This window comes from Achroia grisella, unplaced genomic scaffold, assembly GCF_030625045.1.
Source record: "Achroia grisella isolate CSIRO2021 unplaced genomic scaffold, CSIRO_AGI_Agris_v1 utg918, whole genome shotgun sequence".
NCBI lineage: Eukaryota > Metazoa > Arthropoda > Insecta > Lepidoptera > Pyralidae > Achroia > Achroia grisella.
Window position 1 is genome coordinate 2,121,709 of NW_026713067.1, and position 64,391 is coordinate 2,186,099.

The 64,391-nt window shown below is 33.7% G+C and overlaps 1 protein-coding gene across 1 annotated transcript; it reads left to right on the plus strand.

Annotated features, from left to right (window-relative positions):
* The first annotated feature begins 8,102 nt into the window (after positions 1-8,102).
* Positions 8,103-53,031, plus strand: LOC131854004 (transient receptor potential protein-like). The gene is made up of 21 exons (XM_059205127.1): positions 8,103-8,159; positions 10,426-10,589; positions 16,474-16,618; positions 22,039-22,134; positions 22,545-22,687; positions 24,648-24,849; positions 25,381-25,554; positions 27,308-27,406; positions 27,883-28,018; positions 29,789-29,941; positions 32,462-32,607; positions 33,036-33,276; positions 34,695-34,818; positions 36,472-36,667; positions 37,459-37,623; positions 42,634-42,856; positions 43,374-43,536; positions 50,408-50,568; positions 51,372-51,548; positions 52,177-52,275; positions 52,396-53,031. Exons 1-21 carry the CDS (start codon positions 8,103-8,105, stop codon positions 52,893-52,895), a joined length of 3,564 nt encoding a protein of 1,187 aa, XP_059061110.1. The 3' UTR covers positions 52,896-53,031.
* Positions 53,032-64,391: the final 11,360 nt, after the last annotated feature.

The window sequence follows — 64,391 nt, forward strand, 5'->3', positions numbered from 1 at the left end:
TAATAAACTGACAAACAGATATTTTTTTATATGTATAATGTTAGTATGTATATAATTATATGTGGCGCAGTATTAAACACCTTCATTTACGTGTATAAAAAGCCGGGTACCGGGTTGAAGTCCTGAGTACTTTTTCCTGTAGTAAATTAATTAAATATCTACTTAGGTTGATTTATACAATACCGATATATCGGTGATAGACTTACATTAATGACATTAACATGGCTCGAGTACTAGTGATGTGTCATGTTGTATGTTACATATCGATAACTGACGAATATTTATTTTATTCTATTGTATGTAAAAAAACAAAGAAAAGGTAAGAAGTAAAAGAAAAAAACAATCTATTCAGCGTAATAGTAGGATACTCTAGTAATACTAGTAGAATCTTTAGCATGATTACTTTGCATTTATTAGATATCACCTTCGGCTTATATAGCAGGTATACTTTTTTTTAGATAGAATATAATCTATATTCGTCCTCATGATACATATCTATATTTTAAATGAAATTTAATATCTATCTATAGATGGATCTATTATACACTTACACTTCAATTGAAATAGTAAAGGAAACTAATAGAAAGGCAGGCACTCTTTATGCATTAATATTAATATACATAATAAATTCAAAAATTATTTATACATATACTTAATCACTTAATCAAATATTTATATAGAGATAGAAGTATTCCATGTATTAGTATTCCATTCCATTTAGTATTCCATGAATTCATCATGCCAGCCATGTGATCCATGGTGTAGCAGAGAGGGAAATCTGAGCAGTTCCCTTGTGATTGTGGTCAGGGAATAGGTTTACGCTCGTATAAATAGTATAGGTGTTAAGTCCACCATATGTGTTTTTTACTTCTGTATTACGTTACACTAACGTCGTTTAAATAAAAAATAAGATGTACACTTGTATTTATCGATATATTACACAGTTTGCACAACACTACCATGCGGCGAGCCCACTTTGAAAATTCGATTAACAACAGACACTCACATTATTGTTTAGTGTCCCATGAGTCTAACTGGTCAGCGTTTGTCCGCAAATACTGGTCTTCCACCGAGAACATGTGTGTTCATGAATTTATGAACTGCTATTTAAGGTAAGACTCTCAAGTATTGTATTTAGTTCACTAAAAAGTTTAAAGATTTTCTTCATAATAAAATAATCTACACATAACTCTGAAATTACTCTAATATTGGATTTGCATTATTAGGACTAAAACCAATCGGCTCGAATACAGAAGAAAGCCCTGAAAATACACTAAAATCAGGGTCACTATTGGAGTTGTGGGGAGAGCCCTATATAGCTCGCTGTCTAGATCGCTCGTGTATAACAAAATATGGACCAATATTTGACATCCTCGGTGTACAGCTGTTTAGCACACCGCCTTAACTTTTATGGTCGCGGTTTCTATTCCTCGAACGATACAATCATTTATTTTAATGAGTGTGATTGTTGATTTGGGTGTATTTACAAAAAAAATATGTTTATGTGTTTCTATCTTTTATCTGCTGTAACACAAGCTCTGCTTATTTTGGGATGAGTGTGTGTGTGAATTGTTCAATGCAATTAGCATTATATTTGGTATATTAATTATCACCATAATTGATTCAAAATTGGCCCTGATTTCAGTGTTCTCTATAGGCCGTCTAAGATGAAGTCGGTCATACACGAGGTGACAACGCTTCCTAGACAGTTTAAAAAGTTACCCATAAAGCGATCTAGGTAGCACAATCCATAGGGCCTCCCATCACAGCCTATCATATTGGCCCTGATTTTAGTAATCTATCCTCTGTCTGATAAGAAATCTCCTTTGATTTTACTACACACAAAGCGACAATCTCATAGACAATGATTTCCAATGATAATTTCCCTATCCACAAGGCGATCTAAGAAGCGATCCATAGGTCTCCCTACTGCCGCTTATCATATCCACCCTAATTTTAAGATCATGTGTAGTTTAACTATCTTCTGCTTGCCAGGGGTGTCACGTGCGCGTTGCCGACCCTTAAGAAACCTTAATTTAGATACCCTTCTTGATGGACCCCACGCTGTAGTCTTTAGAGCAGAGTTTCGCAACGTTTTTAGTGCCATGCCCATTCTTAGTCTTTCTACAATTCTTATGCAGCAAATGTAACATACATGAAACATGCTGAAAATAGTGACCATGATCAAATAATGAAAAATATTTAATAATCTCACGCAATAAAAACCTAATACAAAAGTTTCATCATTCTAGCTTCAACAATGACGAATTTCCATACAGCTTAAATAAACAGTCGAAAATAAATAACAGGCTTCTAGCTTTAAAAATGAGACCTTTTATCTCTCCTTTCAACGCCTTACAACTAAGTTTTCTTTATTTATATTTCATCATCAATAGCAAAAAAATTAGTTTCAAGCTAGCTTTAAAAATGACAATACTTCCATACAATATTTCATCTCGCCCTTTCAACCCCTTAACAACCATTTTCACATTAAAAAGTACCTATGTCCTTTCTTAAGATCTAGACTATGTGTAAATAATATTTAATAATAATTTCATCAAAATATCTTCTGTAGTTGGCGTTTGGCGTAAAAGCGAGACAGACAGTCAGAGCTACTTTCGCATTTATAATATTAGTCTGGATAAGAAGTCGGGTAAATAACTAGTATTATATATAATAGTAGAATGCGTCTACCCAAGAATAAATATCATAATTCAAGTTAACCGGGATTAGGTATGGTGGTTATTTATTTATATAAAAACACAAACATATATGTAATGTTTATATGATCCATTTTTACAGCAATAAAATTACTCTTTAAAGCGTGAGTACAGGGTGATGACAGAGGTATAAATTTAGACGTTGGCATGCGTCAGTCGGTGGACGGCATACGATAAGCAATGAGAGTAATAAATTGATTTTTTTTTTCTAATGGTAATGGTGGAAAATGGTGGTCGATGTCAGGTCATTTCATCAGAATTCAACCGCGAAGGTTTCCTGGTGGCAACACGTGGAGTTGCCATGATACATTAGTAGCAATGGGATTATTAGAAGTTGTATTTTTGTAATGTATTAATAATTGTTAATGTTTAGTTTCTACATATACATATACAAATGTATGTTGTTGTTTGTAGGTACATGTAAAATAGTAGTCTTTTAGGCGTTGATATATTAGATTAACTTTAATATGCAATCTCTTTTCTGATTATTATGTGCCAGTATAAGGAAAAAAAGTTGTTTATCAATCAATTAAAAAATGTCTTTTTTTCTCTTCTTTTGTCTGTAATTCTTTTTTAACTAAATGTTTTTTTGTAATTGTGGCCCTAGTTTTATTTAAAATATTTTATACACATATGTAAGCCCGCCTCATTTTAGGCAAAACAATTCTAGTTAGAAACTGTGTTTTTTTTTAAGTATTTCAACTTACATAGATATAATTTTGATTTTAATTCTCAAAAAGGCGCTGGTGCTGGCTAAAGTAAAAACATTTAATTTTTTTCTTAATTTTTGAGCTGCCCATATAACACATAGCTGCCTACGCAAACTAATTTTTACAGTACTACTTTATCTAATGCGATACTCGAATCCATTAGTAATAAAATTGTAAGATGAATAATAGCATTTGGATTTATAAATTAGCTATTGAAAATTAGACTTTACGTTAGTAACTACAACGTATAAATTGGAACTTGGAACACTAAACAAAATACAAATGACCTCTTCTACTGAATCACTCGAAGAGTATAGACGTATTCAATGAAGCAAGACGAACAAATTAAGAAATATGATGGTATACTTCTTAAAAAGAGATTAGCAATAAATATTATAACTGCATGATGTTTATTATATATATTAGTCTTTCACGCGTAAATAACTGGACGGATTTCAATGAAATTTGGTATTCAGATAGATTGTATCCTAGATTAATACATAGGATACTTTTTACTCCTAAACACGCGAGCACGGCTCATATCATAATAATTAAAATATAAGAAAAAAATCTTCTACTGGTAAGTAACAATTCTAATAGTATTTTTGGTTCCCCCAAAGGGATTGTTAGTAATGTGTATTAATTAAGCCCCATTGCTAGCAAAGTACCTTGTCAGGTTGCCCTCCACGCGGTTCCCCCTGGAAACCATCACGTTAAGTTCCTGGTGATTTTACCACGATGGGCTAATTGACCTGACCTCATACTCATCTTATCATCCTCCACTGGTGCCCCGCCATCGTATACTGTTGGTGCAGGCGAGTGTAACATTCCATTATCATACCTTAAAATAGTAGTGTTGTCCTATGTCATTTCTAGGTATTATCGATATTCTAGAGGTTACCGATATTCGATGAGCTATTGAGCTGAGATTTAGAAATCTTTGATCCTAAAGTTGTTTAGACAGTAAAAACTGAAGCGAGGCAATGTTTAATCGGGCCACGTCTGTAGTTAATTTACGTTTCATTCTGTGATCGTAACTCTAATATATGGCTCTTGTAAAGTAGTCTACCAATGATCTAATCAAATCTTTTTGAACAGAAAATCGATATAGATCGCTCTCCTTTGTGATTTTTGATGTATTTATTAGTTTTTGTATTGTTTTCTTAGAACCTTAATGTATGAAAATTAGGGGAGAGCTTGTTATATATTCATAGATTTAGAATGGTATGTCACGACTAAATATAGAGAAAAAGGAATGATCTCACTATATTACATCCTAATAAGCTATAAACAGATATTGTATGTATATATGTCTGTTTTTACAAAAATCTAAGTACTACATATATCCACCCATAACACAAGTTCTTCTTACAGTGGGGCATCACATCTATATGGATGGTTACCACTTACCATCTGGTGAGCTGTCAGCATGTTTGTCATTCTAATTATATAAAAAAATGTATTATGACTCCGTAACATTTAGATGGTATCGATCATTTATTTATTTATTTACTACCTACCGTGCAAACGTTGTTTTACCATATAAATTAAAATCGCTAAAAAAATAAGGGTTGTTGATAGAAGGGTGAAAATTTAGGGTTGTATATATATTTTTATGCCAGATTATAAAAAAAAATTGTCTAAAGATTAAAAAAAAATATTAGGGTTGTGCAACCCTTATCACTTAGGGGTATGAAAAATAGATTATAACCAATACTTAGACCTATTGAATATGCATATAAAACTTCATAAAATCGGTCTTGCCATTTCGGAGTACATTGTGACACGAGAATTTTATATATAAGATTTATTTATTCATCCAAAACAATATAAATTGTATAGAATAACATAATAGTAACTTATGCAATAAATTTACAATATATGTAACAGAAACATAAGCAGTAAACCTCGTTATGTCAGCCAGCATAGTGCGCAATAGATCAACTGTTTACTAATGGCTATTCTTAGTATTATTATTATCAACTTATTAATTATTATAATAGTCATCTACCGAACAGTAAAACTTATTGAATAAAAATGTCCACAATCAAGTCTTACACAATGTAAAATTGTAAATAGTTTCTAAATCTAATGATAAATTATTAAATACAGTACTATTTGGGACTGTATATCTTTTCTCCTAGTACTTTCACAGATTAATATTTCTTCATCCTTCTCTTCAAAAAGATTAATCGTAGATATATCTCCAAAACTAAATTTCTCTAGTAAGTTATGACTCTTTCATATATAACAAAACGTAAAACAAAAGGTTTGTAATTTTTTTACAAAAACTACTTGTATACGGTTACCAATTATATTGATAACCAGCTGTTACCCGCGTTTTCACGTAATGCAATTAAACTTCACATTTTATTCTACATTTCATTTTTTTTTATTTAAACTGTTTATATCCTTAAATATTATATGGCATTAAAGTAGTGTATACCTATCTATTTGAAGTATAAAATCCCTGTCTGAACAACCATGTCTGAAGAGCCATACAAAGTCACCAAACACACAATCGTTCACAGAATAATAGGCTCGATCCAATAAGTATTACTAATATGTAGATTTTATATTTCAGTAATTGCCCGCTCAAATCGAATAGAGTTTAATAAAATTCAATAGTATCGGATAAATGCTATCAATATTTGAATCTAGCTTTAAATAGATCAATCTTACGACCTTACTCTTCTGTGATCTTGCTCCCATACTAACACCTACTGCCGACGTTCTGAAATTAGTATCGAATCATACACTGATCGCAACGCATTCTAGTGACGTATAAAACATGTTTATTTAGCGTGAAACGGTGAAAACTTTTATGTACATTTGATTGAATCAATTAGTTGGCACAGTCGAATAATTGGCGTCCAAGTGATGTAGTGATTATAGATTCGATCTTTATATTTTTTGTAAAAAAGTATCTTAATTCGTATCTTTTGCAATGTGTTTCTAAATGTGTACAAGGAAATAAAAATTCTACCTATTCTAAATAAAAATTCTATCTATAAATGCGGAAGAGTGTATATATCTTGTTGTTACAATTTTAAGACGTAACGGCTTGGTATAGAGTTTTTCTAAATAAATCGACAATGTAAAAAGTCGGCTAAATTGCTACTTCACTGTATCCTAATCCAGCCGCTAAGCAGCTTACTCAAGCTATTTCGAAAGGGGGAGATATAGAACGGAAAATAGATTTTTTTAACAGTAAGATGTTTATGGATCTCCGGAATGGCAAAGAGTGTTATTTGAGTGATAGTAAGGCGTTACTTGATAACATGATGTGGTTCGTACATATAGGCGATCGTTCATATTGGAGGGAAGGGTATTGTTGCTAATGTGGACTGTTAAATCCATTGCTAACAATGTACCAAGTCAGGTTGAGCTTCACGCGTTTCCCCCTAGAAACCATCATGATAATTTCCTGATGAATTTGTCACGATGTGCTAACTGACTGACAGACTTTATGTTTATCTTATCAAATCAAATCAAAAATAATTTATTCATATAGAGCAGTTTAGCCGTTTTTGAACGTAACATTTGACGAACAAAAGCGGTTAAAATGTTTTATCATTTTCCTATCTTGCTCAAAGTGACTCCCACTTAGAATATGTGCTATAGCATAACCAATGTATACCACAATGATTTTCAATGTGGCCACCAGACTAAAGATCGATGTTCGAATAGATAGCTATATTCAATTACAGTTACAGATACTCATGATAAGTCAAATCATAATCACTAGATTCAATTAGAAAAGTGGGATATTAGAACGAAATATATATCACTACACTAGCTGTACCCCGCAAACGATGTCTTGCAATATAGATTAAAATTACTATAAAAAAGAATAAGGGTGAAAGTTTAAGGTGTTATGTATTTTAATGCCACATTATAAAAAATAAAATTTAGTACAAAAAATAAAAACGAAATATTAGGGAAAAACAACCCACTTAGAGGTATAATGGTAGATAGTAGCCGTTATTCAGACCTACTGAATAAGCATATAAAATTTCGTAAAAATCGGTCAAGCTATTTCGGATGAGCATAGCAACTAACATTAATAATAATAATATATTTATTTTTCTCCACAAAAACATACATAATATAAAGTACTGCAGAGTCTTTGAGGCATGTAAAATTCCATGCAAAAATACAGAATTGTGGAGAATTGGTGCCTGTACTAGGTAACCCTGACACGAGAATTTTATATATAAGATAATACTATAACATACCGTAATTTTATATTATATGTTGTTATAACAGATGCGATAATTAGGGATATTCTCAACTGTCGACGCCGAAATTATTAAAATATAAAATATTATTTATAACATGTGGACATTATAATACACTAACAGTGGCATTCAGCAATCTATTATATTTTCTTATTAATATTATAAACGCGAAATTTTGTTAGTATAGATAGATGGACATTTGTTACTCTTTCACGCAATAACGGATTTTGATGAAACTTTCCAGTAATATAGCTTATACAACAGAATAACATGTAGGCTATAATTTAAAAAGCTACTATGTAAATTAGGCGAAAAATAATAATAAATGTCAGACAAAGTTGCGCGAGTCAGCTAGTACAATATAACTTAATGATAATGTATTGAACATTGTTGATATTTTTAAGTGAGTGTTATTAATAAACTTTTAAAAAATGAAACGGCGCAAAAAAGACGGTGAACTTCACGTACGGTTCAACGTTAATAGTTTGGTGAGTATCTGTGTTATTATTCATTATCTGTATTACATTATTAATTATTTACTAATATGCATACTAACATTATTATCAATTTTATCGTTTTATAAGAGTAGTTGTGTCACCACCAAATAGACAGTAAAAAATGTTACGTTATGTTTATGTTTGATGAATATAAAAAACTTCAATTGGACGACCTCGGTGGTCTAATGGTTTAACGTCTTATCTCCGATAGTCTCGGTTTCGATTCATTGATTCATATAATACAAACATATGCTATTTTAATATGTCCCGCAATCTTTTGTAAACAATATGTTGTTTCATAGTACGAGTTGAGGCATCCAGGCTTGAATGAGGCAACCGGCCTCATTCGAATTAGGTAGATTGTCAATCAAGTTATTTATAATTTACTGAAACAAAAAAAAATGTATAAATAACTATTATGAGACTCAACTCTACTGTGACGTGTGACGAGTCATTTTGAAATTTGACTATACAAAATGTACGATACTCTCCTACCCTCTTGTCACACTATGTCAACAGCCTCCCCCACCTCTTTATCAAGTGACATAATTTATTGACGACTTTCTCTTACATTGTACAATATGAACAACAACAATTATAGGGGAAGGGAATTGTTGGAAATAACGCTTTCGTGCGAAGCCGAGGCAAGTAGCTAGTCATCTATATAACTGTATTATACATATATCTATTAAATATATTTACACAAAAACTAAATTGTTCTTGTCACAGAGCGCAGTAGCATTGTAATTCCGGATTGTTTTCCTTTTCCTTAAAACATTTTCATACTTATTTATAGTATTCATATATTTCAAATGAATTTATAGTATCTCGGTATTTATACAGTTTGGGTACTCTAACTTGAACTCCTGCTTTCTAGTTCTTTATTTATTTGTTTTCATTCCTTCATTATTTATTTATTTATGTCATATTATTTAGATCAGTTTTTTTTTGTTTATAAAAAAAGTTCATTCACCCCCGAGGACATAATTGAAAATCAGTGTTTTGCTCCTTGAGTGATTCTCCACACTGAGCTATGTACCATTTTGTATTACTGTAGTACACACACGCAGGTTTACCAATACTGTAATGGATTGGTTTAAATAATCTGTATTATATACTATTTGTAATTAAGCCTATATGTGTGTACTACGATACAAATAAATATTCTTATCTCTATCTATCTATCATTTACCTAGAAATACTATCCGCAGTACAAATGTACACATTTATCTACTACGAACAACTAAAGAACATGATCAATATTTGTATATCGTTTCATACATTTGTGGACACTGTTCAACAAAAATATTGAATGGTGGTAGAGCCCTATTTTTTATACCAGTCTTATACAACCCTTCACGTTGTCAACATGTGAACCGTGACGTCATAAGTGTGACGTAATGCTATTGAGTGATACAAATTTAGTACGAAATTTAATATTGTTGTATAACATAAATTTTTCATACAAGGTTCTTAACTTGAAGTTTTCTATACACTACGTATAAAATCCTCTGAATGATTTTTGTCCAATGTAAACAAGGATCGAAATTACGACGGCCGGAGCCAAAGTTTCGCCTTAGTGACGTCCTCAGACTAAAGTCATATCCGTCAAGCAAGAGTTGACCTTCAGCCGTTCCATGAGTCCTTTCGCAGGAGTGCCATCTGTACTTGACTCATATTGTTCGGTAAAGCTGTAAAGGCCAGCTGTGGCAAGCAATATTAAAATAAATTTGGAACAAGCCGCAACAAAAAGGTATTGTATACATAGATACCATATATATAGATACCTTTTTGTAGAACTTGTCTAGCAATAAATCTAGTACACTACCCGATTGCTAAGCAAGTACCATGCAGTTGGACCTCCACGCGGCTAGCAGAAAACCATCGTGTTTAATTCCTGGTTGATTTATTCACCATCTTACGGATACTGGCTTCATGTTTGTGAAGATAATATAATGAGAATGAAGTCATAGAAGTTAGTTCACGGTGGCAAATGCACTAGTAATTTAGTAAGAAGTATATAAAATATTAATAACTATATTAGTAATGGAATTTAGCTCTCATTTTTGGGCAGGAGGACCTGGACACAAGCTCTGTCCGTGACAGCAACACACACGTGACTCCTCTAGTGTCTCAGGTGTCCACAGGCTACGGTTACCATTTACCATCAGATGAGCAGTATGCATCTTTGCCACCATCGTACTATGAACAAAAGATATCAATTCTAATAAATTTTAATTAAGCATCTTGGTTACAGACCAAAATGAAGCGTGGCTCCAGAGAAGAACTCCTCGGGAGCTCTCAAGATGCTCTAAGGAATAGCCAGCATGATCTGCGCAACAATTACGAGAAACCCCTCACCAAAGAAGAGAAGACATATCTTCTGCACGCTGACAGGGGCGACTACACTACTGTAAAAAGGTATGAAGGACACAAGGAGAAAGGGGATTGTTAGTAATGTGGACTGATGTTCTCATTGCTAGCAATGTACTATGTTTATAATTTAATTAACCTCCACACGGTTCCCTTAGAAACCATCGTGATAAAATCTTGGTGAATTTGTTACGATTGGCTAACTGACCAGACCCCGTGCTGATCTTATCATCCTCCAGTGTAAGTGCCCCACCAGCGTAAACCGTTAGCGCAGGTGGGTGCACCATTTCATTATCACCTTGTTATTTCAACTAATAACACATTTATATTTAATTATTATTTCCTTATTTTTTTTATGGATGACATTGCCAGGATTTCCTCATTCGTCTGCTCTCCGATCAATACCCGATACAATTTTTTTTAATAACCCAAGACAATTCACACCGCATCACCTAGATCCAGACCAATACAAACAATCATACTCAAGAATACAAATATTTGCGTCGTGCGAGGAATCCAACCCGCGACCATCGAAAGTAAAGCGGTGGGCTAAACCACTAGACCACCGAGGTCCATTTCAATTCACGTCTACAGTACAATCTGAATCAAAGTTACGACGCGCTGATTCGGTGTTTGAATCCCTATAGGTAGGACTAAAGTCGTATCCGTAAGTTAGGAATCGACCTTCAGTCGCTCCATAAGTACTTCCGTGGGTTTGAAGTGCCTTCTGCTCTCGCTCCTGTTTACTTTCGATGAAAATGTAAAGGTCAGTTACGACTACCACACATTTTGTGGCAAGTGATTTAGTGAAGAACTTGCATGGCATTTTCATATATATACCTACTATATTGTTCTTACATTTTATATGTTTGTATAATAATTGGTATAAACTCTAAATGTTTTTCAAAATTACGGTCAAAATTATTTAACCGGCTTCACAAGGATGTATTACAATTCATTGAATTTCTCAACGTGTTCTATGCTAGAATATGCATGTTTGATAACAACCCTTCCTCTTGGGGGGGAAGGGGATTGTTAGCAATGGGAACTAGTAACTCCCATTGCTAACAATGTACCATGTTAGGTCGACCTCCACGTGGTTCCCCCTGGAAACCATCGTGATGAATTCTTGGTGAATTTGTCATGATGGGCTAACTGACCTGACCTCATGCTCATCTTGTCATCCTCCACTGGTGCCCTACCAGCGTAAACCGGGTGCACCATTCCATTATCATACACAAAAAAAAACCTTTCCTCTTGAATCGCTCTATCTATTGCTGAAAACGGTATTGAAATCAGCTAGGTAATTTAAAAGATATAAGTGAACATACAGCCGCGCCGACATTGCTTTATGCTACGTAAATATATAGGGGATATATTTTTTCAATTATGTACATAAAATTAGAGGATTTTATTTTAGGAAACTGAAGGAATTTTGTGTAACACCGATAGACATCTTCCTCAATCTTACTAAATTACACTCGAAAATCTGTGAGTATGTTTGTTACTCTGTTACGCAAAATCTACTGAACGGATTTTGATGAAACTTCACAGTATTATAGCTGTAGCCAGAATAACGTATTACTATAAATCTTATGCGGGTATAACCGCAGACACAGCTAGGTTAAAATAATTTGAAAATTATTCTTTTCTTCCGAGATTATTTCTATAAACTTTAACAGCATTTTTTATATATGAGTCAAGTAGTATAGTAATTACAAAGTATATATATTACAATAATAAATATACAAGTATTGTACATGTTTAAAGATACAGTAGTTGCCGTATTATTCAAGTTAATCGTATAAAATTTAATAGCACGTCTGCACGTCTGCACGTCTTAATTAAAATTAAACTAAATTACTTTCGATAAAATTGGCAAGAAGTTGAGATATTTATTATCAGACAATTATATAGTTACTAACTTATACTACAACTACCATAGCTACTATTAATTACTCATAATAAATAACTAAATAATGAATGACAGTCAATGAATAATTGGATAATTGACTACAGTTTTCCTACACTACATACAGTACTTGTGAAGGAAAACTCGAAAAACTTATTTGTTTAATCTATATTAACATTGCTTAGTCGTAGTAGCTAACTTGCGAAGTCCTTGGGATCTGGAGGGTAAGGAGAGAGAGATCATAACCCCGCCATGGGTTATGGTTACCAGCCATTGTTTGACCTAACCATCTAGGTGAATTCCTGATTAATCCATGATGAGCTAACTGACCTGACTTCGTGCTTAACTTATCATCCCATTCCTGGTGCCCCGCCTGTATATATTAGCGCAGCCGAAAAGGTTATTCTATTAAAAATCACACACAATAGTTAGTCTTTTCAGGCAATTTGCGTCTTGTCGCGAGTTTACGATTGTATTCCATGTAAAGAAACATAGTCGGTGCGATTTGTCGTAGCCTGTGTAGCGGCAGCAAGGAAGCAAATATCGGAAGTAAACATAAAAAGGTCGGCCATTTCAACAGACGATCGTCGGGAATCACTACAAGGAACTAATCCAATTTATTAACGATATTAACATTTTACATACAGTACACCACTTACTTTGGTAAACATTCACAATGATATTAATCGTGGGTGTACTAGCGGTATTTGTTTTTAGACGAACTATTCCAACCTATGCTGGGCTTTTCTATTTCATCTATTTTAGCCAATTGTTGGTATATTAAATTAGTTATCTGTATACATTTGTTTAACCGCAAGACCGTTGTTCTTTGAAACCATTCGAATTTTATGGGTTTAGACTTAGGAGTGGAGTTAGCTGGTTGTTACTAACCTTTCGACTGGGGGAAAGGGTATTATTAGTAATGTGTACTGATGCCCTTATTGCTAGCAATATACAATGTCAGGTTGACCTCCACGCGGTCCCCCCTGGAAATCATGGTGATAAATTCTCCTCTAACATGGCCTAATGCTCATTTTATCATCCTCCACTGATACCCCGCCAGAGTAAACCGTTATCACAAATGGCGCACAATTTCATTATCATACTTATATTGTAATATTATGTTATCTGTGCTTATATTAAAAAAAACCTGTAATCCCACTTACTAACAATATAACAAGTCATTGTGGTTAGCTCATGTTAATGTGGTTAGCACTCATATATATTAATTTAAATAACAATTTAAGTAACTATAGATATGACAAAAGCAATATTAGTACAGATATAAACTACAAAGAAATAATGTGTGTGTGTGTGTGTGTGTCATCCGGCAAAACAGTTTCATGTTATTTTTGCTCTGTAAGCTATTTTCAATGGCTCAAAAGAGTTCACACTAATGTTATAAATACGAAACTGTCTAGGCCTGTCTGTCTTTGTTTTTTCAATTTTTATATAACTTTTTTTATATTTCCTGGATTCCATGTCTACAGCAAGAATAATACAGCACTAATTATCACTGTCTTGTTCTTTATATTTGTTGTTAAAATGAGAATTGGCATACTTATTTGTTTTGCGTTAGTATATTGTATTTCAAAGACAATATTATCAATTGTATGGAATTTTACCTTTTCAAGAAAAACTTCTAAACACAACGTAAACAGACGTAAAGATAGATTGTATTTTTTTTTAAACAAAACCGGTAAAAAATAAAATCGGTTCACCGAAGAAGTTATATTTTATTTAAAAAAAACGGACTAAGACGCAGATTATAGCTAGTATTGTAAATGCTGATTGTGTATTTGATTGTATATATGTTTGTTTACTAAATAAACAGCTGAACGGTTCTTAATGATATTTAATAGAAAGATATACAGTAACACGAGATGGACATAGGTCATTTTTCAAACTATTCATCAATTTATGGTAAAATATGACCGTATTATATTTTACCATAATATAGGTGGTTTTAATAGGCGATGAAACTTTGCAAATAACAAACGAAGTCATGCTCATTGGCTTGTATGTATTGTAATATTTTTACATTCGTTCTATCGTACAACAAATTATAAAACAACATTTGGAAACAAACTATCTTTGTGCTAACTACAGACAAGATGAATAAATAAAATAACTTTAAAACCGACGTAATAATGCAATATACTTTTCAGCTATTTTACTTTTAAAACGGAATACATTTGTAACTGTAAATACTTATTTACTTTTAACAGTAGTTAATTTTAGTACACAAAATGCACAAAGATCAAACATTAATTCCTACAGGACTTTTTGAACCAATTACGTACGTTAGTTTTTTTATAGCTACGTTTGTGTAGTGTCCAGTCCAGATGACTGTTTCACTTGAAAAGAAAGAATAAAGGCAACAAACTCAACTGGTATATTATGGTTATATATTTTTATGTCAGTCTTTTAACATAAGATTTATACTGTTTTAAATTAGACGCAGTTATTATTTATACGTATAGTTACTAAAATCACGTGATCTTACCACTTTTTTTGAGTTCCCGATATTTCAGACTGAGTTTCAACCGCCATGATCACGGGAAAACTGGAGAACAATGGGTAGTAGTAAATAAAATTTTTTATGGGCAGACATAATCGTCTACCTTCACACGCCTTCGTTTGTTGCTACTATTGGAACTCGCTCGATATCGATCTCGCCAAACTATACTCACAGTATCTTCACGTACATTTAATACACTTTCTGATCGCGTTTTATGGTTTTTTAATTAAACCAATCACTGTATTCCAGGCATTAGAGAGTTTATAATCATCATCCCGATTGAAATTTTTATATTTCTGTATTTCAATGGTCTTTCTAACCATTTTTGGGATATAATGTCTTTCTGATGTTAATACCTTCGGTTGGTGTAATTCAATCCAATGATGTAAATAATAAAAATTATATTCGAATTAAATTAATTTAGCAATAAACATACGTATACATGAGTACATATGTATATATAATGTGATCGTAAAATGTAATGTTCCATTATGTTTTGGATTATTAGGCACGTAAAATTTAAAATTATTTATGAATAATATAATTAAATAATTATCATTTTACTAGATAACGATCCGATCCGATGGATGGATGGATGACGGTCTCGGTGGTCTAGCGGTTTAACATACCGACTTACTTTCGATGGTCGCGGGTATTTATGAGTATGGTTGTTTGTAGCGGTCTGGATGTTTTCTATATATATTATGTATGTATGTATGTATGTAATTACATACATTATCACAAGATAACGTATGTATTTATATTTTTTTACTGATAACCTATTCATATGGTACGTAATAACATTATTAGGTACTTAAAAATCGTTTAATCGTTTAATCAAACATTTGTGGTAAATAATTAACACAAATGTTTGTACCCCTTTGAATTGTATACTATTGTTAACCACAAAAGTATACAATTATTTAATTTATCAATTGTCCTCGTAGAAGTTAGTTAGTTTACATATGTATTTATATATATTCATAGTATCATAATTAATAATCTAAGTAACCAGTTTGTGGCAGCACATGATTTATTAGCATCATCAGCAGCATAGGATGTACATCACGTCATCACATGATATACGTGACATCACATGACGGCGTAATACATCCTACCACTGGCGGTTACCACTTACCATCAGGTGGGCTGTCAGCCAGTTCGCCATTCCAATAACATAAAAAATGAGAATGGGCTTAATTTTGTATGTTCAATGCAAAAAATACTTAATATGTAGAAGTAGGTATGTAATACTAGCTCACCCGCGCGACTTCATCTGCATCACACGTATCATTATATATCGGCCAATTTACATAATAGCCATATTACTATCCAGTTTCATCAAAATCAGTTGAGTAGTTTTTGCGTGAAAAAGTAACAAACATCCATCCCTACTCACAAACTTTTGCGTTTATTATATTAGTAGGACTACCTTATCTCTCATATAAGTTAAAAACTCTTTAACCATTTTATATTAATAAATTTATTTTCTTCCCCAGATTGATTGACCAGTACGCAACTAACCCTGAAATTCTGGACATCAACTGTGTCGACCCACTAAACAGGTCGGCTCTTATAGCTGCAATAGAAAATGAGAATATTGAACTTATTAAATTATTACTAGATGCTGGTATAATGGTCAAGGTATGTAGTTACAATAATAATTATAATAATCATCTCAGGATAATTCACAGTGTCATCTAGACACAAGTTAAGCTAGCTAAAGCTTGTGCTATGGGCACTAGATAACTGATACAAATACATACATTTTAGTTGAAATCTTGCTTTAAATTACATGAATAAATAGCAAACATACGGCCCACCTGATAGTAAGTGGTAACCGTCGCATATATACATAAATAGCATATACGGACATAATGTTCTCACATAACGCCATTGATACTATACTCATGCGATGCTATTCTAAAACTACGTTAACCATTTACGTTCAGATGGACCTTATGCTTGTTTGTCACCTCATCCTTCAACCGAAATACACTTTACAAACCAAGCTGCTTATAGCTTATCTTATCTTAATATTAATAATATTATAAACGCGAAAGTTTATGAGTATGGATGTTTGTTACTCATTCCCGCAATAACTACTAAACGGATTTTGATAAAACTGCTATATTTTATATTGAAATTTTACGCGGGTGAAACAGCTAGTATATAATAGTAATAATCATCTTTATTTGTCTTAAATAAAAACTATTACAATTGCTGCTTATATTAAAATTAAAAAAAAATGAACGAGACAAAATGGTCTATAACTCAGTGACGGCAGTGAGTCCACCTTCTCTGCTGTTCTGTTATAGCCTTTATTAGTAAATATGCATAAGCTTTAATTGATTGCATTGAAATCTGAAGAATCAGGAAGTCATACCTCGGTATAGTATATAACACACCTACTTACCCCCGATTTCGTCTGCCTTTTTAAGATAAAAGATAGTCTGTACAGCAGTTCAATAGTGAAAATGTAGCAAACATAGTATAATATTAGTATGTATTTCAATGTCTGTAATATTCATTTGATTTTAATTGTCCTTCATTCTTTATTTGGTCTGTGTACAACACATACAGGGAAAAAACCAGTATATTACTGGTTTATAAATGTACTTAATACTATAAATGTAATGAACAATGGCGAACTTATCACGAAAAAGAGATTTCCAGCAAACCTAGAAAATGTGATAGTGTGTTGACTAGATCAGACATATATACGTGTACGAAAGGAGGAAAGGAGACACGGGGTTGTTGTATATAAGTCACAGCTGTAAGAATGACATACACAAATATATGAACATACATAAATATATAGATCTTATATATAAAATTCTCGTATCACAATGTATTAAATTACGCTATATAATTGAAATAAAATAATAACAAAACAGAGAATAAATATTTTCCTAAAAGATTTACGCATCATGGCTACCAGTAATTTAATTCACATTATATACTTGAACTTCCTAATAAGTGATGATTATTGTAAAAATAGTGGATGTCTTGTTAATAAAATAAAACAAATAAATTTAGTAGTAATAATATAGTAGAAACTCCACAGTAACGGCTCGAGCTATTTTTATGATATTTTATATGCATATTCATTAGGTCTGAGATTCGGCTACTATCTATTTTTCATACCCCTAAGTGATAAGGGTTGTTCAACCATAACATTTATTTTTTATATTTTTTTTATAATGGCGCATTAAAAAATGCTACAACCCCAAATTCACCCTTCTACCGTCAACTCTTATTTTTTAATAGCGATTTTAATTTATATTGCAAAACAACGTTTGCAGGGTCAGCTAATATATATACGTAATTGTTCTACGAGTATCGTGGTTTTCTTTTCATCAACAGGTGTGATGTTATAACGGTTAACCTACTTTACGTGGCCTCTAACCGACTTTTTGCATATAAACTCAGTAATGTAATCATGTAATCCTCAAATTGTTTTTGGAGTGTTTATTAAAAGCATTATACGACGTTGCGATGTCGCTTCAAAAATGTAATATATAATGTTTTAAATTTGACACGGTCATTATTTATACATACAATTTGAAAAAATCACCGTTACCACGATTTATTTATTTTTTATTTGTATAGAGTTTCCGATGTTTCGGCAGTGTTTGAATGCCTCTGACTACCTCAACTGGGATAAGTCGTAATTTATTATTATTAGTTATTTTTAATCTTATTCCTTTGTGTTACCGCAGAATTTCGTTTACAAATAGACAAGTAAAATGCACTCACAATTTCTATGCAAAGCGTGTATCAATGTCTTCAAATACCTGTAGCATTGTTTCAAATATACGTAACAGTAAATATCTATTGGGGAGATATGTAGAAGCCCCTGGGAAATCATATTCCGAGTATCATATTTCCACATTTTGCAACCCCCTTCTGCAAATGTCAGTATTATAATAATAGAATAAATCTAGCTTAGATTTGAACGACATATTAGAGGGGATATTGGTATTGTAACATAAATAGTTCCCGCGACTTTATACGCCTCTATATTTGTAGATGTTATCTATGGTGAATACATCGCCATTCTACTATTGATAAATTAATTTATATAATTGTAGATGGGGTCTCCATAAAATTAATTATTTTCCTCTAGGGGCACATTTCTCGGCTTTCTTTAGCTTTTATTTGACCCATCTTTAATATGATAATCTGTGAAATTACGGTTGACTCTGTGAATACAATTCACAATAATTTTTAACACGTTTTTACGTGGAACAGACAAATAGATAAACAAATAAACAGACAGTTTTCGCCTCGTTACGATTTTATTCTATATAAAGATAGTAAATCCCTGTTGTATTAACTAATATAATTTTGTGAAAGCTTGTGAAATAAAATTTATAGCCTATCTATTATTGTGAAACTATATTACTAGTAAGTTTAATCAAAATCCGTTCAGTAATATAATCTAATCTAATCTTAAAATCATGAATTACATATGCATATATTTGTTTCGAGGAGAGCTCCTACAAAGTATCAAGTGGAAATCTGTTCTCAATATCGTTTCTCCAAAGAAACTTTAAATCCCAGTCTTACCTACTTAACGTATAAAATTCGAAATATTCGATTTTATTCCTTATTCAACCCCATTTTGCACGTGCAAAATGGGGCTACGCTTTTCTTACTCTCTCAGTTTTATCTGATTACAATAAAGAAGATATAAAAAATATATACTCTACATACTGGGTTATAACAAAACAAAAATTTATTTGACTCTCGGTCCAGGGCGAGAAGCAAATCAGACTAGAATCAAAATCGAGGGCCCCTTAAAAAATACACTCAGCGTCCACTTTACTATCGTATAATATTTGTATAAACTATAATCTTAAATACGCATCTCATTTTGTAAATGTAACTTCTAAAATATAAAAACTTATTATACTATTTTATTATCTCCTTTTAAATGTTAAATAAACGTAATGTTTTTTATTTAAGGTAAGTAGGCGTGTTCACTTTTAAATTTTAAAGTTTTCGTATAACTTTAAAATTTAAAAGTCTACGCCTACTTGCCTTCAAATTAAAAACATTACGTTTATTTAACATTACATCACCTATATTATAATAGCTACTCGCCCCGGCTTCGCAGGGGTGTACATGTATTATATATATAAACCTTCGTCTAACATAACTCCATCTATTAAAAAAACCGCATCAAAATCCGTTGCGTAGTTTTAAAGATTTAAGCATACATATGGGCGGACAGACAGCGACAGCGACTTTATTTTATACTATGTAATGATGATTTAATTATTATGACAACACATCTAACACATTACATGTTATATTTTATGAGAATACATTTATACAATGTTTTACTTTACCTTCTAAGATATCGAAAACATACGAAACAAAATTTCGCACCAGTAGCTGGGTATGGACGAAACTTAATTAATTAGTCTTGCCTCGAAGCTTGCTATAACTTTGTTTATTACCAATTAACGTTCCACTACTTGCATTTACCTTAAAATACTTAGGCAAAATATTGATAGATTAAATACCTACTGCTGCCAAACATACCCTCTTCAATAGTTTTTTTATACATATTAATGCATTTTATATTATACTGTCTGTTTATTCTTGCTAATCTCTGAAAAATGGCTGGACCGTAACTTAGATACGTTTATTTAGGAATAAATATTTATTGTAATAAAAAAAAAGTTAAATTAAACGCGGACGAAGTCGTAGGTAACAGCTATTTGAATAGAAAATCCTTTATTCAACTAATACTATATAAATTTAATTTAGGCACTTGTGAATAGTCATCACATTTTTTTAATCTACCACTCATTCGGAAAGCTCTCTTGTCACAAGAAGAATGAGCTAACAGCTTGTGTGTTGCTCGTAAATAATAAATATTAAGCTTAATATAATAAATTAATTATGTTTCAGTAACAAAAATATAAATATAAGTATATTTACAGTTTTAGCGTTTATAATATTAGACGGATTTTTAACGCTACAGTATAGATAAATCCAGCTTAATATTTATAATTATAATAATCTCAGGACAAATCACACAACGCCATCTAGACCCAAGTTAAGCTAGCTAAAGCTTGTGTTATGGGTACTAGAGAACTGATACAATTACATAGATAATGTTTTCTTTTCATAAATACATGCATATTATACATTGAAAATACCCAGCCCGATACAAACAATCACACTCATGAATACAAATGTTTGTGCCGTGCGAGGAATCGAACCCGCGGCCATCGGACGTAAAGCGATGTGCTAGACCGATAAATCACCGAGGTCGTCAATTTATAGTAGGCAATTTGGACTCCCCCGCAGCCATAAAACTATCAGTTTGATATTACTTCAAATAAATCAATCGTATGTCACCGTTTGAACTATGTGATTATTTTTGAATGATTTTATTAAAGTATGTGTACCATTTAGGTATCTATTATCCTTAGAATATAAATAAATGTAGTACATATCTTCTCACTATTATAAACGCGAAAATTTGTGAGTACGGATGCATGGGTGGATGTTTGTTACTCTTTCACGCAAGAACTCCTGAATTTTAATGAAACTTTACTGTAATATAGCTTATATATTAGAATAACACATATGCTGCAATTTAAAAAGGTAGTATGTAAATTGGGCGAAATATAATGATAAATATCCAGTAACTATGTTTTATGTACGTAAATTTAATCACATTCAAAATTATCTTTTCTTTTACGATCGTATTTTAATTATGATAATGCACCGCCCACATGAATCTCTGTTTGCTCAATGGTTGACTGGTAGAATATACTTCGAGGTGTTATGTCCGCCATGAGCATCTTTACTTTTATATTTATGCATTGAAGTTTTAATTAATAAATATATAAATAAATAAAATACTACAGCCTCAGTGAAATACAATTAGTTCTACAAAAACTTTTGCTGCATCAAATCGTAGCTGATGTACATAGCAAATCTGTGTAACGAAAAAAAAGACGGTTGATATAATTAATAAATTACATTGGCCATTACGTTCTCTGTCATTCAAATTACATTGAAAAATAATAATTTTCTAGGATGCTCTGCTGCATGCAATCAAAGAGGAGTATGTAGAAGCAGTTGAACTGTTACTACAATGGGAAGAAGAACACCATGTCGCCGGAGAACCCTATGCAAGTATTACAACATTTTTTTACCACAGACTGAACATGAATAATATTTTATTGTATAATTATTTAAATTTTTATTGTTTCAAATAAAAATATATTTTTTATCATAATTAAAAACATATTACGCGGCCCCAAATAAATGAGATAAAAATGAAACAGATCATGATTTTAATAAAAATAAAATTTATATATAAATATAGTCAAATATAGAATACATGAAATAATATAATAATAATAATAAAATATCATATTTTCTTATACTCGTACTCTGTTATATATTTTTTCGTTATTTCTATCATCAATGAATACAGTTCTTTCAGAGAAAAACGTACAAAGATCCGCTGCCATTCCTTCCACGTTACGACTCGATGCCGTTCTGTACCCAATTAAAAACCTTAAAATAATCTTTACAGAGTTGGGAATCCGTTGACCCAGCAGGTGCTACGTTTACTCCAGACATCACCCCGCTAATCCTCGCAGCGCATACGAACCACTACGAGATCCTGAAGATCCTTCTGGATAGAGGTGCCTCACTGCCAGTGCCACACGACGTAAAGTAGGTACAGGTCGTTTTCTATACCACATCAACGAATTCTTTTATGTAATTGGATAACTAACAAACAAACTAACCGGCAAATGTCGTTCTGCCCTATCTTACTAATATTATAAACGCGAAAGTTTGTGACTATGGATGGATGTTTGTTACTCTTTCACGCAAAAAGAAGAATGGATTTTGATGAAAATTTATAGTAATATAGTTTATACATCAGAATAACATATAGGCTATAAATTTAAAAAGATATATTGTAAATTGGGCGAAATATAATGATAAATCTCAAGTAAGTGTAATATAGACGAGTTGCGCGGGTCAGATAGTATATTATAATTATAATAATAATAATGTTTAATTCGGATTGTTACCCATAATGTTTGTTATAAAAAATACAATTGTAAAAAATGAGTGTAGGAGAAGCTCGGGCATAGCGAATAACCCAGGTAAAGCTAATAAGTGATCTTTCTGAAAAACATTAAGAAATGGTGTTACAAGTTGCGGCTACATAGATAAGTGACCCCCCCTGACTACGCCATGACAGTTGATTCAAAACAATTGGTGCTATTCGTTTCTTCTAGTGACAAAAAGATTGTATTGAGTGTTTTTCTTACGATTTTCGATCAGGTTTGTTCTCATTTCATTTGTTTTTACTGTTAGCTAACCCAGGAATGATTTAGTTTTGCAGATTAACAATGTTTTAGTATTATTTGTGATATTAATATTATATTGAGCCTGTATTGAAATGTTAAGAAAAGTAGGTTAGTAACTAGTACTAAAGCGGATAAGTTATCCGCTTTAGCCCTTATAATAAAAAGGTAATATTTCACATTTTGCTACAAAATTTGATGCCAGCCATAGCAGCCATACTAATATGCCTTCATTCTGTACACCAGGTCCTTCTTCTATGACAGAACATACCTGCCAAGTACTATCGACTTCTATACAGTCTAACATATAAGAGATGGGTAATTTATCTTCAGCAACAGTTACCATTTCGCCATACGCAATATGGCCAATACCAACTATGGCTGCTTCAAAAACAAATAAGAAACGCAGAATCCAAAAGTCAATGGTATTAACTTCTACACCTGTTAAAAACGAAAAATTGAGAATAAAACTAAAATTTTATATTTAGATGTCAAGAAAAATGGAAAAGGAAAGAAAAATATGACAATGAGAGGAAAAACAGAAAAAAAAACATAATATTACGAAAAAAGTAAAAGAAATGTATTCATGCCTGGTCTGCACCGAAGAGTATATGGATCCACCTATAGAAGACTGGATCCAATGCTCAGACTGCCACTGTTGGGCACATGGAAACTGTACATTGTATGATGGACTTGGCAGTTATTTCTGCGACAACTGTCAGGAGTAACAACCTAATCCACTTTACCCAACTAGCTTTTTCGCTTTACCCGCCCGGTCGGGTAAAACGGATAACGGAAGAGGTTTTTAAGTTATTTTTTTCTACATGAAGATATTATATTTTGTTAATATTGCATGTTACGTTTGCAAAGGTTTCCTAAGTTAATTATTTCTGTGTTATTTTTTTGATTTTCCTTAACTTATCCGCGCTGCCCGGGCTTCCACTATTCGCCAATAGACGGCCAAGCAGTGTAGCGATAACTGAATATAAGTAAAACCGGTATAATTCTTGTTAAATTAAAATAAAATCTGTACTTACAAACTTATATATAAACAATAATAAAATCAGGATAATTCACACTGCGTCATCTAGTCCTAAGTTAAGCTAGCTAAAGCTTGTGTTATAGGTACTAGATAACTGATACAAATACATGGATATATATTTTTTTCGTAAATACATACATATTATACATAGAAAATACCCAGACTGAGGACCCGCGACCATCGCAATTAAGGCGTTATGCTAAACCGCTGGACTACCGAGGCCTTCACATAATGTTAATATTAGTAAGATAGTATTTTCGCCTACCTTTCACAGATGCGGGTGTGATGAATGCGTGAAATCTTCGCAGGAGGATTCTCTCCGTCATTCACAGGCCCGTATCAACGCGTACAGAGCGCTTACATCTCCGTCACTGATAGCGTTATCATCAGCTGATCCGCTCCTGACTGCTTTCCAGCTATCGTGGGAGCTGGGTCGGTTGAGTCGAATGGAGACTGAGTTTAGAGTTGAATATAAGGTAAGGATGCATGCTAGTCTCGTATCAATATGAAATATTTTTACTAATATGTTATTACAAGCCGTGCCCGCGATTTCGTCCGCGTGAAATAGTGCCCTGGACCAAATAAGGAAAAATATTAAACCCAAAACAGCCAAAGAAAAAAGATCCATCTTTTCAGCTTGAAAAATGACGAATTTCCATATAAAATTTCATTTTACTTTTCTTTTTTTAAGAGTAACATTTTTACAAATTTTAAATGTCATACTTATTTATATTAAATCAACAGCCTAAAAATAAGTTTCAAGCTTCCAGCTTTAAAAAAGACGAATTTTCATACAAAATTTCATCCCCTATTTTACTTTACTACCTGAAGAGTAAATGTTTTACAAATTTTAAACGTCATACTTATTTATATTTGATCAACAGCCTAAAAATAAGTTTCAAGCTCCTAGCTTTAAAAATAATAATACTTTCGTACAACGTTTCATCTCGAAATCGAGTTTTACCGATAGTAATCGTAATAGTAATAGCGCTTTCATCATTTTCAAGGCACTGAGACAACAATGTCAAGAATTTGCTACCTCACTGTTGGACCATACCCGAACCTCTAAGGAGTTGGAGATCATGCTCAACTACAACCCTTGGGACCTCGACAGCTGGGAACCTGGTGAAAGACAAACATTAGGAAGGCTCAAATTAGCTATTAAATATAAACAAAAAATGGTATGTTTAAATTTTATTATAATTTTAAGTAAATACTACTTATACATATACAATTTATTCATCGTCAAGACCCTAGAGTTTGTGTAATGGGTACTAGACAACTGAAATAATAATAATAATAATAATAATCTCAGGACAATTCACACAGCGCCATCTAGACCCAAGTTAAGCTAGCTAAAGCTTGTGTTATGGGTACTAGATAACTGATACAAATACATAGATTTTTTTTTTTTTTTAAATACATACATATTATATATAGAAAACACCCAGACCGATACAAACAATCATACTCATGAATACAAATGTTTGTGCCGTGCGAGGAATCGAACCCGCGACCATCGGTCGTAAAGCGGTGTACTAGACCGCTGGACCACCGAGGTCGTCAATGTTTGAAAATGTTTATATACATTTTTTTGTTAACTACATTCATAACAAATATAGAAATAACCAGACCGAAATAAACGATCATACTTATAAGTACAAATAACTGGTTTGATTAATCGCATAATTCAAATTATGCGATGAATCAAACCAGACCACCAGAATTAAGACGGTGTGCTTAACTAACCGCTATATTATTCATTATTAACCGCTCCACAACCGAGGCTATCATTAATAAATTATTAATGAAAACGAGTATATTTTATTATTTTCATGTATTTCCTTATTAGTCCATAAACAATTTCATACAATATACGATACCTATCAACAGATGATTCAGCCGATTTATCTTTAAATAAATCCTAATCCACTTTAAATAATTATTAATGGAAGAGTAGTACAGATTGTCTATTGGGTAATCATATCGATTGGTTTAGATAGAACTTTCAACGTATAGGGTTTATCTATATCCCTATGCACCCAATTCTCCATTGAGAATCCGAGAATCCACAACTAACTCGCCCGTAACATCATTACTCCTGATTCCAGTTGCTTTCAAGGGCAATAACTTTACATAAGACTGCGCTTAACTTTTATATACATATACTAGTCGCGGTTGAGTATAAAATATTACGACTTCTTTGTAGACATATTGTTCTTTTGAATAAGTGTAGTATACTAGCAAATGCACGCGATTTCGTGTGCTTACTATTTGAACTTTGAGTAATCTAATACATTTATTTAAATTAGTTTTGTATGTTATACATAACTCATTATTTTGTAAGGAGTTTTAAATATCTTAGTTTTTAAATGATCAAAGTAACGAAGGGTATGTTACGCGGAGAAGTTCTCGCTACTTAGTCACGTCTTGAAGAAAGTATTTAGCATGAACGTGGATGGATGGTAATGGAGAGGACAACTGAAAAAAAGATGGATGGATTACGCGCAATGATATTTATATAAAAGGAGAGTAATCTCAGATCTGATGCCCGATAGGGAATAAGAAGATAGTAGAAGAAAATGATAAGTATGTCATGTATGTATGCAAGGCCCCTAAGTAATGGGATGGAAATAAGGGCAATGAGTTTCTAGATTTTTAATTACCTCTTCAAATTCATTATCATTAACAAAGAATGTTGTTTGATGCATGCATCGTTCTTGCTAATGTGTATTTATTTAAAACAACATCTATTCAAAAGAGCAACACGCAAGTTTCTTGCTCATTCTTCTTGTGATGAGTCGGCATTCCGAATGAGTGGTAGAATACAAAAATTGACTATTCAAAAGTGCTTTATAAAGTTTATTATTCAAGATTATTTATATGTTGATGATATTGGAATAATTAATCAGAAATTAATTATTCATTTTGCAGTTTGTATCGCATCCAAATGTTCAACAGTTATTAGGAGCAATATGGTATGAAGGTTTGCCTGGTTTCAAAAGAAAAAACATCATAGGACAATGTGTACAGGTAAACACTTTCATTTTTTTAATCATATCATCTTATTGCTCAGCAATGGCAACGTGTGAGTGCCATTACGGGCAAACATGATAATATGATGTCCATAGTGCTATTCATGTATATAAGTAATAGTATCCGCTTACTATCAAGTATGCCGTCAGCTTGTTTACCATTCCTATTACATAAAAAAACTGTACTAGAATATATAACTAAACAACTATAGAAGTTTAAACATAAATCAATTTCAGAATACACACATTAATAATAATAACTCAGGACAATTATCTCACCACCATCTAGTCCTAAACTAAACAGAGCCTATGTTATAGGTATTAGATAACTGTTAAACATTACAAGATGTTTATGCGAAATAACAGTTCGTATTTCTCAAATAATATGTCTAAAATAATTATAAACAATGTAATATTATCTGTTATAACAGCACTTAATATTCTAGAGTTCTCTGTTGTTTATGATGCTTTTAGGTAGCAAAATTAGGAGTAATGTTTCCAGTATACTGCACCATATATATGCTAGCTCCGAACTCCGAGTATGGCAGATTCATGAAGAAACCATTCGTCAAATTTATCTGCCACAGTTCTTCTTATATGCTGTTCCTTGGTAAGTTTGAAAATTGTTTTGTATGATTACATAATTCTCAGTTTTCTACTACTCTCTTACTTCAGATTACTACTACTACTAGTTCAAATTCAAATTCAAAATATCTTTATTCATGTAGGTTTATTACTGACTCTTATGATATATCAAATCTACCGACAGTTCGGAATTATTTCGAGATGAGAAGAACTGACAAAGATATCACTACTCAACTAGATACTACAGATCACTTTTTACTTCGTTGTAACAGAAGGTTCAGGAACATTATATTTACACACACACACTTCAAGGTGTGTGTGTGTAAATATCGTGACACGAATGTAAGTTATAATGTGACCATTTTAAAATCTAATATAATATATCTATAACAATCAAACACACAAATTTATACGTTTGACGAAAAACTTTAAAACAATTCCATATTTAATAAAATAGCAAAATATGTGAGGGTTCTCAGCTATGACAAAGACGAAGGGAGGCGTCACAAAGTTTGAAATTGATGTGACATAAGGTTTGTTTGGCCCCTAAGAAGTCTATACATAATAATATAATAAAAATATAACGGATCGCTATCCGCACACAGTTATAATGGATAAACTTAAAATATACTATGTCAGAGGGAAGCGGAATGATAGACTAATAACATAGCAGTGTACCATATTCTTCTTCTCGTCGTCGCTACCACAAAGAACCAAGGTTTATAACCAGTGCGTCCTACCCGTTATGACTTACGGTGCCGAAACGTGGACACTGACGATACGACTGGTCCACCAACTCAAAGTCGCTCAACAAGCTATGGAAAGAGCTATGCTTGGAGTTTCTCTGAGGGATAAAATCCGAAACGAAGTGATTCGCCAGAGGTCACCGACATAGCTCTTCGCATCTGTAAGTTGAAGTGGCAGTGGGTTGGTCATATCTGTCGCAGAACCGATGCTCGCTGGAGTAGGCGTGTTCTAGAGTGGAAACCGCGAATTGGCAAACGTAGTGTAGGACGCCCCGCAGCTAGGTGGAGGAGAACTGGATGAGAAGGGCTGAAGATAGTGCCCAGTGGCGTGCCTTGGGAGAGGCTTATGTCTAGCAGTGGACTGCAGTGGACTGATGATGACGATGATGATGATGTACCATATTAGGTTGACCTCCACGCGGTTCTCCCTGGGAACCATCGTGATTCCAAAGGCTAACTGACCTAACCTCATACTCATATTATCATCCTCCACTGGAGCCCCACCAGCGTAAACCGTTAGCGCAGGGGAGTACTCCGTAGTTTACATAGTTGTTCCGGAGTTTACTTTTCTCATAACAAAATCTCTGTCTTTGTATTGTAGCTACCTATACCTATATATATAGATTGCATGTCATTATAGGGACTCCGGTAATGAACGCCCTCAGCGAAGTGGAGCCATTGTACTCTGTTTAGCAAGATCGCGAGATCGAGCGTGCACCATAACTTGTTTTTTGTTTTAATCTTTAATTCAAGGAGTGGGTAATATTAGAAATTGTGTTTTCCAAAGGATTTGCTGAACAAAAGAGTATTGATCATTTACCAATTACGGTTTAAGATACTTGTATAACATGATCCAAGTATGACGATGCAATATGATACGAGCAACACACAAGTTTCATACTCCTTCTTGTGATGAGTCTGCGTTCCGAATGAGTGGTAGAATAAAAAAAATGTGACTATTCAAAAGTGCTTTTATTAATTTTATCTAAATAACGATTATTTCTATATCTATTTTTACTATTTGAACTGATTTAAAGTTTACATTTCAGCCTTATTATCACTGGCTTCCCAAAGAGCAGAATATTTGATATTGGAGTGGTCAGGCATACGGTGGTTGCAGCAGCTGGTGGAGTATTGGAAGGAACACGAGCGAGGTTCTCTGCCGGGGCCTATCGAGTTCACAGTCATCATCTACATAGCAAGTAAAATTTTGTTTATTTATTTTATGCAATTGGAATGGTAAAGTTGCTGACGGTCCACACGGAAAACGATAACTGTCGCTTAAATTCATGAACTAGCAAACCGCCCCGGCTTCACACGCGCCCAATATTCGTCACTTTTTTGTAAGGCTGGTAGTTTAGTGTGTGTGAAAGTATTTTCTTTTATAAAAACTAAGATACCTTCTAAAGTGTTCGTTGAAATCAAATGTGGGTCGCAAACATGTTCGTCATTTAAGGGACATAAAAAAATCTAAATTAAAAAAAGACATTACTCAACAAAACGCAACGATTGTAAAGACTTGTAAATTGTTTTATGAAAGTTTAATGTATTTATAGCGATTTACTTCACGTCGCCACTTTCGTCCCTTCAGAACAAATTGAAATAATTTAAGCACCCGACAAACAGAACTTCGATTTGCCTTTTTTTTTATAACAACGGTTACATTATGTAACAGATTAAACAGAATCTGACATTTTGTTATAATACAAATTTTGTTCCATAAAACGAAGACATCAATTCGTACGAAAGTAGGTACCTGTATGTAGTCGTAATATATAAATTAACAAATACATTTTAAATTTAAGTGATAGTTTCGATTGTCTAGCGATTCCGATGGTCGCGGGTTCGATTCCTCGTACGGTGCAAACATTTGTATTCATGAGTGTGATTGTTTGTATCGGTCTGGGTGCTATCTATGTATATTATGTATGTATTTACAAAAAAATAAGTATCTATCAGTTGTCTAGTACCCATAATACAAGGTCTGCTTACCGTGGAACTAGATGGCGCTTTGTTAATTGTCCAGGGTAATTTATTATTATTAAAGTAATAGTGCTTGCAGCTTCGTACGCAATTAAACGTAAAACAAAATCGTAGTGGAATTAAACAAAATAATATAAAATCATTAAATAGTGAAATGAACTTCCGCAAAGTAACACCTAATTTGATTATGTATACTTAATCATCACATCGAGCATTCGTCTTCCACTACTGAACATAAATTTCATTTTATAGACAGCAGTAATGATCCGCCTGGAGCCACCTGCACTGCATATTTGCAACATATTTAGGATCACGTATCTACATTTCTACGCACTGCTATCTACTTGAATTGTATATAATTTTTGGCGGCCTCAGTGCCCTAACGGTAACGGTTTAGCGCACTGCTTTATTTTCGGTGCTCGAAGGTTCGATTCCTCGCACGATGTAAACATTTGTATTCATGAATATGATTGTTTATATCGCTCTGGATGTTTTCTATATATATTATGTAAAATAATATATATATATATTTATATCAGTAGTCTAGTACACAACACAAGCTCTGCTTACCGTGGAACTAGATAGCGCTGTGTTGAATGTCCAGGACTATTTATTTATATATGTAATTGAAATTTTAAACCAGTTGACTACCCAAAGCTAACCGTCATTCGTTAGCGGAGGCGGATGAACTATTCCATTATCATCCATAAAAAAAAACATACCTCTTCAGAATACCGGCAATAATCATATACCATAAGGTATGCTTTATATCCAAAAATGAAAGAATATACATATGTATATTGGATATTCTTTCATTTTTACGTTCTTCCTCTTTCTTTACATTGGATTAAGCAAAAATCATTATATTAATACGTGAAAAAAAACTTTGTACCCCGTTTTACGAAAATTGCGCGGAGGTGGATAGAGAAGGAGTGCAGAATGCATTTTTTTTTAATTAGATATAAAAAATACACTATATCAATTAAAGAAAATATTACACACACTACCTCTCTTGTTTATTGTTAGTCTGTGGTGATATTGAGAAGAGAATAATATTGTTTGTCTTTATTATTATTTGTCTATAGTCTTACTGAATGTTAAATTAATTGTGGTGTGTGGAATTTAGACCACTAGGCGATCACTTTTTTCTAATTTATTAGATAATTTACAAACAAATAACTCTGTGTTCTCAAGACTATATGATGTATGTTTTAGCCACACTGCAGTGATCGAAGGAAAAGAGAAATTAAGGAACTCACCCAAATTGCACAAAATTATAGTTTTTAGATGAACTGTATCGGCGACTTGAAGCACTTGAGTTTTTTAATTACATTACACCACACTCGCGATAAAAATACAGTTTGTTTTAATATTTAAGGAGCTCCTTTTGTTTATTGATGCATGCGGTGGTTGTTTCACTCGTTAGATAGCGGCGAATAATCATGTCCATATTGTGCAGGGGAAGGGGGGCGGGGAAAAGCAGTGTGGCGGCTACTGCTTTTTTTTTTGCTTTTATGTTTTTAGAAGACGCGCAAACACTATGATCGTGTATTGTTTTTTTTTTCTTCTTCATTGTTATTATAAAACTTCGTTATTTAAAAAAAAACTAAAAGGTAATTCACAATTTAGTATTTTAATGTGTATCAATCCACGGACCTCTATAAGATAAGCACAAAATGTATGGAGAGTCGGCGTGATTTATTCACTGAATTTTTATTAAATCATATATGCTATTTTAGGTTTGATCTGGGCTGAAATTAGAGCACTATGGACTGGAGGTCTTATGGAGTATATAAGCGATCTTTGGAACATTGTAGACTTCATAACGAATATGTTCTACATAGCTTGGATTAGCTTACGTATATCCTCTTGGTATATTGTCCAGGTAAGGCGCCTAATTAATATTTTCTAAAGACTATAAAGTATGTATGTAAGCAGTCATCTACCATCAACCTTCGCTCCTAAGAATATCCTTCAATTCTTGTCCCTGACGGGTAGGTAGCGAGATCTGAAAAAGGGCGAGCACAGTAGATCTATGTAGGTCGCAGTGCTACAGATGCTACAAACACATGACATATATATAAATGTAGTATATAATTATATTTAATTTAATAAAACCAAACTACCTTCGAGTATCTCTGCACTTCCTAAGGCTGGCAGGTAGATAATTATTAGCATTAAGAGCGCCTTTTTTTATATTACGATGGTGGCAATCAAACATATGGCCCATCTGATGGTATATGGTTACCGTAGCTATACAGTAGCTGCCTATTATATAAAATTCGAAATAAATAAAAAAAAAATTCATTGCAGCGGGACTTTAAAAGTGGGATGGACCCATGGTACCCTAGAGAAAGGTGGGACTCCTACGACCCCATGTTACTATCTGAAGGGGCTTTTGCAGCGGGTATGATTTTTTCATTCCTCAAACTGGTGCATATATTCTCCATCAATCCATACTTGGGACCGTTGCAAGTGTCCCTGGGGCGAATGATACTGGATATATTGAAGTTCTTCTTCGTATATATGTTGGTGCTGTTTGCCTTTGGATGTGGTAAGAATAAATAGCATAGAATAGAATAGATAATAATTTATTCAAATAAACTTAATCTAAGCACTTTTGAATAGTCATAGTTATCATACTTTTAATCTACAGCTCATTCGCAAAGCTGTCTCATCACAACAAGAACAAGCAAGAAACTTACGTGTTGCTCTTTTAAATAATCATTTTAATTTTACATTTCCAATTCGAAACGTGCGAATACAAGCCACCAAATAGGACTAATATATTAGGGTCAGTTAAGTAGACAATAGGATTATAACAGTCGTAGTGATTAGAGCAGGTCAGTCCCTACAAGTAGCACTCGTTCTCGAGTATGACGTATGAGCCAGCCATTAATATATGTAATATGGACTCTATACTCCGCATTTAACCTCTCATCTGGGCCGTTATGCGTGTAGAGCAGAGACTACTACGGTAACCAACGAAGCTCTTCAAGAAAAAATAATAATCAATCGCCGAATGTATGTAATCGCGTCTCTTAGGTACGACTACACCTTTATTCAAGTATTTAGTTCTTTTATTTTTTTTTTAAATTTTAGTACCTATGTAATAAAATGTCTAAAAATCAAAGTGCAAAACAAAATTATTGGAATACAGCATTATAATAATTATAAAGTCTAATAATCAATTTGTTAATAAAATGTTTTTATCAAAAACAATTAACAGTTGAACAGAATAGGAAGATTTTAAATTAAATACAAGTGACGTAAAAATGAGGAAGTTTAATAAAAATCTTTTAATTTACAAAATTGGGCAATTAACTTTCGTGAGGTATCAGAAAGTTATAACAATTCAATTCGATAATAATTAATAAAAATGGAATGAGGATAACTGAAAGAAATGTATACATGTATACATGCTAGCTGTGCCCGCGACTTCGTCCGCGTGGAATAGACGATCAATGAGGAATTTCTATTTCATCCTCTATTTTATTTTACCCTCTTAAGGGTAAAATTGAAATAAACTTTGAATGGCATATTTACATTTAATTTAATCAACAATCTAAAAAATAAATTTCAAGCTTTAAAATGACTATACTTCCATACAACCTTTCGTCTCCCCTTTCAACGCTTTACAACCTCTTTTTTTCATTTTAAAAATAGTCTATGTCCTTTCTCAGGGTCTAGACTATCTGTATACTAAATTTCATTTGAATCGGTTCAGTGGTTTGGGCATGAAAACGGGACAGACAGACAGAGTTATTTTCGCATTTATGATATTAGTAAGGATATATATATCGATTAGTTATGATAAATATATAAATAGATGTGCCGGCGACTTCGTCCGCCTGGAATAGATGACGAATGCTGAATTTCAATTTGCCTTCATCACAGCATCAAGAATTGATAATATCTCTAACTGTTCTATCTAGCAAACGAGTTGTAAAGGGATATCATTTTATTTTGTAGGTTTAAATCAACTAATGTGGTATTATGCTGAGTTGGAGAAGAATAAATGCTACCATGCACCAAATGGGCTGCCAGACTTTGATAACCAAGAGCGAGCTTGCACCATATGGAGAAGATATGCCAAGTAATTCTCTAAAAAATATAATAATATTTATTTATTTCATCAGTGTACAGTTTGATGCAGTCCTGACTCCCAAACTAGCGTGAGTTGTGTATCAGGAGTCAGTAATAATAATAATAACAAAAATAATAATACAGCCTTTCTTACATAATACTTATCATAATCCTATTTAATTACTTGACACTGGTACTTGAAAATAGTCTATGTGTCCAGCATAGGCGTCCTCTAGAGTTCGCCATCGAGTGCGATTCTACGCTTTCCTTTTCTACGTATGTCCCGCTATTTTTTTAATATCATCTTCCCATCTACGACACTGTCTCCCTTTCCTTCTTTTGTATTGTCTCCGGCACCAGTCAATTCTCTAAATATCTATCTATAACTAGCTGACTCGATATTATTTTTTATTTATTTATTGTACAATACAGTGTTACACTTATCCTTATGATATAAAGTGAAACTCTACTCCCTAAATAGGAAAAGTCCTGTACTTCAGTATAAGCCTACAACACTACCGTAACATAGAAAATGTAGTATATGGTAAATGGTTGACCCGTACTAATTAATTTAATTTAAACATATATCTCTATCATATATGAACTGTCAGATGCGCGAATCTTAAATAGTTATAGGTTTTCAATGTAATGTTATAATTATGGCATTTTTTTATTATGATTAAGATTAATATGCTATCTTTTTACTTGCAAGTTGTTTTAAATAATTGCGTAGCTAAGGGAAATAGGGATTCATATCATATATACATATATAGAAATATAGTTAATAATAACCCAGGACAATTCAAGACACCATAGCCACATCAAGTCCTAAACTTACCAGAGCTAATACTATAGGTACTAAAAAACTTATAGAATACATATTTATTGTACAGTCACAATGTACATTGTATATCCTATACAGGAAACACTTGTATAAAGGAAACACTCAGACTTAGCTTTATTAACAAACAATTAATATTTACATAATTGTTAAACTTTTATTTACTTTTATCGTTACAATTATTATTTGGCGTTGTAAATATTTACGTTACGTAAAATTTAAAATTACTCAGTTTACCCGTTTGGCGGTTATATTTTTATAATTATGTATTATTCATTAATATAGAATAATAGTAAAAATTTTATTGTGTGATTGGTACCTAATATAAATGAATCATCAATCTAACAAACATACTTGTGAAAATAAATGTTTGTATGGTCCGAGAATAAACTCGCAACCATTGCAAGAAGGTGCTTTGCTGGGCATAGTATATTTTTTATGTAAAATTAAAAAAATATGCGATCTTACCACTTTTTATTTATTTTTCACGAGATGCTGACATTTCGGCAGTGTTACAACCGTCATGATCACGGGTAAACTCAGTTTAAGTTTCTTAATTTTACGTATAAATATTCATCACGCCAAATTTAAATAGAGAAATAATCTTTTTTAGTATAAACTCAGATTCATCACAAGAAGAATGAGAAAGAAACTTGTGTGTTGCTCTTTTGAATCAATGTTTTTTTTTAAATTACTAATTACATAATAAGTAATTAAAAGGCATGCGATAAGCAACATAGAAACCGCTATGCACTCATTCTTAGTGCAGTCAGACATATCAGATAAAAAAGTATATTTAATATTTGTTGTTGAAATTTTCAGCTTATTCGAAACATCCCAATCCTTATTCTGGGCTTCATTCGGCCTTGTCGACTTGACAACTTTTGAGCTGACGGGCATCAAGAGTTTCACCAGATTCTGGGCGCTGCTCACATTTGGGTCCTACTCGGTTATCAATATAATTGTATTACTGAACATGCTCATCGCCATGATGTCCAATTCGTACCAAATTATTTCCGTAAGTACATCACGATCAAATATATTTATATATAGTCATAACGTCATACTCTGCTATTACTGAAACTGTAAACCGGTTTAGCACACAGCCTTACTTCCAATGGTCGCAGGTTCGATTCCTCGCAGGGCACAAACATTTGTATTCATGAGTATGATTGTTTGTGTCGGTTTGGGTGTTTTCAATGTATAGTATGTATATATTTACAAAAAAAATCTATGTATTTGTATCAGTTATCTAGTATCCATAACACAAGCTTTAGCTAGCTTAACTTGGGTCTAGTTGGCGCTGTGTGAATTGTCCTGAGATTATTATTATTATACATTAAAAACACCCAAACTGATACAAACAATCATACTCATGAATACAAATGTTTGTGCCGTGCGAGGAATCGAACCCGCGACCATCGGTCGTAAGTCGTACAGCGGTGTACTAGATCGCTAGATCACCGAGGTCGTCAAATCCGTATATTATGTATGTATTTACAAATTTAAGTATTTATATCAGTTGTCTTATTACCCATAACACAGTCTGTGCTTACTGTGGAATAATATGGCGCTGTGTTAATTGTCCAGGGTTATTATTATATTAATACTAGCCTACCCACACAACTTCGTCTGCATCACATATATATTTCGCCCAATTTATATAATATTTATTTAAATTATAGCCTATATGTTATTCTAATGTATAAGCTATATTATTCTAATGTTTCATCAAAATCCGTTCAGTATTTTTAAACCTCTAATTTTGACTCTACTTGGATTTTGACGATGTTTATTTGTATTATATAGGAACGGGCAGACATGGAGTGGAAGTTCGCTCGCAGTAACCTCTGGATGTCGTACTTCGAGGATGGCGACACGGTACCGCCACCGTTCAACATAATTGCCACTCCTAAACACATTGTTGGCTGGATCAAACGTTGCTGCAGTGACGTCAACCGAGGATCTATTTTAGTAATTATGACCTTTTTTGTATTCAAGGATAGCGTAGTGGTTTAGTGAGAACCTTCGAACGTCTCACTTGAACAGAGTTTCCATTGTTCTAGTAAATAACGAAGAATTACAGATAAACAAAAATATATTCCTAATCAAGATAAGATTATATAAAACGTTTATTACAATAATAGATACATTACACGGATACATGAATACGAAGACAGACAAAATGACAATACACACTCACTTTTAAAATATTCAAACATAAACATAACGTCTGCCAGTCTAGTCATTGCAAACCTCTTCTAACATTTAGCACGCCTCACTTTCTGATGGTCTCTGTTTATTTCCACGCAGAGATGCAATACCACGGCTGCCAATCTGTACTGTTAGTAGGTTATCGTATTCGTTGCAAAGCCTATTAGTGACTGAACCATTACTTGATGACCATAACGAGGGTGCATGTCAATAATTGTTTGTCAATATATTCATTTAATGTTAGAATAGAATAGAATAGAAAATCATTTATTCAAATAAACTTACATTGAAGCACTTTTGAATAGTCATAACATATTTTTTTTTTAATCTACCACTCATTCGGAATGCTGTCTCATCACAAGAAGAACAAGCAAGAAACTTGTGTGATGCTCTTTTAAATAATTTATTCTTACTTACAATTTAAGTTTAAGTGTGTGAATACAAACCACCGATTAGCACTAATTCAATGAAATAATAAAATAGAAAAAACATTCAATATACAACAACTGGTTAAACAATTAATAAGAGAAAATAAGTCATAGTGATTAGAGCAGACCAGTCCTAAGTCTCGGATGTTAGTGATAGTTAGACATAGACACCTATATAACTATACATTGTAAATAAACCAGCTTATAAAAAATAGAAATTCAACTGAGCTTCTTGCCAGTTCTTCTCATTTGAATCTGTATACTGAACTGGACGGTAGGGAAAAAAATATAATATAAAAATTTTGACGTTCATAAGCGACAAAAATTTCCTACATGAATATATGATTTTTGAAATTGAATTTGAATTTACAGCTTCGAGTTCCAGTGCAGTTAGAAAAAATATAACTTTTATAGAAAACATCCAGTAGTCTTTGACTAACATTATTTATATTTTAACAATATTTTATTAGCCTTTAATGTTATTTTCAAACTAATATCTAACTACCTAACGTTGACTACCAATGAAAGTAACCAAATCTATAGTTTTTTTTTATATGGGAGAGACTCAATATTAAAGTACCTACAATCAATAGAAAGAAAGAAACCCATTTATTGTCAACCACTATTAACACGCATACATATCTATATGTATGCCTATACAATATACATATACATACACATACATACATATGTAAAACAATTACTAAAAAACATATACTATAATAATTTATGTACAAATACACGTATAATATTTATTTACATGGTTGGCAACATGGCCGAAAATCAGCATTTGCCAACAGCTGTCTCGGCGACGATTTCTGTGGCTGCCATAAGTGACATAACGTACGACTCTATGACTCTATTCCTTTGCCCTTAGTGATAGATAGTAGTGAGTAATATCATTTTTAACGGAAACATAAAAGAAACAGTATCAACTTAATTGGCTATTGTTTTTTTTTTTTTTTTATTGGGTTGTTTGGGCTATTGTCAGATGTGTAGCACCTGTAGCACTGCGACCTACATAGATCTATTGTGCTCGCCCTTTTCAGAGTTCGCTACCTAGACCCGTCAGGGACAAGAATTGAAGGATATTCTTAGGAGCGATCGTTTTTATCTCCTCGGGAAAGAGTGTAAACTTTCCAAAGGAGATATTTCGTTTATGCATGAGTGGGCTACAACCACATAGGATGTGAAGCGGCGTTTCCTCTTCAGTTTGGCAGAATCTGCAGATACTAGTCGTGCATAGGCCTAGCTTAGCCATATGCTTGTTCAATTTGCAGTGTCCTGTGAGGGCCCTAGTCATCATGCATATGTTGTTTTTACTCAATAGCAGTAATCGATTGGAGTATTTGGTCGAGAAGCCCGATATAAGGTCTTTTGAATGTATTAATCCTGGCATTTCTTGCCAGTGATTCAGTGCTTCTCGTTTGGTTATTAATTTGAGATGTCCCAGTTTTAGGCAACGAGGCACACCACAGAAGGGTTCGGGGCCCAGTTGGACGGTTTTTGCCCCTAACTTTGCCAGATGGTCGGCATTCTCATTGCCTTCAATATTTGAATGCCCGGGGACCCATCTCAGAATAATATTATTTCTGCTTCCTACTTCATTTAGTAGCAGGATACAGTTTCTAATAAGTTTAGAACGGATTTCGTACGAGTTAAGTGCTAGTAGAGCAGCTTGACTGTCCGAATAAATGGCTATTGTTTGCTCCAATCGGATTTTGAATGCTTATCTAAATATAAATAGTGTTGTTATTCTCTTATATTTGGCGACCATTTTATACGTAGTTCGCACATTATGATATATAGTTGTCAATTTTTTTTTCTTTTGGGAATGATAACGTAATGGTGCACCCTCCTGTTTACGCTGGCGGGGCACCAGTGAAGGAATTTATAACATTGTCTAAGAGGAACCGCGAGATCGAACTAACATGGTACATTGCTAGCAATGGGGGTTACCTCCCAGTTGTCTATATTTATACAAAAGCATAATTGTGCGTATATGATTCGTAACAAACAAATAAACGATCTATCTATACAGAAAGTAGAGTATTACTACAATAATAATAATAATAAATGAAGCGGGCCATAACACCAAAGACATTTGGAGTACTATAAAAGACGTTGCAAAGAGTTATCAGATAGACCTTCAACTTTTACGTCATTTTTTGAGCGGCACACTTATTATTAATGTACTATCTTATCTATAATATATTAACCTTAAACGTAACACTGACACTAGTAACAGGTTAGTGACCTGTATGATATTATGTGTATGATATTATGTACGATAACATATATTTGGTGACCACTATTTATTATTTGTGGTTACAAAGTGGATAAAATGGTTTACATATCTTAGAAAAAATCTTCATTCATTTATTCATAATTTAAGAGCTACGCTCTTGTCGGTGGAGCTCTTTCATCACCTTGCCACTTTCCGCGATCTTTCATCATGCTCTTTAATTCTTGATACGACACGACTCCCATTTTGTCCTCAATTTGTTTGATGTAGCTATTCCTTGGTCTTCCCCTCCCCCTCTTTCCTTCTATTTTCCCCTCAATAATAATTTTAATGAGATCATCGTGCCGTATCAAGTGTCCTAACATTTTTCCTCGTCTATTTTCTATTGTGTTCAATATCTGCCTTTTTTCTTCTTAAAATCTTAGGTAATAATATTAGAAACTTATTACCAGTCGATCAATATAATCTCGATATAAAAATCCATGCGTCATAAAGCGTTATCATGTCACGAATCAAGGTCATACAATGAAATATTTATAGGTCCCCACTCCCTAAATGTAATGATTATCTGTGTCTTAATATTTCACGGCACCGGTGGTTTAGCGGTTTAGCACGCCGCCTTAGTTCCGATGGTCGCGGGTTCGATTCGACATTTGTATTCATGAGTATGATTACTTGTATTAGTCTGGATGTTTTCTATGTATAATTTGTATGTACTTAGATACCCATAAAACAGGCTCTACATAGCTTGGAACTTGATGGCTCTGTGTGAATTGTCTAAGGAAATTATTATTATTATATTACCAGATACGTCCGCAGTTTCACCTACGTGAAAATTATATGTATCAGATATATGAGCTATATTATTGTAAAGTTTTATTAAATTCCATTCCGTTTTCCCCTGAAAGAGTAAAACCACATTCTCGAACATCCGCATTTATAATATTAAGAAGATTAATCTGTATTTGTTTAATTTTCATGGTCTCAGTAGTTTAGCGCATTTGCACAGTATTATCAGTCAGCAGTATTATAAGAATTGGGCGTCGGGAGCAATAGTAATAAAACTCGTATGACGTCATTAATACATACGACTTACGTATTATTACTCTATCTTATTTTTTTTTTTATTTTGCTCTTTACTGCACCAATTAGAACAAAAAAAACAATTAATATAGAAAATATACATTGACTGATACAACAGGCGGTCTTATCGATAGAGAAATAAATATAAGAATAGGGTTAATACCCTCCCTGTTCTTTCGTCCATCACGTTGCTGGAATATTCTAGTTTAAATCTCGAATAACTCCCTACTAATATTATAAGGGATGACCAAAAAAACAACAGATGAATGGATCTTAATGGAATTCTTAACAAAAGTGAAATAGCATATGCTGATCGACACTATGTTGTCCCTAATTTAATTTAAACATAAATCTATATTTTTGTAATCATAACTCTAAAATAATGTTTTTTTCAATTTGAAATCCTGTACAGTAGTAGAGTTTAGTTTCATATCTCCCATTACAACATTATTGTAGACTAGTTTCACCAGAATGAAATTTGTACCCTACGTGTTATTCTGATGTATAAGCTATATCACTGTAAAATTTCAACATAATCCGTTCAGTAGTTGCTGCGTGAAAGAGTAAAACATCCATCCGTACTCACAAACATTTGCATTTATAGTATTATTAAGATATACCTTTTTCCTTTCTTTTAAATAAATTCAAAACATCTGTTAAATCTCATTTATTGAGCAAAGCCTATTACACACTAAACGATTACTTGAGTGACATACGTGCATAGCAATTAGCAATAGTAGTTCATGTACGAGATTAAGACAGATACCTACATAAGTAATTAAGATACCTACACAATGTAATTAAACTGACTTAAAAAAAGAAATTCAGTTGACTTTCTTACCAGTTCTTCTCAATTGAATCTGTATACTGAACTGGACGGTAGGGAAAAAAATTTAATGCAAAACATTTTATGTTCATAAGCGGCTAAAATGTCCTACATGAATTTCGATTTTTGATTTGATTTGATTTGATATATGGCCATTTATCTATCATTCCAATTACATAAAACCACAGAATAAATCCCGAGAGAAGGCCCGACAACAGCATGAGGCCGTAATGAGAGTATTAGTACGCCGATATGTAACAGCCGAACAACGGACTCGTGACGAAGTTGGCGTCACCGAGGATGACGTCATGGAGATACGACAAGACATATCAACCTTGAGATTCGAACTGATCGACATACTGCACAATAATGGGATGAAGACACCGAGACTAAATATACAGGACAGTACAGGTTTGTCCAATGCCTAATTAGAGAGAGTGTTTATAAACATATATATAAAATTGGAGTGTCTGTTTGTAATATTGAAATAACCGTTTTTTACTACCTGGATAAATACGATACATACAACGAAATAACATTTTTTACTATTTTGTCTGTCTGTCTGTTTGTTTCGGCTAATCTCTGAAATGACCTTTTTTAACAAATTTTTTTGACCAATTTTGACAGGACTTTTTTGGCAGGTAGTTGATGTAATAAAGAGTAACTTAGGCTACTTTAATTTTAGAAGAATAAGATTAAATTCCACGCGGTACAGTACAAAGTCGCGCGTACAGCGAGTAAAAAATAAATGACTGACCTGATAACCAGTGAATTCCCTTTTAAGTCCGCAATATATAATGGCGCAAACGCTTTCGTGACGTGTTAGTATGTCACGCCACAACATAATTGCATAATTGTGTATATTTGATATGAAAACTTTGTTGTACAAAAATTAATTAAATCGTTCTTCCATTCCTATTCCTTTCAGTATCGGGTAAAAAAGGCAAAGTAATGGAAAGAAGAATCCTAAAAGACTTCCAAATAGGCATCGTGGAGGGAATCATTAAAGACGTGATATCCAGAGAGAACAAACCCAAAGATGTTTTCAGTCAAATTGCAAAAGCCATAGTGAGACGAGGAAGTGTTGACAGGTGAGCTTTTTTATTGGAATTGCCAATATATAACTCAAAGGTGACTGACATAGTGATCTATCAACGCACAGCCCAAACCACTGGACGGATCGGGCTGAAATTTGACATGCAGCTAGATTTTATGACGTAGGCATCCGCTAAGAAAGGATTTGATTCATTCTACCCTCAAATGGATATAATAGGGGATGAAAGTTTATATGAAACTTTATCAATTTTAAACCGATCGGGCTGAGACTTTGCATGCATAAAGCTACTATGACATAGACATCCCCTAAGAAAGGATTTTGATAAATTCCACCCCTAAGGGGATAAATTAACGCGAGCGAAGCCGCGGGTAAAAGCTAGTATAGATAACACCCAGACCGATACAAACAATAATACTCGTGAAATTCATCATCATTACAACTATGTATGTTGTAGACGACACGTAAATATAGAAAATAAAAATTGTAATATTCTTAATCTTAATATTAAATAAACGCGCGTTATGGCGGACGTGCGAGCGAGCGCGACTGCAGCGCCTCTCGCGTTTTTCTTGCAGTACTAATCGGTTGCCGCGTTTTTTGTTCTCGCTTCGACTTGCGCGCACCTCCGCAACGCGAATAAGCAAAACAATCTGTTTATTTCTTTTACATCTTCAACATAAATTTGGTCTTCGGCCGGATCTTAATGTACCGAACTCCACCACGTACAATGGTACACACCAGGAAAGGAAAGAAGGATTTAGAAGATACACGTCGACACGAGCAATGTTCAAATGATTCGGTAAAAGCTGCAGATGAAGCCGGGAACGAGATGGATTTGAACTTACCTGGACCTTCTACAGTACAAAGTGACCGTAAATCAACTAATAAGAAGCTGTCAACGACGTCATCAATCGCAAAAAGGCGAAAGCTGCTTGAGTTGAGAGCTGAGGAAGAAAAGACACGTGTTCGTATGGAATTAATAGATCAAAAGTTAGCAGCAGACATTGCACAAATGGAAATGGAGGAGGGCAGTTGCAGTTCACAATCGAAGGAACCTAGTGAGCAAAATAACGATTTAGTCGAAGAGTGGTTAGAAAATAGCAAACAAGTTACGTTGGCACAATGTACCACACGCCATGAACCCGTTGCTGATAAGTTGCTGCAGCCGGAACGACCAGAAAACTCAAGGTACGACAAGAGTACGCATGACGCCGGCCTGCAACCATCCATAGTGGCTAAACATACTCGTACACTCGAAACAGCACCCACGTCACCGCCACAAGCTGTAATCCCTGGCGGTACTGATGAAAACGTGGGGCACGCACTGTCGAGTGCACTGAAGGACCTAGCCGCTGCCAGTGCTCGTGGATATAATGACAAGCTGATCAATCGTTTGTGTACACCGAGAGATCTGCCTGCATACTCAGGAGATCCTCTGGAATGGCTTCAGTTCAAAGTAGCTTATGAAGAATCATCACAAGTCTGTAACTTTAGTGAACGGGAGAACCTATGGCGCTTGAGGAAGAGTCTCCATGGAGCGGCTAAAGAGGCAGTTACAGCCTTACTTATTGGTGCTACATCCCCAGAAGCCGTGATGTCCACATTGGAACTACAATTTGGAAACCCTGATGTGATTATTTCAAGGATCCTACAGGACATACAGAAACTTCGCCAGATACCACCGGATTACCAGAGAGATATAATACCATTCTCCATTAAAGTGAAAAACTACGTGGCAACCGTCACCGCCATCGGCTGTGATGAGTACCTACAAGGAATGAATATTGTGTCTATTATTCTCTCTAAGTTACCGACCGTATTGGTATCGAAATGGACTGATTACAGTTATCCTTTATTTAACCAAAGAAGCAAGCCTAAACTTGTGATTTTATCCGAGTTTTTAAGTGAAGAAGCTGTGAAAATAACAAAAACATTCGTCAGTGTACAAAGTTATTCGAAGCATAGTTATAGTGATAAATATCGTAATCGCACACAAACTATTTTATTTAATAATGAACTCAGTGATACGTGTAGTAAAGAAACAGTATGTCGGTTTTGTCGGATATCTAAACATGCGTTACCCGACTGTAAAAAGTTTAAAAAATCACTACGTAAAGATCGGTGGACCTTTGTGAAACGTCATGGTCTGTGTTATAAGTGTCTGACGTCACAGCATAAACAAAATAACTGCCCCGAACCGGTGTGTGATATAGACAGTTGTGGACAATCGCATCATCGCTTGTTGCATTATACAATAAATAAAAACTCTAAACCGAACAGTAATGTGCATATTACCGAAGTGAGTGAGACTGAGCCGCGCGTAGATACTATAACCCATATAAACATAAACAACTGTAAAGTGTTATTAAAAACTGTACCTATATACCTACACGGACCTAGCGGTGTAGTTCGTAGTTGTGCATTACTAGACGACGGTTCGACTGTCACATTGATAAGTGACGAGCTCGCCGCACGGGCAGGGTTGCGTCGCGGTAATAAACAAACTATGCGTGTATGTGGTGCATGGGACAATAGTGAAATTGTGTGTGATAGTGAAATAATGGATTTTGATGTATCTAACAGAGAGGGAACTATGTTTTCAATTCGTGCGCGTTGTGTAAAAAATATGGACTTACCTGTGCAAAATGTCTCCGCCGATGAACTTTGTAATTTTGAACTGATGAAATCTGAAATAAAAAACATAATTAGTGATGAAAAGTGTAAACCGGAACTGTTGATAGGCCAGGACAATTATGAGTTGCTCTTACCTTTGCAAATAATAAAGGGCAAACCTAATGAAACTTACCTTACTCGTACACCACTGGGTTGGTGTATCCATAGTTGCCTGCGGTCGCGCTGCACTGCACTAGCGACACCGCGGTCGACACTGTTCCTGTATGAGAATAGAATACCTGTGAGTACAGAAGCCGAACGTATTTTACGAGATATGCATGAGGACTTACGTCAATCTTTTGCATTAGAGTCTGTTGGCATTTCCACTAAGCCGAGACAGAATATAGAAGAAGTACGAGCCTGTGAACATCTGGAACGTACTGCAAAATTAATAGATGGTAAATGGCATGTAGGATTGCCATGGAAAGATATGAACAGTAAGATGCCTAATTCTTACCGTAATGCTGTGACAAGATTGAAAGGCATCGAAAATAAAATAAAATTTAATTCAGGCTACGCTGAAAGATACAAGGACAGAATGAATCATCTGTTCAGCAACGATTACGCCTCAGAAATCGAGAGTTCACAGACAAGCGACAGAACTTGGTACCTGCCACATTTTGGAGTTGACAACCCTAACAAACAAAAGCTAAGATTAGTATTTGATGCCGCTGCTAGAAGTGAAGATGTCTGTTTGAATGATTACCTGTGGAAAGGTCCTGATCTTCTCATTTCACTGTATGGAATAATGCTACGATTTCGTGAAAATAAAATAGCAGTCACTGGAGACATCAGAGATATGTTCTTGAGAATAAAAGTACAAAAAGAAGACAGAAATGCACTCCGTTTCCTATGGAAATAATCACCAGATCAACCGATAAAGACATATGCTATGAGTTCATTAATATTTGGTGCGAACTGTTCTCCATTTGTAGCACAATTTATAAAAAATAAAAATGCTAAACGATATGAAAAGTCCATGCCAGAAGCTGTACAAGCTGTCTATAGGCAGCACTACATGGATGACTATATAGACAGCCTGGAGGACGAACAGACAGCTGCCCAGCTAGTGAATGATATCACCTATATTCACAAGCAGGGAGGATTTGAAATAAGAAATTGGACTTCAAACAATCAGACAGTATTTAATAATTTACCTAATCACAGTATAAAGTCATCTGTCTCATTTAAAAATGGTCAGCCCTATGACGCACGTACGCTGGGCCTTATCTGGTTTCCTACCGATGACACGCTGGGATTCGATGTCTCATTTAAACGAATACCCAAGCTGATTATGACGGGGAAAAGAAACCCACTAAACGAGAGATGCTGAGAGTATTAATGTCTATTTTTGATGTTTACGGATTTTTATCACCTGTCACAATAAAAGGAAAGATCATTCTTCAAGATACATGGAAATCTGAAATAAAATGGGACGACGAAATAACAGATGAAATATTTATAAAATGGTTACATTGGATAAACATAATGGAATCTATAAATAGTATACGCTTGCCCAGGTGTTACACACTTGCAACTAGAGATAACGGGGTGCCGGCTACGACAACGAGTGTGAGTGAGATGCAAACTCTCGGTACACGTGCACCGAATAACCAGTCTCCGCCGGCGAGCCTACTGAATGTACCTACAGATCGCTGTCGGGGCACATCGCGCTATACAAACCTAGATTTACATGTGTTTTGCGATGCTTCGTCGAAGGCGATGTGCGCTGTGGCTTATTGGCGCTGGATTGATAATAATAAACAAATACAAGTTGCATTCGTATCCAGTAAGTGTCGAGTCGCGCCTGTGAAATATATGTCCATACCGCGTCTAGAATTGCAGGCGGCAGTGATCGCTGGGAGATTGGCAGATAGTATATGTAAAGAACATAGAATAAAACCAATAAAAAGGTACTTTTGGTGTGATTCTGCTACTGTTTTGCACTGGATAAGAAACAATAATAAAAATTATAAATCATATATTGCTCACCGTCTGGGAGAGATTGATGAACTCACACAATTATATGAATGGAGATACATACCTACAAAGTTGAATGTTGCGGATATTGCCACTCGAGAGACCTGTGAAATAAAAACATTACAAAATGAGTGGTTATATGGACCTATATTTTTAAAAGAAAATGAAGACTTGTGGCCTACAGTCCGTGAACAGCTGGATGCGTCTGAGATGGACCTGGAATGTATAAATAATATTAGCTTCACGCCTGTATACTTACCTGCTGTACCTGATCCTGAACGGTTTTCCTCATGGCTCCGCTTGTTGAAATCTACGTGTGTTATATTGCGCTTCATAGAAAAATGTAAGAAACTTACTTGTAATGCAGACCAGAGATTAATGGAGCGCGCTGAAAACCTGTTACTGATGTACTCGCAGATGAAATCTTTCCCTGATGACCTGCATAACCTGAAACATAAAAAAGAATTAGATAAGAAAAGTAAATTACTTACCTTGTCGCCGATGCTAGATGAAGACGGTATTCTTCGCTTGGCTGGTCGAATTGACGCCGTTTCTGAAATTTCAAGTGCAGTCAAACGACCTGTAATACTTGATGGCCGCTGTCATGTCACACACTTGATTGTAAGGCACTACCATGTGAGAGCATGTCATGGTAACCAGGAAATGGTCGTGAATGAATTGAAACAGCGGTACTGGATTATTAGATTGCGACCCACAGTAAAGCATATCACTTCACAATGCATGCTATGTCGGATTAAGAAAGCTCAACCTCAACCACCCAGAATGGGTGACCTGCCAGAGGCGAGGATGGCTCATCACCAGCGCCCCTTCACTCATACAGGGCTAGATTTATTTGGGCCTCTAGAAGTAACAGCCGGCCGTAGCAGAATAAAGAGGTACGGTGTAATTTTTACTTGTCTTACTGTGAGGGCCATTCATATTGAAATAGTTAGTCAACTCACAACCGACGCATTGATAATGGCACTGCGACGAATGGCATCCAGAAGAGGATGGCCGCGGTATCTGTATTCTGATAACGGGACAAATATGAGAGGAGCTGACACAGAACTAAAAAAATGTATCCAGGAACTAGATGAACAACAACTGAATGAAGAAATCATTAATTATAGCACTGCCACTACCTGGACCTTCACCCCCCCCGCTAGTCCTCATTGGGGAGGGGCATGGGAGAGGCTAATTAGAAACATTAAGACAGCACTGAAGGTGATAATGAAAGAGCGAGCTCCACGAGAAGAAACCCTCCTTACATTGATGGCTGAAGTGGAGCATATGGTAAATAGCCGCCCCCTCACTCATGTAACCGTGGAACCAGGCACAAATGAATCTCTTACGCCAAACCACTTTCTTTTGGGGACGTCCTCCAACTTACCAGTACTCGGTACATATAATGAGTCAGCTGTGTACCTCCGCAAACAGTGGCGCATATCACAGATGCTGGCAGACATGTTCTGGAGGCGATGGGTATGCGAAGTCCTACCTGATATGCGACCTAGACCGAAATGGCACAAAGAGCAGAGACCTTTGCAAGTAGGAGATCTAGTGCTTGTGGTGGACCCCAGTTCTCCAAGAAACGTGTGGCCGAAGGGCTTAATTGAAGCCGTAATACCGGGCAAAGACGGTAAAATCAGAGTAGTTGACATAAAGTTGAAGTCTGGGATCCTAAGAAGGTCAGCTGTACGTGTCGCACGTATAGCTACGGGGTCTGAGTGCTGTGCCAGCACTGGGGAGGGGAGTGTAGACGACACGTAAATATAGAAAATAAAAATTGTAATATTCTTAATATTAAATAAACGCGCGTTATGGCGGACGTGCGAGCGAGCGCGACTGCAGCGCCTCTCGCGTTTTTCTTGCAGTACTAATCGGTTGCCGCGTTTTTTGTTCTCGCTTCGACTTGCGCGCACCTCCGCAACGCGAATAAGCAAAACAATCTGTTTATTTCTTTTACATCTTCAACATATGTGTTATCATTATCATTATCATTATTGCGATAATGATAACACATAGGCACATATGTAATGTGTTGGGTGTGTCATTATAATTAAATCATCATCATTACATAGTATAAAACAAAGCTGTCTATCCGTATGTATGCTTAAATCTTTAAAATTACATAATGGATTTTAAAGCGGTTTTTTTTAATAGTTTGAGTGATTCTAAAGAAAGGTACATAATATATGTACACCCGGGCGAAGCCGGGGCGTGTACCTAGTTAAATATATTATTGTTTATAGTAAAAAAAGAGACTGGAACACTTTGGTGCGCAACAACACAGTGCGACGTGATCCCATCGGCACTACAGTGGAGGCGCAAGCCAGGCGTGTCCGCCAGTCCCTCAGAATACATATCCTGGAGAATGTTTCCTCGCGGACCATAGATCCCCAGAAATTATTGGGTAACTATAAAAAAAAATACTATTTATATTTATTTGTTATTTGTATTTGTATGAATGTCAACGAGGTGCGTGGATGTAATTGCTGAAAATAATTATAAAACACCAATTTGTATACTGTTTTAAATTTGACGCGGTCAGTAATCATGTGTAATCATGAAAATATGAATAAATACATACATATAAATAAAATTGGAGTGTCTGTTTGTAATATTTAAATTACCGTTTTTTACTACATGCATATGAATATAAATACGGTACATATACCAAAATAACATTTTTTTTTAATTTTTGTCTGGCTGTTTATTCCGGCTAATCTCTGAAATGGGTGGACCGATTTTGACGGAACTTTTTTTGGCAGATAGCTGATGTAATAAAGAGTAACTTAGAGTTATTTTAGAAAAATTAAGTTAAATTCCACGCGGACGAAGTCGCGGGAACAGCTTGTATAGTATATATAATATATATCCTACAGTGAAACTTCTACTAAAAACTTTCGCTGTAAACCTCAGTAGGAGGAAAATAAGAAAAAAAATAAAATCGACAAATCGCTCTTGGTTCAATGTAGTACAACGCATTTTGTTGTTTATTAATATTATCGGATAATTTTGTACGTTGTATGTATTTATGTGTCATGTATCTTGTTTGTCATCGTGTTCTTATTCATTTATGCAATTCGGGTTATATAAACAATTACGTTTATGTTTTACATGAAATAAAAAATTTTGTTTTATTTTGTCTTGTATTGTTGTCTTTTGTATGTGTTATCTTGCTTTAGTGCACAATATTAGTGTTATTAATTACAGAATACAATCCAAAACTATCAGAAGTGACACCAACTACACGAGTGGCATATGCCAAGTTTATGAGAAGTAAAATAAAATCTGACTTCACAGCTACAGAGACGATGGGATTAGAGGAAATAAGTTTAGAGGACGATGTTTTTGAATCGCCAAAAAGACATGATACTAAAAGACACGGTCGTAAGTATACAAATTATGTATTTTTTCTAGCGGTAGATATGTATTGAAAAGTAATGGAGGCAAATAAATAAATATTTGGATATTATATATATAGACTGAAACATTGTAACCTTACACAATTCACACGTTACAAGAAACTACAACGTGTGAATTGTGTAAGATTATTGGTACGAGGCATCTGATATACTTAAATAATTTTTTAATAAAAATATTCTTCATAACATAGTATAAAACAAAGTCGCTGTAGCTGTCTGGCCGTTCCTATGTATGCTTAAATCTTAAAAACTACGTAACAGATTTTGAAGCGGTTCTTTTAAATAAATAGAGTGATTCAAGAGGAAGGTTTATATGTATAATACATGTACACTCGGGGGAAGCCGGACGAGTAGCTAGTAATATACATAGAAAACACCCAGACCAATAGAAACAATCTCATGAATACAAATGTATCGTGCGAGGAATCGAACCCGCTAGACCACTGAGATTCGAACTTGAACTTTATATCTCGTTGTAGGTATCATAAAATGGACTCGATAGACAGATAAAACATTAAATGATATACCAAGGTAAGCAAGTTAGTAGTATAACAATTTTCCTAAACATATGCTTAACAAAACATTTGCTATAGGTCAACCATTCCGAAGCAGAACACCTATACCTGAAACTTCAGATGACGAATGTTTGAAAGATTGCGAAGTACACATAGAAGCATACATTGAAGATAAAGGTAATAAAATATTACAAACTATGTACTAATATTAATAACTATTAACTTTATTAAACATATGAACCAAAATGAACTAACAAAAATTTATTCACATAATCATATGTTAATCTTTCTAAATAGGATCAGAAGGCGGATCTGAACAGACTCGACCATTGAAATCATCTTCACATGAACATTCTGTACCAAGCACACCTGATTTCGACCCGGTTAATGACAAACTGTTCGCTCCTCCAGCACAGTTTGAAGTCAACGACTATGTCATCCAGATAGATGAACCTACAACTCAGACTAAGGCACTACGCATGAACGACGTGGAAGATACAAATTTGCAGACTCCTATTACTTCTAGTAAACATTCTGAACAGATCTTGTCAGCGTCAGCTTTAGATGTGCAAAGCAGGCAAATAACATCCCCATTCAGAGCTGATGATAGTCGCCTTTCAAGCAGAAAACTTGAAACTCCAATACCAGCTGTTAGTGAGCAATTGATAGTGAGGTCTGCATCCAGATCAACATTACGCAATTCTAAAATAAGTCCATCATCTTCACCTACTCTGACCATGACAAAGGAGAAAGGGAAATCTAAAGTAACGGGTAAATTTGTCTCAGGGTGGCTGTAAGAGATGTATTGATTAACTGACCAATATTGACGTATTAGTGAGATAACTAAATGCCTTGTCGTTCGAGCAATAATTAGTAATAATAGGTAGTGATTTTGTAGTTAACTTTAAAAAATACACTGCTTTCTAAGCCTCAACACAGTGTTTCTTTTACTATAAATGTAATATTAAAGTAAGAAAAGAATAACTTGACCATTAATAAAATTATGGGTGAATTAATGTAATTATTTTGAGTACTTACATTATTACAATACTTTTACCTGTTAAAATAGACAATAGGCGGTAATATCTTTGCGTATTAAAATAAAACGTTTGCATTTGACTGTTTTATTTCAGCCTGAAAACAATAGCATTAGCAAAATACTTTGATATATCTTCTTCTAGCGTTAATTATTCGTGAACAATCATTTTCTTTGATCCGATTAGTAATTCAATAGCCCCGAGCAGTTTGTAAATTGTCGTGTATGTTGTTACCTTTTAATCTCAATTCAGAGAATACTGTGGGTTGTTTTTAAAGAAAATAATCCTTTCAAATATTACAATGGTTTCCTACCCATACTGATATTTTTGCCTAATATTATTTGTTCTTCAAAAGTATTTTATTGCGCGTCGAAATAAACTGACATCATCGGCATCATAAATATGAAATTTTAATTTAGATTGTGGTGCAACTATTTTTCAATAAATTTGTAGTTAGTGTCTAATTATGAAATTATCTTGAGTGTTGACCTTTTTTGTAGTTCTCTATCTTTAATATAGTCCAATAAAATATTAAATCTAACCAAAATGTGACCAGTTTTGACGCAATATAAGGCTTATATCAACCATTTTTTTTTATTTTTTCCATCCCTTTCCCGTCAACGTCAAAATGAAAGTTTCTTTCTAAATATTCGTAACTCACGTATTTGCGGACTTGTTTTTATATATTGCGTCAAAACTAGTCGCATCATGTTTTAATTTAATATTTTATTGGACTAATAGTACAGTTAGCACTCGTAACAGCACAACCATAGTTGTGACTCTAATTTATTGTCGTTCCTAATATAAAAAACTTATACCTAAGGGGATAAACAAGATAAACACCTCACCTAAAGATAAGCAATTGCTCTGGCCTTTAGCACTTGCGGATTGGAGCATTGATTTTGTTCTCCTTTTTTAGTGCCAAAACGAACCCATTTTATGGGATCTAATGTATCCTCTACACCAACACAAAATATCCCACAATACTATACATATATCCTTTTTATACTGCATACAACCCTTATTACATACTTCTAGCACTTATCAGTTAAAACCTTTATTTTCAAATAGATTTATTGATCTATAATCTACTTATTAATAAATATACGTAAACCACATATACCTTTAAATATCTGCATCTAATAAATGTAACATATAGTACATGTTACAAGAGAGCACTGATACCTATAGAACAGGTGTAATACCTAGTTTTGGTTATCAGGGTCCTCATTTTATATTACGCAACTGGCTGCCACTTGATTAGCTATCTAACTTCAATGTACTGCCCCTTTTTTAATCTTGTGGTTGTACAAATAAAGCATTATTATTATTGTCTTCATAAGACAAAACATGAATGATGCATGGGTTCATATAAACAAATCGATGTGCTCCCTCTAATATGGTCGAGCGCAATGATGGCTGGCTCATCCGTCATACTCGGGTGCTGCTTATGGGGACTGGTTGCGAACACTGATAGATAGATAGATTTTGTTTTTTTTTTTTTCAATAGCATATGCTGGTGGTTACTCTATTCTCCCAAATTTGATTTTAAATGAATCTGTATTATTGTAAATATGTACAACATTTAAAATAAAAATACGAGCTGAGTTTCTTGTCAGTTCTTCTCATCACGAAATCATTCCGAACTGACGGTAGATTTGACATATCATAAGAGTCTGTAATAGACCTACATGAATAAAGATATTTTGAATTTGAATTTGTAATACGCGTATGATCAAAAAAGCTGCAATAGCAACAACATTTACAACTATGTCATCCATTGAAGTAGAGTAGAGGAGGCGAGGCGATCTCGCCCCGAGTTAACTGCTGCTATTAGGAAGATGTGGTAAGTAGAGAAAGGAGGGTGTGTGGGATTCACAATTATAATAAAATTACTTTAGTTACTAATAGCTTTTAATAATAATATTTATGTCGTTATACAATATATAATATATATATTTCACAATTGAACGTCTATCACTTATAAACTTAAATGTATAATATTGATCACTAAAAATACAATACACTCTCGAAACAGCAACCGCATTCAGAATTGGTCCCTATTAGGGAGATTGTAATGGAAAGTAATAGCCCCATCGCCAGTGATGGGCTTCAGTTTGAACTTCATAAGTCATCTCCCTAAAAATCTATAAACCTTACGTTTTACCTATCTTTTTAATACCAGAATTATAGCAAATAAGTATATGATGTGAATCTGATGGTAAACGACTATCATGGCCTGAAACATCAGGGGTGTCACGTGCGCAATGCTGAGTCAGCTTGTCTTGTAAGCTGCATTTTGGTGGAAGGGATATATACAGTAAAATTACAGGATTCCAATCTGGCGAGTTTGGATGTAATTTCAATTACATAAAAAAAAATTGATAAGATTGCAATACTGGAAGAGTTAGATTAGGTTAGCTTTTGTATACTATATATATACTTAGGTTATTACTAAGGTTAGTTAGGTTACGATAGTGCGGGCGAGGCTGGCAATTCGTCGGCCTGCATGAGGAATTTTGAAGATTTTTCACACATTAAAAAAAAGGTATTGTATGTATATTTATACAATGAATCATATATGAAATATAATAAATAAATATAAATATATTAATGAATATACCTATCTATAGTTATATTTTGGTTAAGTCTACAAAATGCATTCAATATATACAAAGAATGTACTACTACATATTTAAAAGCATTCATCAATAGTTACACAACCAAACAACTTGTTAATTTTCGAATACTGACATATAGAGAGGGGAAAGGGGATTGTTAGTAATGTGGACTGATGATTTCATTGCTAGCAATGTACCATGTCAGGTCGACCTCCGCGCGGTTCCCTCTGGAAACCATCGTGATAAATTCTTGGTGAATCTGTCACGATGGGCTAACTGACCTGAGCTCATGCTCATCTTATCACCCTCCACTGGTGCCCCGCCAGCGTAAACCGTTAGCGCAGGGGGGTGTACCATTCCATTATCATCCTTAAAAAAATAAAAAAATACTAACATATGAAATACACATACGAATATTGATAGCGGATTGATAGCAAACGTGACGTGAAACAATATTTCTTACATTCTATGATATTATCATTATTACAAAGTATAAAACAAAGTCGCTGCCGCTGTCTGTCCCTATGTATACTTAAATCTTTAAAATTACGCAACGGATTTTGAAGCGGTTTTTTTAATAGATATAGTGATTCGACAAGAAGGATATACATAAACCTTTGTTTATTATAAACAAATTACGATAACGAAATTAATATAACTAGTCTGGCCATAAATACTTTTCTTTTTTTAAACTTTTTAATTATTTTAAATTTGGTAAAATATTATTTTAAAAACTTCTTTCGATTTTCGCCATTTCGCATAATTTTTGTCTAGCTGGACTATGTATATTATTATATTATAACATAGTAGTCATACTTATAACGTAATTAAGTAAATATTAAATACAGAGGGTTTTACAATTTCGAACAGTAAAAGAATATACAAAACTATGTTAAAATGGTACTATATTATAAGCTAAAAATTCAAATTAAAAATCAAATGTCATTGTACTTATTTTAATTACGTATGATTTGATTGATCAATATATCAACAATATCAAATATATCATTGATCAGCAAATAAACATTTCATTTCATCATTATATATCTAATAAAAAAATTATGTGCCGGTAGAAAAATGAATTGTCACTAATTACGAAATAAAATACAGCGGTGATGATGAAATACATTGATGAATTGAAATTTTACATACAAATCGTCAACTAAAACCTATGAATTTTGTTTTTTTTATATTTATTTATTTAAGAGTCTACCATTATACAACCTTTCATCCCTAATGACTTAGTACAACACAGCCCAAACAGTATAAATAATTCGGGACCAAATTTCAATTTGGATATTTCAAGTAACAATTTAATTTCAAATACAGATATACTATGTAACCATATAGCGGATGTGTTATCCGCCTTTTGGCCGCCTAACCTTTTTGAAGTCTGTTAGAAAAGTTTCTAACAGACTTCAAAAAGTTGATCACTATGAATTTATTGTTATTTTTTTTAGATTGAAACTAATAATAACAAAAAATTTACCCGTTCAGTTCTTCAAAGGAACTTCTTCTCAACTGAAGAAGTTAGCTGAACTATATGATAAAAAATCTAGTCTAGCATACACTAAAACAGTAAACATAGTATACCTACATTCAAAACTTTAAAAACGAGTTAGTAGTTTAGGATTCCATCGAGAACATTCAACGTGACATGAATTTTTATAAGATATTAGTCATTAGCGTTACATATGTACAGTCTGTTTTTTGTAACATTAACATTTGAGATCACATGTGGAAAGCCGCGCCAACCACTAATATATGATAAGACCCAATCAAATACAATACAAATAGGTATGGTATAAGAAATTTAATGTCTCCCAAAAATTGGAATCCTAAACTTTTTCTGGACATATAAATAAATAAACGCATATCATTCAGATCAAACTTATCATGGAAAAATCATGTCTATTATATAAATTATAAAGGCCGGTTTAGGCACCTACTACTCTGTATATAATCCAGGGTTGAATGAAAACTGAATCCTTGTAATAGAATGTGAAGGGTTGCTTGTATCACGCATCAAATGACACATGTTATGCAAGAATATTTATTTATAAACAACGAAATTATACATATAATTAATTTCTTTGGAAAGCTAGCAAAAAAATTAATACATTGTAAATTAAATTAAATGAAAATAAATTAAATTAAATTAAAATATATTAAATTAAATTAAATTTATTTGCGTATTATACAGTTGATGAAACTGTTAATTAAAATTATCTTTTCATGTCTATTTTAATAACGTTGTGACCATGCAAATACTGTAAAGATTACTAATTCCAGTCATTAAAATGACATTTCCAGTGTTGCAGGTTTTTACTCCCAAATAAATAATGATGTGGTACAATGAAGTTTTAACAATTAAAAGTTAGTCGAGATTAGATTTTTTTTATTGAATATCAAATTGCCTTTATATAAAATATTTTAATAAAAATTCTAGTGTTAATTCCTCTGAATCTCTTTATACATTATTTCCCAGCATTTGTAATAATGTTATAGTGAGAAATTTTAATATGCTGGTAAGGTCCATATTTCTAAAATCGTAATATTTAACACGGTATGTATTAAATATTTAACAATAAAAAAAACGCTTTGATGCCTAATAAAATAAAGTATGACTAAATGTCTAAGTCTATTGATCGCCGAACATCACTATTGTAGCGGGTCACCCTTTTTTGTATCAGTGACAGTTGCACTTGTCATTTTACTGACTGGAATTAATAATCGTACTTTAGGTATATTTGTGAATGTTTCACGTAAAAATGGATACACAGATAGTATAATGGGCTGCCTTCATTCTCATCTTATCATCGTCCACTGGCCTTCGCTTTAACATAAGATGATTCACCATCTTTACATAGTATAACTTGAAGCCGCGCCCAGTGTCTGTTCACGTAGATCTTTTAAACTACGCGTATAATGCAGTTTTTAGCAATAGATAGAGTGGATCTATAATAGACATATATTCTCCATTTTTTTATGTAATATATACAGACATACTCGTATACATGCATTGTCTATTTCCGGTGGGTTATAAATCATAAAAGAATACTACAGTTTAAATGCCTTAATATGGCTATTTATGGCTTATACTTTGTTATGTTATTTAAGTTTACGTTAATGGTAACAACATTTGGTTAAAATAACACTTTAGAATTTAGAGATAATTTACATGTATATTGTCAAGTAATGTAAATATACAATATTACGGAAGCAAAACCCTCATACCAATAAAATAGAATTGAGTTTCCAATAGAGTATTATTAATTTGAGAAACGTCGATGGTATCCATGAGTATGATTGCTTGTATTGGTCTGGGTGTTTCTATATATGTTATGTATATATTTACAAAAAATATATATTTAATGTTGCTATTAGTTGTCTAGTACCTGTACTTGTCCACTGACTAGCATTGCGACTTTTTAGCGCTTTAAAAAAATACAAATCTAAAACACATTTACTACATATAAAGACTAACAAGATTTGCAATTTAATGGAATCATTGTAGAATATTTCTTAAGTAAAATCCCCTCAATTTTTTTTTTTAATCAACGTAATATTAGGCGGGATAATAGGAATAAGGTAACAAGCATTATAGTTATACTTAATTGCTATAAAAAAATGGATGAGCAAAGTCACGTAATATTATATATATATAGTAGTATATACATATACATACATTTCATTAAGATTCATTTTTTGTAGTACTTTAATCAGTATGAGTATATTTTTTATCTAGAGAATTCATTATCAACTGTCGATGTCATGGTTCACACATTTCCCTAGGTATAACTAGGTATAACTGATACAAATACATAGATATTTTGTTTTCGTAAATACATGCCGCTAAAAAGAATCCATGTCGTGCGAGGAATCGAGCCCGCGACCATCGGAAGTAAGACGGTATGCTAAACCGCAAGACCACCAAGGCCGTCAAATCGAATTATAAATGCATTACGTCGGATACATATACAATGTAAGGATGTAATAAAAGTGACTAACGTACGTAAATATGTACTAAATACTGAGTTTGTGTTTCATTTAAGGTTGCCACCTTTTTTTGCAGTAAAGTACATTAGTTATTATAGGTAAGAAAAAAAGTACATAATATCATATTTCTTTCTTATTATATTTAAAAACACATTTTTATTGCTTTTTGCAGTTTGTATCAAATTAGTAACTCTACTGAATAATTACACAGCATCTTTACAGTGTATATTTCAATTGAAATAAATAATGAAGAACATCGATTCAGTCAGTACTAATCAATAAATTTTGTTAGATACATACGATTAAACTTTCCAAAATCCCAAAGAAATCAAATCATGCTAAATAAAGTGTTTTCGGGTACTTTATTATTCACATAAAGTATAGAGTACAATTACCTGAAATAATACAATACTTTATTATAAAGTACGGGTGGCAACCCTAATTTCATTGCCGCGTTTTTTGCCTCGCAAATAATTACTTATTTTTCATACAATAATTCCATTTTACATCATTCCCGAGTAGGTACCTAAACTTTATACAAATTTATTTTTCTTATAATTTACAATTATTGAAATTATGCCACAGCAGTCTGATATTTACTTTAGTTCTATATATAATCTTCCGTTCTTATCATTAAATTACATTTGTTACAATTATGTATATTATCATTACTTGTAGTCATAGTATCAAATATCCAAGGTGTTGTGTCGTTACATTAGTCATAATATGACGCTCTGATACTCACGCGTTCTACTCGCATTATATTTATAATACATTCGATTCTAAGTCGATCATCTCGGGTTGAATTTATTTTTACTACATTTACTTGACTAAAATATAAGTCAATGCAGTTCTAACAATCGTAACAAACTAACAACAGTCACGATTTTGTAATAACACTTCGATAGGACTTCTTGAATTAATATGGCGTTTCGACCGATCACAAAAGATGTAGCTAACCAGTTTTGACATGGATTTATTTTTAACTAGCTGACCTTCGTTTGAATCACACTTACTTGAGATGACATGTATCATTATATTGCGCTCAATTTACATATCTTTTTAAATTATAGCCTAATAATTTATTTTGATAAACTATTACTTATCTATTTTGAAAAATCCATTAAAAAAATGTGGTACTCGGGGACTGCCGCGGTAAAGCCTATTGCATAGCATTTTTTTTATCAACTTATGCAATTATAATTATTTATTTAGGGGTAAGTCTTCCAGTACCGGCTAGTTGCGATTTCTGCAATATTATAATAGATACTGCTAATATAATTTTTATGTCAAGCATCCACACTGATATGAGTGTTTGCCCTGCGGTGGGAGAGCATGTCGTGACGTGTTTTGGTTCTGAGGACCGACTTGTCGATTGCACGACGTTGGTTCAAAACACAAGTTCAGAAGGTGATTACTGCGTTCAGATATCGAGGTCACTAATTATATTAGCTTGGTACACAATAATATATATTATTATATATCATTATTATAACACAATGTATAATTGATTATTTAGTGTTACTTTAATTACGTTCAAATATATATTTGATTCCGTTTCCTACAGTACCTACCACTGTTTCAGTTGAATTTTAACAAGGTTAATTTGCTTTTACATGCTTAAAGATGTCTGATTAAAATGTTGAGAATAATGGTAAGAGATTGAAGAAGAAAGGATTGGACTTAGCATTGGGTTGCCAAGCCCAAATTAAAAACCAGGATTGAATGTTCAAAAACCAGGACTATTCAGTTTAAAAACAGGACGCAGTAATCGTGTTGTAATAGTTAAATTAACCTAATAAAAATAGGTGAAGTGAAATTCAGGTAATTAAAATAACCGTATTTTTAATATTTTTAGAGACGCTGTCCATTAACTATTCAGGACTTCCCAGGACACTACAAAAACTAGGACATGTCCTGGGAAAACAGGAAGGTTGGCGACTAACTTGGCAGCCTGAGTATGTATATGCATAAAGGAGAGCAAAAGGTGTTGAATAAAGAAATGACTGCACGTCAAGCAACTGAACGTTAACTCGTACCAATAACTATATCGCCATCTCAAACTACCGTTAACATACATTGATCTATTGAAAATTTAAAGCACTGATTACAGAACTGTCTTCAGTTCCTGACGCTTCGAAAAGAAGAACTTCTGCACGACAACGTAATGCTAAAAGGAGCGACATTTACAAAAGTACTACCTATAAAAACATGCAGGACCAAAAAAATAGATAAAAAAGTGTTGAGTCAGCAAAAAGAGAGTTTGCTTTCTGGAAAGGACGTCAGCAAGAAAAGCAAAAGATCCAGACATGATAAAGAAAACCAAAACCGTCCACAGAATCAATCTACTCAACCTCGGACTAGTTGTCCTTTGTGGAGAAACATTGGATACACTGTGGAAATTGTAAGATCCGAGTCCAAGAAGCTTGTGCAAATATATTAGAGCTGTCAAACCAATATAATTGTGACATTTACCATACATTTCTATTGGCCGGCACTGGAGGACAGTTTTATAATAGTTAATTTTTTAATGTCTTTAAATATAATTCAATAAAGTTACTATTTTTAAAATATCTCAATACTTTATTTTTTTATTTGTAACAAAACGGTTGTTCTACATATATGAACAGCTATAATACAGAATATGTCAAAGAGATTTACATTATTTTTAAAAACCCTTAGGGTGATGGTACTGTAGGACTCTACCTCTATATTGTAAATTGTATGTATATTTTTATTTTTAAAATATACACAGGTGAAAAAAGACAGTTATTGAATACTATAGAAAATATACGATGTAAATATGTTAGGACATAGACTAGGAAAGAAGATAGACAGGAAGATCAAGACACAACTACATCAAGCAATTCTATATATATATATAACTCAAAGGTGACTGACATAGTGATATATCAACGCACCGCCCAAACCACTGGACGGATCGGGCTGAAATTTGGCATGCACGTAGATGTTATGACGTAGGCATCCGCTAAGAAAGGATTTTGATTAATTCTACCCCCAAGGGGATAAAATAGGGCTTGAAAGTTTGTATGAAACTGTCAATTTTAAACCGATCGGGCTGAGACTGAGCATACATAAAGCTACTATGACGTAGGCATCCCCTAACAAAGGATTTTGATAAATTCCACCTCTAAGGGGTATATAAATTAACGCGAGCGAAACTGCGGGCAAAATCTAGTTAAAGATAAAATTGGAGTCATGTGGTATCAACATTTAAAGAGCATGATGGTAGATCGCGGCAAGTGGCAAGAGCGCTCAAATTGTGGCTGTTAAATTATTGATTAATCAACATTACAATATTTTATTTATTTCTTCACAATACTCGTGTACTACCATTGCCCCCTACTATCTCTGTAACAGTGTTGGTTGGCAGTTGGTTCAGCTGACCTACCACCTACCTAGGTGGTAGGTCAGCTGAAGAGATCAGAGATAAGCCCACCCTTGCTTACTATGTCTGTGTAACTGTTACAAGTGCAATAAAGTATACATATATTTAATATTTGATTATTCTTTAACACGAGAACGTCGTGGCTCACTTACTACCTCGAAATACACCCGCGAGGTCGCGAATACAAATCAGGCGGTCATGAAAAAAGAACTTTGTCAAATTATATGTATTTGTATCTGATTCTCCGGTGAAGGTAATGATATGAAACTAAAAATTAATCCGAAGGACGAGGGTAGGCCCCCGGGCATTTTGGATTCAAATAGCCATCGAAATGAAGACATGTCAAGTGTTGTGTTCACAACTCGACAGTTGATAATGCCCGTCGTTGTCGTCGTCGTTGCGTTATCTGTTTTTGTAATTCAATGTTTAAATGTATTTTTATAGGCTATATACGTATTTCTTTGCTGACATTTCCTTATTGATTTATAGAATAAATATCATTTATGACATTTAGTATAAAAATAAATAAAGTGTGAGTATGAGCTGCTAGTAGGCAGTGTAATTACCAGGGATGTTAGGGAGCTCCTTAACCGTAACCGAAACTATCGGATGTCCGATACAAAAAAATATCCGTAACCGTAACCGTCGGATAGAGGCGAAGCCTAATTGAGACACGTTATTTAATAATTTGATTAGCTGTAACTAAGGGATAATCCGAAATAATTTCATATCCGCATCCGTATATACATAATAATCATACCTGTATCCAAAACCGATCCGTATCTGAAATTTGGTATCCATAACATCTCAGGTAATTAATTACATATACATTATTATATTAGATATAAATCTGCATGCATGACAGATATATATACATACATATATTCACAGCCATCCTGTCTTCGGTTGCCTTTTAATGGTCTTAATATCATCCAGCTTCTTGATGGGGCGCAAGGGTTCAGGTGATGGCGGTGGTATTAACTGTTCCGTGCTTGATGTTGATGTGAGTTTTGGTGGTGATGAGGGTGTTACCTGTAGGGGAAAGCATCATTGTGTTACCATGCACAAAAACACTAGTAAGAACCTACCCCATGCACTACGCCTCTTTTCTAAACGTTAGTGTTTAGAAAAGAGTCGTAGTGCATGAGGACCCATGCTCGTGCAAATAATTAAGTACCAATCAAATAAAACTATATTTTAGCTTATATATGAGTATGTTATGTATAG

Bases quoted from the DNA above. Each gene is read 5' to 3' on its own strand.
- LOC131854004 (XM_059205127.1), top strand. From the start codon at position 8,103: ATGAAACGGCGCAAAAAAGACGGTGAACTTCACGTACGGTTCAACGTT. The intron at 22,135-22,544 runs GCAAGTATTACA...TAATCTTTACAG, and splicing joins ATGTCGCCGGAGAACCCTAT to AGTTGGGAATCCGTTGACCC. The intron at 34,819-36,471 runs GTAATTCTCTAA...TGAAATTTTCAG, and splicing joins ATATGGAGAAGATATGCCAA to CTTATTCGAAACATCCCAAT.